The sequence below is a fragment of the Dasypus novemcinctus genome, chromosome 23 (genome assembly GCF_030445035.2).
Source record: "Dasypus novemcinctus isolate mDasNov1 chromosome 23, mDasNov1.1.hap2, whole genome shotgun sequence".
Lineage (NCBI taxonomy): Eukaryota > Metazoa > Chordata > Mammalia > Cingulata > Dasypodidae > Dasypus > Dasypus novemcinctus.
In genome coordinates, this window is record NC_080695.1 from 24,650,305 (window position 1) to 24,704,630 (window position 54,326).

A 54,326-nucleotide genomic window follows, 5' to 3' on the forward strand; every position below is an offset into this window, starting at 1 on the left:
GGCACAGCATAGACTTTAATCCGTGAGGTGATTGCATAGAAGGCTGATTACATCTAGGATCACTTGAGGAGATTGGCATCAGCAATGAGTGTTGTCCATGCAATCAGTCAAGGGCCTTAAAAGGAGAAGTGATGTCAGCCTGCAGAGAGAGAATCCCCATCTCCACTTCAGACAGCCAGTGTGTGCTCCTGGGGAATTCATCAAGGGCCTTCATCTGAGCCCCTGGCTTCAGCCTGCCCCACGGAATTTGGACTAGTGCACCCCCACCGTTCCATGAGACAATTTTATAAAATCTCATTCTATTTACAGATTACACCTGTCAGGTTTGTTTCCCTAGAGAACCCTGACCGGGGTCCAGAGATATAGCTGGACTTGGACACCAGAGGCTCCCAGTATGGGAGGAAGCTCGGCCTGGCTTGACACTGATGGCTTGAGATGCAAAAAATAATAATAATAATATTTTAGAAAAAATAAAAGGAAGAGAGGGAGTTGGGGAGGGAAAGAAATAATTCCAGGTGTAAAAAACATAAATACCCATCAGAAGTCAGATGGGGAAAGGAAGCACTGACCGAAGAAGGGCCCAGAGTCAATCTGATGAACAAACCTTCAAATCTTCAGTGTGTGTGGCATTGTGTACATTTATTTTATTGTCATCATTGTTTAATCTCAAAAGGGAAATGGTAAAAACTGTGCTAACTATATCCTGAGGGGGGAAACCCTTAAAATGCTAATGATTTAAAACTTTAAATTGAACTTATATCTGAATTCTGAATCAGGACTTCTGGCAAATACTCAAGCCAGCCTCATCTAGCTAAAATATTCTGACAGAACAGACCAATATTTCTCAAGGATGACTGTATATTATTATCACCTGTGGATTTTAAGAAATCCCAGTGCTGAAATTAAAAGAGAATCTCTGGGATTGGAACCCGGGCATCAGTATCCTTTCTGATCTCTCCTGGGGGTTTCATTTTCAGCAAATTGGAGAACCACTGATCTAGACTGAGCTAAACCCCTAAGTCAGTTATGTATGGAATGAGACACATTTTCTCTCCCAGTCTATGCTCAGCCCCTATTCTTTAAATGTCCACCAAGAGCAAATAGCTGGGTATCTGTTGTCATTTGTCGGATACATTGTGACATTTACTTGGCCAACATATATTAATTATGCCCTTCGAGTAAGCAGGAGACTTAACTCTGGCAGAATCTAAGATTTGATATATAATTTGAAAAACGGTGTTTAAAATTCTCAACAATTAATTCTAAAAGTGTAGTTGCTTGACCCATTAAATTGAAACTTTTCCCTGTTTTTATTCCCTTTTGGAATCTGGTGCTTAACTGATTGGCAAAATTCTCCTTGTTCCTGTTCCTAAAATACAGTTTGCTATTATAACTGGAAACTCCTGTAAAGAAAAAAAAAATGACCGAGACACCAGCATATACCTAGTACAGTTCCCCAAGGTCAACATTCAGAAAGACTGCCTTAGCTTTGCATGTGCAGAAGGAAAGAGCAGCCTGTACAGGTCACCTCCAGGGGGACCTCCAAGGAAACTGTTTCTCTGCCCCTCCGTTCTCTGACCTATCAGAGGACAGAGAGGCTCCCACCCTCAGCAGCCCCTGGGCAGGCAGTGGGCTGCTGCCAGAGCTGAAAGACTTTTCTCTCATTGGAAGAGTATGATGGCTCCTCATTTCAAAAGATGCTTTTTGAAGCAATCCTGTGCTTGGTTTTATGGTTTCTTTATATTTACAGTGAGGTAAATATAATATATATTTACAGTGAGGTAAACTGGATACGGTTTTGCATATCCATTAGTGATAGAAAGTTTCCTGCTTACATTAAATTTACTTAACTGTAAAAAGTGTTGAGACTTTTAACAATAAGGTTTAAGCTGCTGTGGACTTGGCTGAGCCTGGGAAACAAGGTGTGCAATCTCACAGGTAAACACCCCAGGGCGCTGGGCTCAGGACAGGGCCCAAGAAGAACAGGTGGTAGTGGGATCTCTCCCAGGCACTGGGGCCCCTGGGACCCTATCTACCTGCTTCATCTGGACCACGTATCACCCTGGTGCTACCAAGCAATCTGGGTATTGTCCAGTAACCCCCCCAGGAGAAAAACTGATGAACTTAGTTAAAGTGCAAAAGTTCCTTGTAGATCTGAGCGAGATCAAGCATGAGTCAGCTTGGATATCTGAACCATTTGTACTCATACCTTAGCCCACATTAACAGGTGGTAGGGCGACATGGTTAAATGACATGTGCACAGCTATTCGTCTTTTTTGGATATGGGGAAGGATTTCAAGATCATAAAATCTTTTCAACCCAAAATGCAATTTCCAGGCCAGAAAGAGATGTATTTTAATGCCATGTTTTCATTATTATTTTCATTGCACTCAACTATATTCTCTTCTCTATTGTAATTTCTTCTGCTCATTTTATTAGGAAGGGTAATTCTCAGGGAGCAGCTGCAGCTCAGTGGATGAGCACTGCTTCCCATGGATGAGGCCCCAGATTCAATCCCTGGTGCCTCCTAAGAAAGAAAAACAATAATTCTCCATTTCCAAACATAGGGGGATCTCTAGTTAGTATTTTTTCAATTTCTAGCACAGTTACATTTATAATCAGAACACATGGTCTGATTTCATTTCTATGTTGAAATATATTGAAAGTTGCTTTTATTGCCAGAATCAGGTTAAATTTTGTAAATGTACCATGTGTGCTTGAAATTAATGTCTTTTAGAGTTGTTAAGCATAATGGTCTCTATTATGTCTCTAATGTTTACATGGCTTCTTATACAAATCTGATCTTTCCTCATTTCTTGCCTGCTTCTATCAAGTGCTGCGGGAAGGGTGTGACAACACCCAGCTCCGCTTGTCTTTTTGTTTCCCCTTACACTTCTGCAATCTGAGGGCATCCCTGGGATTTCAGGAAAGAAGGGAGGGTCCTAGAAGGGGGTAAAGGGGTGGGGGTGGGCGAGCTGGATTGGAAAGGGCTAGAACTCAGTAGTGACGGTTCCACAGAAGACCTGTCGGTTGGTGGGGATGGCTCGTGAGGGGGATCCGTTAGGGGGAGGGGCGTTCTAGGTGTGAGGTCGCGCGGGGTCCACTGTGATGGCCAGGAGCGAAGGCAGGGATTGGTCGAGGAAGGGTCTAAAGCGTGCAGGTTGCCAAGGCAGCGATCAAACCCGAGTAGGCACCGAGGAAGACAGAGCCTCGTCCTCCTGCTCCCACTGCTCTGCGAGTCCACTGCCCCGCGCCCGTGGCCCCGCGTCCTGCTGTCCTGCTGGTTCACCGACCCCGCAACCTACTGACCTGTCTCTGAACCGTCCTCCCGTCTCCCCAGCGCAGTCGGCTCCCCTCCTCCCCCCTCTCCCCTCCCTTCTCCCCATCCCCTCCCTCACCTCTCCCCGCCCCCATCCCTCCCCCTCTTAGGTACCCAATCGGCCCCTCCCTCCCAGCTCACACCCCCACCCGCGTCCTCGGCCCCGCCTCCATCCTCACCCCCAGTTCCCGCGCCGCCTGCTCCCGGCACCCCCTTAGGAGACCTGGACATGAAGGCGTCGCGGCTGCTTTTCTGGCTCCTCCTGCTGGGGTGTGCCGATCCCCGAGCCTCGAGTGTGAGTACACGCTGCCTGCACCGTGCTGTCCTCCTTTTCCCTGGGGCGTTTCTTGCTGGGGTTTAAACAACAGCTTTTGCTTAGGGTCTGTGAGGGGCCACCGCCCTCTCTGAGGACCCAGGACCTCAGGGTTTTCTTTCTCTTTTGTTTGTCTAAAAACTTTAGGAGGTACTGGGGAGTAAACCCGGGACCTCGTCCGTGTGAAGCAGGTGCTCAACCATTGAGCTGCACTCGCTCCACTTGCAAACCATTTCTAAGCAACTTGGTAAATGGGTAAATTGTTCGTAAGCCGCCGCGGGTTCTTAGCCAGCCTGCCTGGACTGTGGCAGCCGCTGTCCACGGGGAACTCTGGGGCCTGCCGGCTCTGCTTGTCCCCTACACGGAAAAGACTGAAATGCTGAAAACCTGAAAATAGTAACTATCTTCAAAAAGTAAAGAACTGTAGACATATGAGAGCTATTGACTGCAGGGCTTTAAAGGGGGAATTGTAAGATATGGGAATTATGATATGTCTTATTAAAAAGCAAGGGCCTTTTCGTTAATAGGCACATGGGCGTCGCTGTTGCTAAGCAGCGTCCCACGCAAGGCGCTGCACTCTTGTTGTCCAGCCCACGCACACTTCACTTTCCCTGTATTTATTCATATTTACGAAAGCTTGGCAGCCGTGCGAGTGATGATACATACGCATGGGTGTTATTACTACTCTGTTAAAAAAGCAAAACGCCAGCTGCAGTCTGTGCATTCCAGCTTCCTCCTTGGCTTGAGCACTTGGGGGCATCCCTTTCCTTCTGCTCCTGGAGTTCGCCCCCCTCCACAGAAGCCCTGAGAAGCCCGTGAGCCCTGAAACCCATGCCGCCTCCTGCCGGCATCTACTGAGAGGATCCCCTGGGAGGGACGCGGCCAGGAGGCAGAGGCGTTGCTGCCCTTTCCTTTGTTAGGGGTGTCTTGGTGGACTCCTGCTTCACCCAGAACAGATAAGGTGCATGATGTCCTTCTGATTGTCCCAGCACAGGATGGTCTAATGTGGACACTTTCACTTTCACTCTCATAAGAAAAAAACAAAAACAAAAAACAAGTCCCCCAAAAGGAGACGGAGAGAGAGAGAGACTCAAGACACCCAGTAGCAATCAGTAGGTTTGTTTGATCTACAGGTGCCGGGTTTGCAGAGAGGGCTCTGGGAAGGTCCACAGGGCAGGCATACCCCTCGCATGGAGACAAAATCACCCCAGCTGAATCCCGCCATGCCAGGAGGGCCCATTCTCTTTCTTTTGAGTCTACTACAGGGGTTCATTTCTTGATAATCTTTATTCTGGAATTCTCCCCCCACCCCATACCTTGGCTGCATTTGCCATAGAACAGCTAGGTTAGGTTGTCTTCTGCCTCAGCTTTGAGCTTTCGTGGAGGAATTAACCCTTACTGTCTTGCACAGCCCACCTCCACCCTTGCTCACGGCCATGTCCTCCCTTACCATCCTAGGGATGGTACTAAGGTGAAATCTTATCATCCCCCTTTTGCAAAGCAGGGTCTTAGGACCAGCCAGAGGGAAACTTTGCACCCAGAGTAGGTTTCAGGGGAGCTTTGCTTGCCTTTCTCATGCGGCAGTTCTGTTCGTTGCCCTGGCTTGCAGCAGTTTGTTTACATGGCTTTGCCTCCCCGGGAAAGTCACATCTATGTAAGGGAAGAGGCTGTGCCTGGCCCATCCTCCTCTTTCCAGAGAATACCTACAGGGCAGTGACAGTCATTTACCTGCATTCTGACAATCACTAAGGCAGAATTCGCTCTCTAGAGGCAATATTCTACCTGCTTTGAAAATCAAAGGATGGTGCAGAAAAGTAAACTCAAGCATCACGTGGGTGGTGGGACATACAGATTGCTTCCTGTGTTGAAGGGAAATGATTCTCTAAAATACTTGTGAGATTATAAGAACCTTGACACCACCCCATATATAACTGGAGAGTTGATATCACCCGTGTCTTAGTAGCAAAGATTTAAGTAAAAATAAATATCTTCCTTTCTTCATATATTTCTGATTTCTTTCTCTTTCCTCCTTTCTCTCATTCAGATTTTCCTCAAAAGGGAAAGTGTACTTTCCCTCAGGGTCCCCTCTCATTGCCAAGCCTTGTACTTTAGGAAATTAAAAGTTCCATCCATTTGGCTTCCAATATGGTGGTTGTTTCTGAGTTTTAGATTTCATCGTGCAGGACTTTTTGATTATTTCAGGTTTCTGACACTGTGGGACCACACCTTTGAGTGGCCCTTTCTGATCAGGCTAGCCAGTATTACACTTCTGATACCAGAGTCCAGATGTAACGGGACTGCCCTGACTGGGGAGGCTTTGCCAGTTAGGGACAAGTTGGCCTTTGTTCTTTCTGTGCATTTGTTGCCCACCTTTAACTATGCCCTTAGAGCTATAGCTCCTCCAGAGGGCGGCTGCTTAGAGATAGTGTAAGTTTCCCCAGAGCACATACTTTCCCTCCCTCAGCTGTGAGGGCTGAAGATGAAAGGGCTCTAGAGCTCAGAGGCTATTTTCTAGACAGGTTTGAATGTGCAGGAAAGTGAAACAGTGTGTGGATTAGTATAAATTAGGTTGCAAATGTATTTTCTTCTAAAACACTTCTACAATCCAGTTTTTATAAAAATGGTATCTTTGCTTTTTGTGGGTGGTTACCATACATGCCAGATTTTTGCATTCTTTTTGCATCATAATCTTTATGGTAATAATTGATTGGCTTAGGTGCAATACTATGCAATATGAAGGTGAAGTCTTGATAGTGGCTCTGAAATTTTCTTTAGGGAAGCGGACTTGGCCCAGTGGTTAGGGCATCTGTCTACCACATGGGAGGTCCACGGGTCAAACCCCAGGCCTCCTTGACCCATGTGGGGCTGGCCCACATGCAGTGTGATGAGTGCATGGAGTGCTGTGCCATGCAGGGGTGTACCCTGCATAGGGGAGTCCCATGCGCAAGGAGTGCACCATGTAAGGACAGCCACCAGCATGATAGAAAGTGCAGCCCGCCCAGGAGTGGTGCCACACACACACAGAGCTGACACAACAAGATGACACAACAAAAAGAAATACAGATTCTTGTACCACTGACAACAGAAGCAGACAAAGAAGAACACACAGAAAATAGACACAGAGAGCAGATAATGGGGAGGGGAGGGGAGAAAGAAATAAAATAAATAAATCTTTAAAAAAAAGAAATTTTCTTTAGAACTAGCTACAATTGTCATAGTTTTAATTGATAGGCAAGATTCCTCTACTAGCAAACATATGTACTCCCAAAATCTGACATGCCCTGATTTAGAGAGAAAATGAATGTAGAAAGAATTCTTTAGTGGTTTTTGAAATGTGGGCTTAACAGTATTCTGTTCTAAATTTTATTGGAATAGTAATATTAATATTATATAAAGCAGTTTCCTCTCTCTGTTATGTATACTGTAATCATATATATAGTTCTCTCATTTATATTTTTAATATAGAAATTTGATTGCTATTTTGTTGCATTCATTTATGCAGGTTCAGTGTATTTTCAGGAATATGACAAGGAATTTAACTCAGGTAATTCATGAATATACAAAAGAAAACTTATTCTTCCCTTTTAATGTAAGTTTCAATTTTCTGTCAATTGTAAATTGGCTTCTAAATTGATCATTTAAATTGTGAACTATTTACAAAATATTTGCAGTTTTTTTGCCAGGAAATAAAAAGCTAAGTTTGCCTATCAGCTTATTTTTCTAAACCTTGGTTGAGTCATGTGATGCACAATAAACAGCAACTATTTAATGTATATAAGCAGTTGATTTTGACATGTGTATACAACCATGAAACTATCACTATTATCAAGAGAGTAATCATTATCAACAGCCCAGAAGTTTCCTCTTGCTCCTTTATAATCCATCTTCCCATCCCCTGTCTCCACTGCTACCACCTTCCCTCAACCACTGATCTGCAGTTGATAGAATTTATGCAATGGAATCCTATAGGATGTATATTTTTTATTTGGATGCTTTAAGGCAATGTAATCATTTTGAGATTGATGAATTCTGTTTTGTGTATTAATAGTTTGTTCATTTTCATTGCCAAAGAGAATTCTTTGTATGGATATACTACAATTTGTTTATCTTTTACCTTGGAAAGACAGCTGTGACTGGTTTTAACCATCTGGTCATGGCCATTAAAGCACAAGGAAGCACCTCTGTGAGATATACTTGTCTTTTGCAACTCAGTGCTGAATTGGATGAGGAAAAAAATCCAACTGGGATGGTGTCTAACAGAGTTCAAACACCTAGGCCTTTAATAATTATTTGAATTCTCATTCAAAAGAGCCATCACTGATTTGTGCTCTTTTGGTTTTGCTAATTCCACCTAATAGCATATGAAAAATTTCAATGAGATAGCAATATTAAGTCATTAGCATTCAACTAAACTTGAGTTATCACATCTATCCATTCATCCATCCACCTACCAATCCTCCAGCCATCCCTCTATCCACCTGTCCCTACTCTCATTGTAGGTTAATTACTTTGTTGTAGAATTTCAAATAAATAGATGCTTATCAATGTGTACTCTGTGGATCTACTGCTCAGTACAACATTGCTGAGATTCATTCATGCTCTTGCCTGCATCAGTAATTCATTCTTTCCCCTTGCGAACTCTGTGTTCTATTGAATGAATATGCCTGTTTGTCAAAAGCTGTCTTCAAGAACGCATTTAGAATTAGTGATATCAAGTTGTTTTTTAAAGCATATTGTTAAATTCTGAGTTATCTATCTAGATCACTCATCAGGAGCACTGCCAACTTTTCTTCCTTCAGATCAGAGTGCCATAGAATTAAAATCAAGAATCTTAGAGAATTCTCACATTATTCATGTCATCTTCATTATCACCACTTACATTTTATTTAAACCCTAAAAGTTGACTTTCTGAGTAAATGTATCTATTGTTTTTTATAAAATGAATTGCCTCATGATGATCAAAATTAACTCATCCAAGAGAAAAGTGTGACTCAAAGGGACTTCAGCCCAGCTTTAGACACAGGAATGGGTAGGGTCCATGGTGACCAGGAAATTGTTTTCTACTTAAGGACACACACACACAATATCCAGCAACACTGCCGGCCATGGGCAACACAAGGTGCCAACTCCCAGGCGTTCTTAGAGCCCAGTTTAGGGTTTCTGTGGTTGATGGTTTGTCACTGCTATATGACAGATTTCCTTGAAGCTCCTCCTTATTTCCAATATTTATATTCCAGCTGATTGAATACCTGCCTGAGGATTTTTATCCTGGTCCTGATTTTTATGAAATACCTTGGAAACCTCTCATCATTATTGTTTATTTGGGAATTGCTTCATTTGCCATTTTAATCTGCAGCTATGTGCTTGCCGTGAGTATATTAAAGTGCCTTCTAGGCGTGTTGGTCTCTTAAATAAGCAGGAAATTCTGTCTTCTTTTGGTTTTTTCAATTTTGCTTTTAGATGACTGACATGAATGCGTGTTTGAAATGGATGCTAACCTTGTACAATCCAATCTTTGAAATAAGGACTCAGTGGGCAAGACAACTGTATACTCTTGATGGAACCCTTAATTTATAAATCCCTTTTATCATAAAGTAGTACTACTATTAAGCATTTTCTGAGCCCTTCATATAGTGCTGGTGGAATTGTAGGTTCACCTGAAAAGCAGTTTAATAATGTGTCTGAAGCCTTTAAAATGTTCATATCATTTTTATTCATTATAAATCTACATATGAGACTCTACCCCAATGAAATAACCAAACATGCTTTCAGTGATCTCGGAGGAATATATTTGATCAGATGGTATTTATTACAATGAAAATGTGGCAACAGTACAGAAGAGCTAAATCACTGTACATCCTTATAGTGCTGCAGTGTTAGGCAGCTTATAAAATCCATATGTTCCAAAGGTATTTCAGGACATGGACAGCATTCTTGATCAAAGGTCAAGTAGAAAAAAAGCAGAAACCAGGGATTTTGTATAGTTTAGTTAGAACACATGTGCTTTCACACACACGGGGCTCTCATTTCTGGTTATGCTTGTGCATTTTCTCTGCTCCTCAAGCACTCCTTTTCTGATTTGTTGACCTCTGTGTTTAAGTGTTCTGATAAAAACACAGGACCTTCTTTGCTGGCATTGTAAATCAATTCAGCAAATAGTCAACTCTGAAAAAGATGTTTTAGATTCTGTATGGTGAATAAAAGAAGCATATTTTAGTTTAAAGATTTTACTTTTTCATTTGTTTTTGGGGGGACTTTTTAGTCAACCCTGATTCTGGATTTCAATGTGTATTGGATTTGAAAACAATTATTTGCAAATAAATTTTTAAAATGTGTGCTATTTCCAAGAGGGATGTTTTTGATGTGGGAAACTGGGAGGGGGAGGGAGAGGGCATATGGGAACCCCTTATGTTTTTTATGTAATCTAAACCTTCTTTAAAAATAAAAAATTAATTTAAAAAAGTTAGGTAGATTGTGTTCTTTTAAATAGAATGTTAACCCATCAAGATAAGGCATTTACCCAGTACTCCTTACTAGGAATGATTTATGAATTATCACCATATAAACAGGATATTCTGTTTTTTCAAATTTTAAATTCAGTGAATACACATTGAACTAAGTAAATATTGTTTTAATTTCATTGAATTATGATTTCATTTATCAGAAACTAAAGAATTGTTTTAAGAATATGTTTTGACATAAAATTTAATTTCTCCCCCCCACTCTTCTAGGTTAAACATCGACTATATCAAGGTACGGTTTTAGACTTATACTGTCTTTGTAATATATTTTAAATACTAGTGTTGACATGGGTTCTAATACAGCCAGAAGGATGTATGGTGACTTCTGATGCCTTGTTGGCTTCTTACCTCTCAAAATCTTACTATTCCTGGGCTGTCAGCCTGGATGCCAGAGAGGATGGAGGTGCCACCAATGGAGAGAGGTGATGAGGAGGAAAAGGTTTCGGAAGCTGTTGATGAGAAGAGTCTGGAGCCTGCAGGGAGGTGTTTGGCAAGACCTGGCTGTGGGAGCAAAGTGAGATGAGCAAGATACTGACTGTGCCTGTCAAGAGGTTAAAGCTCAGAGGTCTCCAGATCTTGCTAGGCAGAGATGTGTCATCACAGGGGTTCAAACCATTTGCTGTGGGGTTTGGGAAGGGCCATTGATTCCAGGGGAGAATGAACAGAGTGGAGTGAGGTAAAATGGAGATGATGAAATCTGCATGTGCTTTGTCGGTGGTGAGGCTTGAGTGGAGCTCTCTGTAGGGCAGGACAGCTGCACGGCCTATCACAGCCCCTCACATGCTCCTGTTTATTACAGGGCTGACAGTATTTGGGTGGTGAGAAGTGTGGCCTCAGGGCACCAGAGCTCTCAGTTTGGGCAAATAGAAGAAAAGTGCTCCCTGGGGTCAGATGAGAGAACTAAGTGCCAATTGGAGGAGTCTGGTGCCCTGGACCCTGTTCGAGGTGCACATAAATGGTTCATACCCAGAAGGTAGATGTTTGTTGTTTACCTGTATGGTGGGAGACAACATTCTCATTGTGGCAGTGAAAAATCTTGTGACTTATAGATATTGGAAGTTGTCCAAGGTCCTCCATAGATCACATGGTTAAGTCAAGTTTCAACCAGGTGCATCTGATTCCCAAGCCAATGCTCTCCAGGCCACCCCACACTGATGGTCATGACATGGGTTCTATTGGGTTGCAGGACAACCCATGAGGCTTCTGAATAGATCCAGCAGGTGGTGTTTCAGAAGGAAATCTAAGGAATGAGTGTGGCATTTTTGTGAGAGGAGTCATGAGGTTTTCCTCTGTAAGGCCACTGCAGTGACATACTTATTTCTCTTGGTAATTAGAGGACAGACATGTAAGTGGACAGTATGCTCAATTTCTCTCTCTCTCTCTCTTCTCTGGCAATGGTATACCTATTTGAAGAGCTCCCATTTTTTAAGAAGGGTGCTTTAGTGAAGGGAGAGGTATTACTCTAAGATAATTTACTGTTTTGCAATCTCTGAAAAAATTAAATAGGAATCTCATTGAGATAAGATTCTTTACATATTTTAAAATAAACTTACATATCATTCACTAAAAATTACTTTTTTTTTTGGCATGACATTAATGCTAAGAAGTTTTCACTCATAGTGCCAGATAATGTGTTTTATCTGTTAATGCGTTGTGTAATTCAATTTTATAGGATTTTCCTAATAATTTCAGAGATTATTTTTATCTCTTTTTAGCCAATGTACAGCAAGTGATGTTGACAATCAAGAGTTGTATGGAGGAAAACAGTAAAATTCTAGAAAAAATATCCAGTAGGGAAAAAAAGGTAAAATTACCTTTTCATTTTCTTTTCTTATGGCTTCTCCTTGAATTCTCCCACCTTCTTGTCATTCAGGTTTTTTCTTCTTGCATGTTCCAGTTCTACTTCATCATGTTCTATAAACTGCAAATGCAAAGCAGCATCATGAGTACAGAGTAATGCTTTCTTTATGTCTGTGAGGAGTCACCCACTTAGAGACATATTTAGCAAATCCTATCATTAATAGTTTTGAATTCTGACTTTTTTATTGCATATCTGTACAGGTCAGTGAATTGACAGAATGGATTAAAGAAAGGACGAACAATGATAGTCTGTCTAACAGAATAAATATACTTGAGGTAAAAAATCCCTTTTTTCTGCATTAGGTTCTAAAAGCAGAAGTAAAAGGAGTGACTAATTATTACTGATCTCGATGTGCTGTCTTCAAGGTTAACCTCAAAATCCTGGAAGAGAAAAATGAAACACTGACTGACATCCTTGGGCAGACACAATCATCCCTACAGGAAGAGAGGCTTAAGAATGCCAACTATCAGGACTTGGTAAGAGTTTTAGGACTCAGTGTTACTATCAGTTGGCTTTTGAGTCTCTGTACCTGGGATGAAAAGAGCCCCCTACTTTCCCGTGCTGTCACCTAAGGTGAGAGGAGTCTGCAAGCTGACCCTTCCTCTGAACATTGAACTGGAATATTCCGAAGTCTTTTGGTATTTTAGGACTTAAGAAGTATAGATTTTCACAACCATGGGTAATTTTCTCATCATTTGGCATGCTGTCCCTGAAAAGTAGAAGAACTGAGGGCCTGAGAGAGATGACCCAGAATTTCATGCCAATTTGAGGGTTCTCATCCCTCTTAATGTAGAACAGAGGCTTTTCAAAGTGATGGTTTGTTTTTTTGCCATGAAGAAAAAGCTTTCATTAGAGCTGTTTGACTTGAAAGATTCCCCACTCTCTTTCTGTTCACCTTGTCATCCACTAGATTCTCCCACCCTCTCTTCGGAAGGTTGTAGAGGTCACCAATTATTTATGCCTTCCAGGATTTTCTTCATTTCTCATTTCTGTGCTTAGTTTTCTCCTAGGGTTTAAACTGGATCAACTGATTTTACTTGAGCTATAGGGGTAGCTCAAGAGATATGTCTTATGATGTTCTTTTGAGCATATGGCCTGTTGTTTCTTTTGAAATCCTAATATGTTTTGTTTCTATCCTACATGCAGATTTCAGAAAATGAAAAACTTATAGCCAGCTTGAAAGACTCTATTTCAAAGACAGCTGCAGATATAGCTGAGGTATGGTTGCCTGCGCTTCCTTCAGGATTCACTGAGTACCTTAGCTTTGTTCAGGAACAAATATTTCATGTCTTAGACAATTCAAGTTATGTGATGTCTTGTGGGAATTGGGTAAATCATTTTGTTCTTGGGAATTAATTCCTTAATGGGAATATTTTGCTTTAGGTCAAAAATGCCCTTCTTGAAGCTGGCATTACTCTGGTGAAAGCTTTTGACAAAGCAAGGAAGGAAAATGCTGATCTGAAGACCCAAGAGGAGAAGGTAAAGAAAAGTCACTTCTAGAGACTGGGCAATGAGACAACCCAAAACCCTACCTTCTTGACTGTCCTTTCTCGAATCTGCTTGAAAGTCAGGGCAGGAGAGTGCAGGGTTCTCTTCTTATTGGCAAAGGTTGAAATGTGTCCCCAGGGCCATGGTGTCTGTGCACATTCCTTGTCTCTGCATAATTTTTTATGACCATCAGGAGGTTCATGCTTTGTCCTACTACACACCAACCAGATTCTCACCCAAGACACCCAGGGAGTGATGGCAGCTGATTCGACTTGAGCAGGTCTTTGATGATCCTCACCGGGGCAATTACTGCCCCACTGACCAGGAGAGGTTCCATCCTGTGGTTCCAAACCTGGGAGACACTGAGCCAGGCCCTTCCATCCACACTGGAAGTGAGATGTATGAATTGCCTGCTTGTGGACTGTTTTTATATGGTGTGAAAGTGCTTTCTGCAAGATATTCTCAACTCTCACTGGATCAACTTCCTTGACAGCTATTTCTGGGACTCCAAACACCCAATTCTGGCCTGATTCCAGCATTAAAGTTTTGACACTTTGCCTCCTACTTTTAATCAAGGCCACGGTTAGAGTTAGAAAGACTAATCATGGGAAACGGACTTTGGCCCAGTGGTTAGGGCGTCCGTCTACCACATGGGAGGTCCGCGGTTCAAGCCCCGGGCCTCCTTGCCCCGTGTGGAGCTGGCCCATGCGCAGTGCTGATGCGTGCAAGGAGTGCCATGCTACACAGGGGTGTCCCCCGCGTAGGGGAGCCCCACGCGCAAGTAGTGCACCCATAAGGAGAGCCGCCCAGTGCAAAGGAGGGAGCAGCCTGCCGAGGAATGGCGCCGCCCACACTTCCCGTGCCGCTGATGACAACAGAAGTGGAAAAAGAAACAAGACGCAGCAAAAAGACACAGAAAACAGACAACCAGGGGAGGGGAATTAAATAAAAATAAATAAATCTTAAAAAAAAAAAAAGAAAGAAAGACTAATCAATGAGGGGAACTGGCATCCTCCTTCCCTACCTCAGTCCTGTGGCCCCAAATCCTGACTTATCTAGTGCTTTTATTTTAGGTACTGGGCATGGGGATTAAACCTGGGATCTCATATGTGGGCAGCTGGTGCTCAACCAGTGAGCCACACTGGCTTCCCTGAGGTGTATTTTTTGAGAGCTTGTTTGTGTTTTTAGGTGGCGCTGGCACCGCCCATGTGGGAAGCAGGTGCTCAGTGGCTTGAGCCCACAGCTGCTCCCTCTAATGCATTCCTTTTTGTTTTCAGTACAGCAAGAATTTGAATGCCAGATAAGAGAGCAGTCTGATTTCAGGAACAAATCAAAGACTTAGAAAACACCGAAAGAGTTTGAAGAAGCTTTGTGTGAAACAGATAATAATATTGCCATAAGTTCTCCACATTAATAAAGGTGGAAATTTGCTTAACTAAAATTGAGAGGCTTTTTCTGACTTTTTCTTTTCCCAGGCTTTGACTGATTGCACTGCTCAGCTGAACTGTGTCTCTGACTGTATGTCTGAGGACATGAGTGGAGAACTGGCAGGTAAGATCAACCTCAGCGGGGCCAGACCACTTTCCCCTTATTTAAGTACTCAAATGCCCTTTTGGCCACTTGCATCTTCTCTCAAGTACTGGCATGTGGGCTCCCAGCCCTGGACCTGTGTCCATGAGTGTGTGTATGTCTGGCCAGGCGGGTGCCGGGCTTGTCAGAGCAGGGGCACACAAAAAACCCTCACTTGTCATTTCCCTGAATTGTACACTTCTAGTCGGTGGACTGTATTGCATGGGGAGGATATCCTAATTACAGTATTACTTTAAGGAAAACGCTGAGATACCACTTCACACCCAGTAGGATGCCTATGATTTAAAAGACAGACAATGACAAGTGTGGCCAGGATGGGGAGAAATTCTGATCCTGTTCATCAAAGTTGGAAATGTACAATAGTGCAGCCCCTTGGAAAAAACAGTATCACAGTCACTCAAAAAGTGAAACAGCTTTACCTGATGACCCAGAAGTTTCACTTCTAGTTTATATTCAAGACATACAGAAATGTAAGTCCATGCCTAAACGTGCCCTCAAATATTCGGAGCTCCATTATTTACAGGAGCCAAAAAATGAAAACAAACTAAATGACCATGATCCATAGATAAAATATGGCGTATCAGAACAATGGAATGTTATTTAGCAATAAAAAATGAAGTACAGATACATGCTACAACATGGATAAACTTTGAAAACTGTTTTTCAAGCTAGACAACACACATATGATTCTGTTTATATGGAATGTCCAGAATAAGCAAATCCATAGAGAAGGAAATGAGATGAGTGGTTGCCAGGGATTAGGAGTCCGAGGTTTGGGTAAGTGGGGAGTGACTATTAATAGGTACAGGTTTTCCTTTGGGACTGATGGAAATGTTCTGGAATTGGATAGTGGTAAGGATTGCACAAATTTTTATTTTATGAATAGACTAGAATCCACTGAAAGGTTACTTGAAAAGGGTAAATTTGGTGTATATTACCTAAATATAAAAAGTCAATTACTCTTAATTCTGCTACTAATTGTGGTTTTCTCTGAATGTTTGAACCTAATGAAGTGTTTACTTCCTTGTAAAACTCTAGGATCAAGGTAAAGTTAGCAAGCAAAGGATTACAAAGCAACTTAACTCTTCTGTTTTTTTAGGTGACATCAACCCAAGAAGGAAAATTGAAATGCACCAGATGATAGATGTCTCCAGGGTATAAATCTTTTCATAGTTTCCTATGTGCTGCCTGGGAGCTCTTATTATCCCTCACTTTTAACTGTATTTCTGTTTGGAATTTGCAGGAAAATACTTCCGTATCAGCAGCTGAGGATGCTCTGAAACCTTTTAAATTTCAGCTGAGTGACTTGATGCCCGCTGTCTGTAAACTGCAGGGTAAGTTTGTTGGAAAGAAATCTCCCCGTTTGAGGAAAAGGTTTTGCCCTAGACAGGTAAAGAGTGGCTTCTTGCTGTGGCGGTGTACTTCCTGCTGCCCATCAGCCCAAGCTCTCAGGCCTACATGCTCACACAGATTGGACAAAGGTGTTCTACTTTACAGAATACAAAAAGAAATTGGAAGATGATTGTTCTTTACTGAGGGCTGCAAACGCTGCAAAAGAAGAGGAATGTAAAAGCCTAAAGCTGAAAATAGAGATTTTTGATGAAATCTTGGAGAAGCAAAGGATGGCTGCCGAAGAGTAAGATGTTCCTTGTCATGGTTAGGATAATGCTGTGGGAATGAACGTGTGCGCCCAAGCAGATACCTGTAATATTCTAGAATAGTTCCCAGCATATGTTTGTCACTTTCAGTCACTACAGAGTTAGCTCTGTTCTTACTGCCTTGATTTCCACAATCTGTATTTTTCTTTGCATTCAAAATGGTTGTCAGAGATTCTTGCCTGTGTTTTATCTGGGAGGGCAGAAGGGGTACTGTTACCTCCAGTTACTGCTGCTCAGCCACTTCTGTCTTTTTCATGATCCTTTTCCTTTGTTCTCCAGCACTTCCTTGATCCTTGCTTTCTCTTTGACCAAGTTACTGGATTCAGATCTTCTCTTCCACTTGTTCTAGAAGCTCTTGCAAATCTTGAGTATTTTGTAGGGCATGTGTTCCAGTAGAATAAAATCTTTGATGTCTTTAAGGAATCTTAACTATCAAAAGTGTCATTTGTTTTGGGTATAAAATAAGGCTAATATTCCAACCAAATGCTGTAGAGTGGTTTGGTGAGGGGTATCCTCTTGGAGAGTTAGACTTGAGTAATCCATTACTCTTCGTAAATGTGCCTCTCCAATTTAGAATTAGGTTACTTTGAAAAATACACAAAACCAAAACAAAATTTAAAAAACTAAAAAACACTTGCAGTGCATTTTGTGTTCTTCCTCTATAAAAATAATTTCTCTGAAAACGGACTTTCTGTGGCGATTTTCATTTGTGACTGCACTTGTACTTTATTCTCCAAGTATGTGGTACTCTGAGAAGATCTGTTTTGTTTGAGCTAATGCAATTTAGTTATTTTTCATTGTTAGAGCCACTACTCTCTTGTGCCATCAAACCCTAAAACCACACCACTCGCTATTTCCACTATTTCCACTATTTCCTTCATTCTGTGCTCCCCAGATCTTCTTTAGAGAAATGTTTCTGATTTCATTTCTTGTTTTTTAAAGAATGAATCTCTCCCTACAGTGGCCCTATGGTTCCATAAATATCTATTGTTTTCTTCCTGACAGGGATTCAGCAATTCCAACATCCATTCAGGCCCCTGTTTGTTGCCCTAGTCTCCCTCCAAAGCCCCCTCCCTAGCTCTGGCCCATATACCCTTTCCCCCCCCAGTCTCCTAACTACTCTCCTTAATTCAAGTTTCCTGCCCTTCTGTGCCCATCGCAATATCATATCTATCCTCGCTGGAGCTACTGAGGTGAATTTTCTAGACTCTGCATCATCCATGTTATTCCAGGCTCAGTCTAGAGAGGACATGCCACTCCCTGCAGGGCCGATGCAGCCCCCTGCACAGGGCAGAGTCCCTCCCTTCCATGGGTCTCTGGTGGCCTCTCCCAGTTCCTTCCCTGCAGTCCCCTCCCAAGCACACCCCCTGCACCCGTCTGTGAAGCTGCCTCAGGTCCCAGAAGCCTCTCTACCTCTGTGTGGACTGTGTTCTCAACAGCGAACATTTTTCATGAGTGACTGGATGTGGTGTGTATTTCTGTGCCACCTTAGGATGCTCAAACTGAAGGCCCGTGAGCAGGAAGAAAGGCAGGCACAGCTGTCAGAGGTAGAGGGGAAGGCAAACATGGCCACAAAGGAAATCCAGAGCTACAAGTGAGTTACCCCACCAAACACCATGGGATATGAGAAACCCTGTGGGAAGTTTTTGTTTTAGTCCTCTGGTACACCATTTAGAGAAAAATAGCACAGAACCAGAGATAAATGGTCAGAAGACCTAGAAAATTCACACAAGGAAAAAAAAGCTTACAAAGGAAGGAAAGTATGACGTTTTCAAAACTTTCCCAATCCTTCTTGTTTGTCAGAATGTACAGAACCTTGACTCATGCTAACATTTCTGGGGTGGTGTCAATGATGGAACTCCTTGGGAAAGTAGTTTGGTGTAGGATGAGTCACAGTCCCTAAACATGACTGTGCCATTTGAGAGCTCCGGTTCCTGCAGCCCTGGGCAATGTGCTAAGAACATAAGTAAAGGAAGAATCAAGCTATGATGAAAGATATTCTCAGCAGGAATAATCAGGGAAATCCTGAGACTGGCTAACAACATTAAAGCACATCACTCAGAACCTTCCAAGGCTGTAGAGAACAAGTGAGGGACTATGCGGTAATGCTTTTATCCTGCTGTGTCCTTCTAATCATGTGCCATGAGCTTTCACATGTATGGATAATGCCTCCAAGGGGCAGTTTTTAGGGTGATGGGAACAGAGCAGATCCCTTAAATTTGTCACCAATATTGTGCTTTTTTCTAATGTGAGCTCTTGTCACTCACAGGCAAAACATTAAGGCAATGGAAGAGAAGCTGCAGGCAGCAGAGTGCTCATTCAGAGAACAGGTAACAACTGATAGAGCCGGATGCCTGAGATTCTTCAGCACCCCATGCAGATGATTATAATGGCCTTGAGGATCCCTAAACACTTATTCTTTATTTGTTGTCTTTTTCAGATCGCTTGTCATGAGAAGAAAGCTCATGAAAACTGGGTAAGCTGTTTCTTCCTTTCCTTTCTACTGTGTACCATCTACTGCAACTGAAAGTGGATATATTTTTTAATCTACAGATAAAAGTTCTTACTTTGGAGAGAGAATTGGTTGAACAGACCAGAGAGACTGACTATTTGAAATATAAGTATGTGCTTAAAAAAATTTTTTTTTTACTTTGAAATAATTTCAAACTTATTTGAATGATTACAGAAAGAATAGCAAATCCATTCATAGAACTCCATTATGCCCTGCCCCAGATACTTAGATCCACCAATTTTAACATTTTCCATATCATTCTTTCTATCCATTTGTCTTTCTCTAATGTCTGTCTATCTATCTATCTATCTATCTATCTATCTATCTATCTATCTATCTATCATCTAACTATCTATACATGTTTTAAATATTTGAGACTAGTTCTGTCCACATCATGTTCTTTGAAAAAGTCATACTTAGAAATATGATATTTTGATGTCCACTTTTTTAAGAGTGTTTTCAAGTTTTTAATTCCAAGTTGTTTGGTAGCTACTAAAGTGTGTGATTTTCTCACTTTTATTCAATTCTGTTCTCTTTCTATATTCAAGACTGGAATTCGCCCAAAATAGGAAGCCCCAAGAGGAGGGTGGCATTACGACATGGCTGCTGCGAAGGCCTGATATGCACCACCCTCCACCAAGAGGTAGGCAGCACCCTGTGAAGAGTCATCTTTCAGTTTGCCTAAAGCTGCTGGGAGCAGTTTCCTGGAAATGGGTTGGCTTTTACAATGGGAATTTAGTAGCTTAACAGCTTCCAGTTCTGAGGTTGTGCAAGTGCCCAAATCAAGGCCTCCTTAAGAGCTGTCTTCTCACCAGGTTGCCGCTGTGGGTGCTCAGGCACATGGCAGGACATAATGGTGGCTCCATTGTCTCTTGGTTCTCCTCCAGACTTATCTTCTCTCCGATGGCAGCTGTGGGTGATCAGGCTCACCACTCCTCTCTCTTTCACCTTCTCAGGGGGCCTCTCTCCAGTCCTCTGGTCTCTTCTGACTCCAGCCTCTGGGACCTTTCCCTCAGCCTCTCAGGATTTCTCTTGTCTCTCCAGCTTTCTTCTCTGTTTCTGCTGCATTTAGTTCTCCATTTATAAAAGATTTACCGAAAGAGGATTAATACCCACCCTGGGTCATGCAACCTAATTAGAGGCCCTTAACAAGAGACATTTAATGAAGACTTCCCATGTACAATCGTTTTACATGGATTACAATGGATTAGCTCTAACAAGATGGTTATTTTTGGGATCCACCAAAAGCTTCAAACTGTCACAAGCTCTAAAATAATTCCTGCTGCAAAGTCCACATAAAATGCTTTTGGCTCTGGTGGGCAGTCCTTGTGCAGCCTGAAAACAATCCCACACCCTTGCCAAAGAGAATGAGTCCCTTCACAGGGTGACCAGATGCTGTCATCTCAGCTCCCCCAGCCACAGTGGTTTCTTGGGTCTACCCCCTGTAAATGGAGGCAGCTCATGTCCCTCATATGTCAGCAAACACCCTCTACCCCATCCTTGGGGTTATTCTTGACTGAAGAGATGTCACCAGAAAGTTTTTGGTTTGGTACCCAGTTCCTCCCTTGTAGTAAACTTCTTTTGAGAAAAATCACACCAAACATCTTAGAACGTGGCATCTATGACTTAACTGGAGAAGCAATTTTCTTGATTTGTCTTAGTGAATATGTAGTCTACTACAACAGCTTCTTTAAGATATCAAACTTATATTTATTACTGTTAGTGATCACATTTTTTTGTTCATTTAAACTTTTTATTGATAATTACAATGCTCTATACACTTCCAGGAAATTTTGCTCCTCTACCCTAATGAATGTAAGCCTCACACTTCATGATTAATACTCCTTAGTTCTTTCTTTTCCTCATTACCGAGATGTAAATGTTGGGGCTTGAAGGGCAGGAGCTGTGCTCTTAATGTGTAGGGTTTGTTGACATTTTTCCCGTCCAAGGCTCTTCTTCTGATTTCTACTCTTGATCTGGACTTTGACTTCCCCTGTGTCTCTTGGGAGACCCCTGGTTTTCATGCTAGTCTGGGCCCTGACCTGTCCACAATTGCTTGACTCACTAAAAAAACACCTGGGCCTGCAGCCAGAGCCCCATCATGTCCTCCTCAAGGGTTAGGGGGTACCCCCTCCTTCCTCAGGATTATCTGGGCATCTGGGTAACTCTGTGCTTCTGGTGAGGGCTCCAAGTGGGTTAAAGAGCTAGAGATGGAGGAAGGTGGTGGAGGGTTTGCTATTCTTCCCCACCCAATGTGCAAATCTGAAGAAACCCACAGCAGTTCTCCTGCCTTCCTAGATCCAGGACCTGGTGCAGCTCCCCTGTGGAGCAATGGCTCCAGAAGCTCATTCCCTGCTGGGGAGACAGAAGAGGGCAAGGTAAGTGCTGCCTCACTTTCAGTGGTAAGCAGCTACTTCAGGAAACTTTGATAGCTTAGTACAAATCCTCTCTGGCCTCAGGTTGGTGTGGTTACTGATCCCTCTGCTGTCTCATTTCCTTTTCAAATAGCAAACTCCTCTGCCGAGGCCTGAGGGCAGCGCCAGTCCCAGCAGACCACCTTTGGCAGCACCTGGAGAAGCTGTAAGTCCTTAGGGCTGAGGCTGCAGGGCGTGTATGCTGCTCTTTCTGGGAGGAACAGGAGGAGAGAGACCCTTCTCTCCACTACTTTACTTTTCCTGGTCCATGTTTTAGTTTTCTGGTTGCCAAAGTGAATACCTGCAATAGACTGACTTCAGCAATGGGAATTCATTGGCTCCTGGTTTTGAGGCTACAAGTCCAAATGAAGGTGTCATCAAGGTGGTGCTTACTTCCCAGAGACATCCTTCGTCTTGGCTTTTCTGTCACATGGCAATGCATGAGACTGCCTCTCCAGACCTCTTAAGCCATCTCTTCCTAGTTCTGTTGACTTCAGCTTCTGGCCACTCCTTTGTGTCTTTCTGTCTGTCTGAATTTCATTCTGTTTTATATATAGGACTCCAGTAATAGGATTGAGACCCATACTCTCTGAGGTGGGCCACCCCTTAACTGAAATAACCTTATCCAAAGGTCCTACTTACAATGGGTTCACACCCACAGAGTTGGATTAAGTTTAAGAACGTGTCTTTCCTGGGGGTACTTAGCTCACGACCACCACAGGGCAGTTTTTGATTTGTTATGGAGCTCCTTGACTTGCTGGTGTCCAAAGACAATTCTACACGGAGTTTGCAGCCTACAGAATTGTCTTAGGGACACCACAAAGTTTTGATACAGCAAAAGAAGCCAGATCACTTCCAAGAATGGAGGTAGTATCAGGTTTCTAGGGATAACACATGATTTTAATAGATGTAAAAAGGAAACTTACTTGGTTCCTATTGATTGGATGAGGGTTTGCCTTCCTCTACAGGCTGGTTTGGAGCAGATGGGCTTTGTTTTGTATTGGGCCAAATAAAGGGAACTAGGAGCTTGGTTTGCTCTCTAGGTGAGTTAGCTTAGTAGGGATTTCCTGTTTCAAAAGATATTAAGAGGAAGCTCAAGGGAATTCAAAGAGGCAGGAGAGCACAAGTCTTTTGGTTCTCAGGGGCCCCAGGGGCCCCAGGGCTTTATTTAATTTTATCACTGGATTACTGAAATGTGCTTTTTTTTATTTTAAGGAGGTCGCAGGAATTGAATCTGGGACCTCATACATGAGAAGGTGGTGCTCAGCCACTGAACCATACGTGCTCCCCCTGAAATGTGTTTTCCTTCTTGTTATTTATACCTTCTCTCATCTTGGATTAGCTGATTACCTGTTTAGAACCTGTGCTGTCATCCTCATTACTGAGAAAACATGAAAAGTCCCCCTTCCCTCTTACATTGTATGCTTCAGGCAATTTTGAGTGCACTGAGACACAGGGAGTCCATTGAAATTCCATAATTTATCATTGCCCCATCTGTGTTTGGAAATGTACTATTGCAGAATCCCTCCACTTACACCCTTGGTAAAAATTATCTGAATTATCACACATTACATAATTGGTAGAAATGTCGAGTAGGAGTGAAATAGTGAGACATGAAAGGCAGCTACGACCTGGAGGGCGCTTTGCCAGCAAAGGCCTTCTGGGACGTTCACATGGTGGGGGGTTCTCGTGTGGCCTGTGCAGCTGGTAGAGCTGGTCATTCCTCTGAACGTGCCTCACAAGATTTGTCAGCCTTGAAGTCAAAGTACACTTAGTTCTGTTATGGGCACTTCCCACCTCACTTTTCCATAGGATGAAATGCATCTGCATCTCATAATGTACTTAACATACAGGATTCCCTGTGAATTTAGATAAATATTATAGCTGAGCAGCTCTAACTTTCATGGGTAATGTTTCTGTCTGAAAACACTGACCCAGGTCCCCTGCAGGACTCCAGGAATATGACCTCCCCGGAGGGCTCTGTGGCCCTGGGCAGCTGCTCTGGAGAGAGAAGCCCCCTCTGCCAGGGGGGCAGGCAGAGGCGGTGAGCAGAGGCCGGCAGGCAGACCGGGCGTTGACACAGCTCTGCCTCTGCCTCTCGGAGACCCTGTTCCCTTTCATTTAGAGCAGGATGGTCAGGTTTAACTTTCTTTTTTAAACAAATCAATTTTATTGATACATATTAATAAAGCACAAACCCAACCAAAGTGTACAGTCAATGTTATTTGGTATAATCACAGAGTTGATCATCTGTCATTTCAATCATTATTAGAGCAAGAGTTCTAGAATCGGAGGGGAGATGGGAGAGGCCTGTGGAAGGATCTGAAGAGTAGCTTCCATTCCTTGCGGAGAGAATGGACCTCTCATCCCCTCTCATTCCTTCTGTTTCCAACATGCAAAGAGTGAGCTTCTGTGGTGTTGCTGAAGGACTCTGGAAATAGACACGTGTCGGCCTGGATTGTGCTTTTTCCTGAGTTTAGAATGACCTCTGCTAATGTTTTGGGACAGGTCCCTCTCTCCCCTGGCACCCAAAAGCCCCTGCCTCTAAGCTGTCGATGGGATGAATGAGGGGGGTCCAGTTTCCCGGCACTGATGCCCTCTGGAAACCTGGCCGAGGGGAAGGTGCCAGGCGCTGACCTGCTTCACTGGGTTTCAGCTTCTGTTGCTATCAGTGTTTCATCTGTCACGTGAGAGTATCTCCAACCTTCACATCCTTCTCCTCTGCAGGTTAATATGGCTGCAAGGGGGCCCCCTCCTTTCCCAGGACCACCCTCCATGTACTACCGCATGGGACGTCCCCCACCACCAGTGCTGAGATGCCAGCCACCTCCTCCATCCTGGGGGCCTCTCAGAGGACCTCCCCCACCAGCATACCCTCCACCATTCGGTAAGAGGATTTGAACAGTATGAATTCTTTACAGCAAAGGTCACAGTTGCTACTTGGGCTTTCCAATGCAAGGGTCACCCTGGCTGAGGACACTGTAACCCTCCTCAAGTGGTTAGGACACATGATGGGCTGCATCATCTCCCCACAGGAGCTGTCCCTTGGAGACAAAGAAGAAGGTTGATTATAGACAGCCAGAAATATCAGTTCTGCCACTGTGTTCAGAGCCACAGCCTGTGCCCGGCTGTTAGGGCTAAGACACCCCTAACTCTAAGAGCCTAAGATACCCCAGAGGAGAGTGGCACTGCCATGGCATGGCACAGAACACGTGATTGCCCATAATGGAAGCACCAGTGGAGGGCCCTGGAGTGCAAAAGAGGGAGATGGGAAGGGCCTCTAAAATAATCAGGAGGATTTTGAAGAGGAGGAAGAGTTAAACTGGTGCGAAAAGGATGTTTTTATTTACATTCAAATAGATGAACCTGGAAGGTCATTCCTGTTGGGGCAGCACCTTAAGCCTGCAGTTTGACAGCAAATGTGAGGTCCAGGCAGAGCTGCTAGCAAGGGTGTTGAGATGGCACAAGAGGGAATGACCTTGATCAAAATGTCCTTGTTGCCATAATGTCCTACTCCATAATTTGAAATGTAGATGATATTTTTCCTTTGGAATTATGAAGGTTCTGGATCTGCATGACAGAATCCCAGGTAGGGGGTGGGAAATTTAATTTGGTTGTATCAGGAAATTATGATTGCCTGACTCTCCTACACCCCAATGAAACAAAGTGAAGGCTAGACCTGGTTCACAGGAGCACTGTGTGGGCCTCCAGAATGAGTGAGACTGTCCGTGGGGCATTCACAGCCCCCAGCTGAACCTCCATCACCACGTCCCCTGCAGCGTCTGGGATCCCACCCAACTCACAGTTCACATCCACAAACATACCATGCTGGAGCCTGAGTCTTTGCCTGTGCTCCTGTGCCTCAGCTCCTAATACCAACCCTCCCGGGGGGTCTATTCTGAGCCTCGATTTTGTCATGTTTGAGACAGGGATAACAAGGCCAGTTTTACAGATGAGAAGATAAAGTACATGAAGAGAGCATCTTCCAGAATATCTGGCCCATGTTGGACCTTCACCCTTCTCGTAGTTGAAATGAAAACATTTGCACACAGCCTTCATTACATTACATTACTTTACACTAACCTATGGCTAGACAGAGTCTGGGCCCAGAGACTCGCAATCCCCATTTCCTTGAGTCTGTTTTATATTAAAATTCAAACCCTACCAGATAAAAAAAGAGAATGTGCACACAGTGAAATTCTGAGCCTCCATCTGAGATGTGGTCAAGGTTGTTGCATTGCATACGACCCACAGCTGCAGAACACACTGAAGTATTCATCCAGGGGTTGCAGTCATAGTGCAGAAGACAAAATGTATGAAGGAAAAATGAGATCAGATTGAAATAACCAGGGCCCTTTTGCCTTACAGGACAATTATATTGACCCTTGAAGAGGACCCTCAGCAGTGGTCAGCAGGCTGAGGCCGTTAGCAAGTTAGAAAAGGTGTCAGAGCTGCCTTAAGTTCTGAAAGCTTTCCCTGCCCCATCCTGCTTTCGCCCTCCTTCATCTCCTAGGTGTTTTCCCAATAAACCTCTTGCTATTATTCTACCCCCTGTCCAGTGTCTGCTTCCTGGAGGACTAACAACCACCCCCCAGGCACTGCACCCCCAAGGGGGGTTAACATTTCCTTACTAGGAAAAAAGCCAACAGCAAGGTGATGACACAGAAGCAAGGTTCCCCTCTGGGGCATTACTGGCTGGGAGGGCCCCAGGGAAGCTTCCTGAGTGGAGGAAACATCCCTGTCCTGCTCTGGGAGGTGGTGGTGTGAACTCTTTCAGTCAATAGTCACTGAGCCCCACTGACCGCCAGTTACAGTGTGCCAGATGATACGACAGACAGACAGGTATCTGACTCTGTGGAGGGCCAATTTCTGTGATGGGGAATGTGTGAGGGGCCAGAAGTGGCCAAAAGAAACCAGTGAGGAGACACCGCAGTGGTCCAGGCCCTTGTTAGTGCCCTGCAGCGCTGTGCCAGCTGCCCCCTGTAGCAGCAGTTCAGAGGGGCTCTGACAGAAGCTGAGCTGGAAGCAGAGTTTTCTTGTCAAGTCCCACAAGCTCCCACAATCTGCCTACAATTTCCTTTTTCAGGGATGGACAGAGCAAAAGTCAGTGGTGGTGACCCCCTCCCATGGGGAGTGAGCTGGGCGGAAAAGTCTGGCTCCCCTCCAAGTACTACGATCCATTGCATTCTGTCCCAGCAGCCCTGGGAACCCACAGGGCCTTCCCTCCTGCCAGTTGTGGGAGGTCCCATTTGCCAGCAACCTGGGTTCCCAGGTGAGACACCAAGGCATCTAGGCCTGGATATCCATAGGCTGCTCCAGGAGAGGCTGCCAACAGCAGGGGGTCCGTAACTAGGCAGGAGCAGACATCTGGAGCTGCCTCTGCTGTGAGCAGGGCCTTGGCCAAGGGCTGGGATACATGGTGCCCCTCACTTCTGGACTGGGCAGGACCAGAGGGCCTTAGGGAGTGAGCCAGGGAGAGGCAGAGAGAGAGACAAAGATGGAGAAGAAAAATCCATGGATATTGAGATGAGGGAGAAAGAAACAAAGATGTACCAAAGGGGGAAAGAGAAAGGAAGGAAGGGTGAGAGAACACCAGAGAGAGTCAAGGAGAGAGTTGGGAAGAGAAAGAGAGAGCCAAAGAGAAGGAATAGCTTGGGAGAGAGGAAAGGAGACACACGCAGCACACACACAAGCAGAGATCCAGAGCTGAACAGAGAGAGAAGTGGTCGCAGAAGAACACACAGCAAATGGACACAGAGAAGACAGATGGGCGTGGGGGGAAGGGGAGATAAATAATTTAAAAAATAAATCTTTAAGAAAAAGAATATGTATTAACTGTATCTATTACAGTAATTTTAAAAAAAGACAGAGGAAAAGGAGAGGAATGGAGGCAGACATGAAGAGGTCATGACAATTCAGGAGAAGGATCCAGAGCAAGCAGTAGGGAGAGAGAATCAGAAAGAGACGGAAATATAGAGGAACAGCTAGAGTTGTGAGAAACAACAGCAAAGAAATTGGGGGGAAGAGAGAGAGGGAGGTGGGAGAGAAAGAGACAGGGAAGCAGGGAGACAGAGCCAGGCAGAGAGAAGCAGCAATGGGGAGCAAAGGGGGGATGGAGGGAGCAGGTGGGGCATGGGGAGAGGGAGTGAGGGGCCCGGGTGGGGATCTGGGAGGGTCCTGGAGAGTAGGGATGTGGACAAGGCAGGAAGGCCATGGAATCAGGGACTGGGGAGTCCTGGGTGCTGATGGTTCAGGTCCATTTGGCCAAGATCTAGAGGGACCACTGCAGTAAGAAATACAGGTCCCCTTTTTTGGCTGGAGCTGCTGTGTCCATTTGGGGAATCTGTCACTGAAGGGGGGAATTCTGGGAGAGAGGGTGGCCATTGGGCAGCTTTGCCCTGGAGGGCAGGTTTGCTCTGTGGGGAGATGATCCTTAAGCAGTCTCCCACACTGCCCCAGTCCCTGCTGCACTCCCCACCCCCGCTACCTGAGCCCTCATCAGAAGTTTTGCTGTAAAGCAAGTACCTATTTGTACCTAGTAGATACAAAAAACATTCAAATTTTAATGTATGATCAACTATAATTTGTCTTTCTCTACCAAATAGCCCCTTGTTTTAGTTTGCCCAAGGAATGTTGATGCAAAGTACCAGAAATCTGTTGGCTTTTATAACAGGGATTTATTGGGGGGTAAAAGCTTACAGTTCCAAGGCCATGTAATGCCCATTTAAGGCATCGGCAGAGAGGCTTTCTCACCAAAGTCAGCTCCTGTTGATCTGGCATTATTGCCACATGGTGAAGCAAGATGGCTGCTGACCTCTGAGGAGGTTCTGCCTTCTCCTTCCAAAACTACTGTCTCTTGGAGCTCAGCTGTGAGCAACCAGATATAGTGAAGCTGGCTACTAAGATAGGGAATGAATAGATGGCTCTGGAACCTGGCAAGAAGTTCACATGGACATCAATAACCCCAAGATGGCTGCTGGATGACCCTCTCCAAGATTGTGCCACTCAGAAGAATTCTTTCAGAAATCAGGAGAAGCTCTGGATATTTGCCAAGGACTTTATCATTGGGCCCTCCTGGGACACTGATGAGAGGAATAAGCAATCAAAATGCTAAACAGCTAGAACTCCTCCCCAGCCATTTGCAAAGGGGTGGGATAATCCACAGTTCACAAAGGCAGGCCCCAGGGCCCGAGCTCGCTCTCTCACCTGCTCTCTCACCTGTGGACCCCTGTTCTGCCATCTGTGCACCGCTCTTGCCATTTTTCTTCTGTCATGTGGCCAAGTAAGTAAACCTGGGGATTTGTAACCTAAAATGGGGAATTGTAGTCTGTAAATCAGCCCTCCTTACCACATTTCAGTCCCTTCCTTTCTACCTGGGACCCCTGATCTGTTATCTTCTCCCATTCCTTGTCCCTCCCTACCTGAATAAATTAATGGCCTAACTCACCCGACGTGCTCTTGAAATTCATTTCTGCAGCATAGTCAAGAAAGTAATCAAAATCCGGTAACAATAGGGTTGTCTCTTCTGGGTCGCAGCTCTTCGAGCCTCTGGGGGCTTCTGTTTTCCTGCAGTCCTTTCCTTCCATGGCAGAATTAAACAGGACACCTCCCTTTTCCTGTGTCTGCGTCAAACCCAACAAGAGGGTGGAGACCCAAACTGGCTCATGCCTCACTGACCGGGTCCAAACAAAACGTCCCACAGGAGTGAGTTAGTTTAAAACATAATCTTTTTCTTTTTTGGGGTTGCGTGGACTCAGTTGCAAGTATTCAACTCTGCCATTGTACAAAAGGAGTCAGAGAATGTATAAAAAGCCAATAAGCATAGCTATGTTCCAAAAAACTTTTATTTATGGATAAAATTTGCATTGAATATAATTTCTAGGTGTCACAAAATATTCTTCCTTAGATTTTTAAAATCATTTACAAATATAAAGAGCACTCTTAGCTCACACACCATTCAAAATCAGGTTGGGCAGATTTTGTCTATGGGCTGTAAATTTCTCACCCCTAGTCTAAAGAAATATTCTTTTTGACACATATTTATTTTTTGTCCATTAGGTAACTTCTACTTTATTATTAACCTGAGGTAAGGATAACAGACTTTGCTTAAGGCTTTATAGAAATTGCAGAATTCTTAAAATTACTTATGTCAAAATTAAGTGTACCACCCCAAAAATAAATGAATAAAGGAAAAAAGAAAACAGAAAATAAATAAATCTCTGTGAGAGGAACAAACTCGCCACACTGCATTTATTCTTTAGCATCACATCTGCCCAGCTCTCACACATACAAAAGGAAAGTCTCCTTGGTTTCACAATGGCATTTGGCTGCATTTCTCATGACAACACAGCAAGTGCAAATTCATTTGGAAATGTACATTTATACAACTTATATTAAAGACTGCAGCCTTATGATCTGTGATGGGAAAACATGCTTTGACAATACTAAACCATTTCTGTCTGGTTTAATATAAAATATACTCCATGCTTTAAAAAGAGGTGTTTGGAGCAGAATATAACATATTTGTTATTAAATATAATCATTTACCTTTTGAAAAATAATCTTCTAACTTTAAATCCTTGTTACTGAACAATTATATGAATATACATTATGGTAGCAAGAAACAAATTTGCATTGGGCTTTATTTTTATCAATATGGCTAAATTTTGAAAATTATTCATAAAGCAATGACAGGATTTTTATTAAAATATTATATTCTATTAATAATATGTTTGCCAATATATTTTTTAGAAACATAAGTGAAATCTTTCCTTTCCACTTTTTAATATGGTATGTTTCTTCCAAGTCATACACATCAGAAATCACTTGGATATTTTTAAATCAAACATGTATTTGTAGTTTCTAAAATGTTGAGCCACAGACCACTTTCTTGTGATACATATTTGTATAACAATGAAAATGAAAGAGAAAAAATCACTGCTATCCTATCAAAGGAATGTTTCCTTTTCTAACATTCTTTTGAAATATACATATTCCAATTCTTACATCTCAACCAAAGTGACAATGTAGTAAACATACTGTTTTCTTTTGTTTTTTTCCCATCCCCCCCAGTTGTCTGCCCTCTGTGTCCATTCGCTGTGTGTTCTTCTATGACCACTTCTATCCTTATCAGCGACACCAGGAATCTGTGTTTCTTTTTGTTGCAACATCTTGTGTCAGCTCTCCGTGTGTGCGGCACCATTCTTGGGCAGGCTGCACTTTCTTTAGGATCTCCTTATGGGGTGCACTTCTTGCGTGTAGGGCTCCCCCATGCGGGGGACATCCCTGTGTGGCATGGCACTCCTTGCGTGCATCAGCACTGTGCATGGGCCATCTCCACATGGATCAAGGAGGCCTGGGGTTTGAACCGTGGACCTCCCATGTGGTAGGCAGATGCCCCATCCATTGGGCCAAGTCCACTTCCCAATACACTGATTTTTCCCCATCACATCCCCCAGACTACCTGTTAGAAGCTCTTATTTGGATATCTCCAGTGCTTCCTGTATTGTTTTTTGTTTGTTTTGTTTTCTCCCTTCTACATTTGAGACAGCACCTCTTGCCCTTTGGCTTATGATTATATCTCAGGCAAGAGAAATGGGACCTCTTGCACAGAGACCATTTTGGTTCATTCAGGTCAATGGGAAGATCTGCAGGGGAAGTTTCCCTCTTGGCTTTGACCTTAGAGTGTGTCTTTTTCTTTTACATTTCTGCTTTCTCCTCTTTTGGTGCTCCTGAGGTGATGTCACTGTGATCATAGTAATTATTATAGATGCATTCGCTCTGTTCTGTTTCTCTATCGCCAGGATCTTTCTCTCTCTCTTTTTGAGAATGGTTTCAGTACTTCATTGCATCATATTTTGTTTTATTTTTATTTTTCTTAGCAATAAACCCCTTCCCCCCTCCGTTATTATCTCTTATTATTGACATCTCCTACTATGGGTTTCTCAGCTTGAATGACGGTCTCATTCTTCAACTTCTCTTGGCTGGTTTTGCCACTGCTGCCAATGGCTGGTCTCTTGATGTGCCTCTTGACTGCCCACTGCCAGGGTCCACTCCTCATTCGGCTCACAGCTGAATCTGTCATTGTCCAATTCCTGACTCCAAATCAGGGCTCCCAAAAATGAATATAAAACTCTCCTCTTTTGCATTTTGTTCAAGGAGCACATTGAATACAGTTGACTCTCCAATGTTTAGAAAATAGATAGATAGATGGATAGATAGATGGATAGATAGATAAAATGATACAGTAATTGTGGGAAAATATTAAAATTGGTGGATCTGAGTATGCAAGTGGAAAAGTTGGAGTTTTACTCTGGGTTTTGTTTTGTTTTTTATTAGAGAAGTTGTAGGATTACAGAAATATCACAGAAGAAACACAGAGTTCCCATATACCCACCTCTCACACCACAGTTTTCCCTCTTAACACTGCATTAGTGTGGTGCCTTTGTTACACTTGATGAAAGATTATTATAATTGTACTGTTACTCTAGTCCATTGTTTACATTAACGTTCACTATGTTGTATAGTTTTATGGTTTTAAAATTTCTTTACTTTGGTAAAATAGGGAGACAACCTAAAATTTCCCCCTTTAACCACCTTCCAACATACAAGTCAGTGTTGTTAATTATATTCACAATTTTGGTGTAACATCATCACCATCCATTACCAAAACTTTTCTATCACCACAAACAGAAAGTCTATACTAATGAAGAATTAACTCCCCATTGTCATACCCCACCCATACCCCGGCCACCTGTATTCTAGTTTCTGCTGTGATTAATTTGCACATTCCAATTATGTCATATCAGTGAGATCAAACAACATTTATCCTTTTCTGTTTGGCTTGTTTCACTCAAGATGATGCCTTCAAGGTTCATCCATGTTGTCACATGGGTCAGGACTTCATTCCTTTGCATGCTGAATACTTTTCCATGGTTTGTGTATCCCATTTTATTTGCCCATTCATCTGTTGATGGGTACAGTTACATCTGTCTTTTGGCAAACGTGACTTGCCAAAAGACACCAGGATGCAAATATCTGTTCAAGTCCCTGCTTTCAATTCTTTTGAGTATATACCTAGAAACAGGATTGCCGAACCATATAGGAATTCTATACTTAACTTTCTGAGAAATTGCTGAACTTTTCCACAGTGGTTACATGATTTTACATTCCCACCAAAAATGAACTAAGCTTCCTATTTCTCCACATCCTGAGTTGTTTGTCTTTTTGTTGTTGAGTAGGATTTCTTAATACAGTCTGAATAGTAAACCCGTATCAGGTATGTAGTTCCCAAATATTTTTTCCCATGCTGTAGGTTTTCATTTTGCTTTCATGATGAAGTCCTTGAAACAAAGAATTTACTTTTGATGATGTCCCATTTCTCTATTTTTCCCTTTGTTGTTCATGCTTTCGGTATAAAATTTAAAAAACCAGTGCCGAACATAAGGACCTGAAGATACTTCCCTACATTTTTGGTAGGAGTTTTATAGTTTTCATTCTTATATTTAGGTCTTGATCTATTTTGAGTTAATTTTAGTATGTGGTGGGAGTTAGGGGTTCACTTTCATTCTTTTCCATATGGCTATCCAGTTTTCCCAGCACCATTTGTTGAAGAAACAATTATTTCCCAATTGAGTGGACTTGGCACCCCTTTCAAAAACCAGTTGGTCATAGATGTCAGGGTTTATTTCTGCACTCTCAAAATGATTCCATTCATCTCTACATCTGTCCTTGTGCCAGTACCATGCTGTCTTTTAAAATATATATATATTTTTGGGAAGCGGACTTGCCCAATGGATAGGCTGTCTGCCTACTACATGGGAGGTCCACGGTTCAAACCCCGGGCCTCCTTGACCTGTGTGGAGCTGGCCCCTTGCACAGTGCTGATGCATGCAAGGAGTGCTGTGCCACACAGGGTGTCCCCCACATAGGGGAGCCCCATGCACAAGGAGTGCACCCCGTATTGAGAGCTCCAGCGTGAAAGAAAGTGCAGCCTGCCCAAGAATGGTGCCACACACATGGAGAGCTGACGCAACAAGATGATGCAACAACAAAAAAAGAAACACAGATTCTGGTGCCACTGATAAGGATAGAAGTGGTCACAGAAGAACACACAGCAAATGGACACAGAGAGCAGACAACTCAGGGGTGGGGGGGGAAGGGAAGGGGAGAAAAATAAATAAACCTTTAAAATATATTTTTTAAGTTTATTTTTAAAAGATACTTAAATTACATAAAATGTTACCTTACAAAATATAAGGGATTCCCATGTGTCCCACTCCCCACACCTCCCATGTTTCCCCACATTAACAAATTCTTTCATTAGTGTGATACATTCATTGCAATTGATCAACACATTTTGGAGCATTGCCACACAGCATGGATTATACTTGACATTGTACTTTACACTCTCTTCCACTCCACTCTGTAGGTTATAGCGGGATACATAATGGCCTGTATCTGTCTTGGCAATGTCATTCAGGACAATTCCAAGTCCTGAAAATGCTCCCATATTACAACTCTTTTTCCCTCTGACTTCAGTGCCTCCAGTAGCCACTGTCCCCATGTCAATGATAGAATTTCTTCCATTGCTAGACTCCTAATAATTCTATAGTAGAATACCAGTAAGTCCACTCTAGTACATATTTTATTCTCCAATCCTGAGGATTCTGGAATGGTGATGTCCACTCCACCTCTAAGTGAGAGGGGGCTCAATCCCCTATGGCTAAAATGGATGGGACTCTCTTGACTACAGTTGTAGACTCTCTTGGTTCCTTGGTGTGGTAGCTGTCCTCACTTCGTTAGTTGTCCTGCATTGCTGGAAACTGAGGCATAGTGGTCTCACAAAGAGAGATGTGCTGTTTCCATGGCTATGCTTTTAACATAGGAATGCAGCAATTAAGCCTTTTGGGTCAACAGGACAAAGCTGTCTGGGGCAGGGAGAAATATGAGGAAACACACTTTGCAGTTTGAAAGGAATACTAAATCTTTGTACTCTGAGATACGTTCTTTAATTTATGAGTATTGTTAATGTGTAGCTACACTACTTGTGCTCACAATAACTTGAATATATATAATGCCACTTGGAGATAATAAAGTTGTCTGAGGAGTCTCTACTTGCAGACCCCCTGGTCCCAGCTCTCTCTCTGTCTTTCTCTGTTTCCTTCTCCTTTTTCTCTTTCTTTCATTCCCAGTATGCTTCAGGCCCAAATCACCAACACTGCATGAGTCCAATGAATGGGAGAATAGGTGTTGCAACTCCACTGAGGCTCAGGTCCCAGCTGGCACATGGACAGCCCAGAGATTCAAGTCTCTTGGACATGTACCTACAAATGCCAGAGCAAACTATGGGTTCAATAAAAGAAACAGAAGAGGCATGTGTTGAGAAGTCTCATCTGAGTCCAACTCTGTCACCCTCGGGAGCACAAGCTTCAAAGTAGGGCCCACTGGCAAGGCACCAGACTCTGGAGATATCTGCCATGACCATAGAACCTGACCCAAGCATGGCCAATCAGTTTCTTTAACCAAGAAACTGTCCCTCTGGGCTCTTGGCAACGTGGGGTGTGCGGTGGCCACTTTCCTCCACATGTGCAGAAGAATAAGGAAAGGTGGGCTAGAGAGAGAGTGAAATGGGAGAATAAAGTAGAGAAGTAGGGCAGGGATGGATGAAAAATGGCCTGTGGGTCAAAATCCTCCTCCCTCCTGCTTGTGTAAATAAAGTTGTATTAGACTGTGGCCATGCCCACTTGTTTCTGGATTGCCCTGCTGTGCTCACACCACCCTGGCAGGACTGGGTAGAAATGACAGGAGCCATGAGGATTGTAGAGCCACACACAGGCACTACTGGTCCTTAGCTAAACACGTGCACATCCCGCTCCTGGGGGACTGCCGGCCCCATCGGCCACTGTGCTTGTCAGTGCCTTTCCAATAATTCACTTCAGATGCTTGAGCCAACTTGAATGGCTTTTCCCATTTATTAATATAAACCAACAGCCCCTGTATCAGACAGACCCCATTAACCGCACACATCAGCCTTGTAGGGGCAAATGCTGAGAATTCACTAGAACTCCAGGGGAAAAAACACAACATTTCTTGAGGGATTTAAATGGCAACTTGGCAAAACAAAAACTGAACCCATATTAGCAGGTAGGAGACAGGTGTTAGATTTCCCACAAATGTATCTCTGCATATGTATGAGGTCGTCCAATCAGCCCCCAAGAGGAAAAGTGGCAAATACTGAGGGTGCAGTTTGTAAAGAAAAAAGGGGTGGAGTGTTTTATTTAAAACGTCCAACCGCTCTACAAATTAAATAAACACAAGATTAAAACGTAACGCTTCATCCTTATCAAAATGGAAAACGCATTTAAGGGAAAGGCCGAGGGACAGGACCCCCAGGCAGAGAGGCAGCAGGGACCAGAACATGGCAGGGCACCCCCTGGGAGTGTAAGTCGGCCCCGTCTTTCTGAAACATGCCGTAGATGTGGGGATCCAGGGCCACAAAACAAAGAGGGCCGCGGAATTGAAAACGCCAAACTCTGCTTCTAACGACTGATCATGAAGTACCGACGGCTGTGCTGAAAGCTGTGCTTGCTTGGCTCTCAGCTCTCACCACGACCTCCGTGCCAGAGGCTCAGGCCAGGGAAGAGCCTTCATCCAGCCGTACCACATGCACACATGTGCATGACACACTCATGCACACTCACTCATACCATGCCTGTGCACCACACATACCATGCCTGTGCACCACACATGAGCATGGCACACACAAACCACATGTGAACATGGCACCTGCATGTGTGCACGCACATGCTACATGAGAAAGTGCCTCACATGCATATACACAGGTCACCCGTGAACAACGCACACATGCCATGCATGGACAAGGTGCACATGCATGTGCACACGGCACACACGAACACAGTGCACATGTATAACACATGCACACAGCACACAGTGCATGCACACACCACACATGCTTGCACATGTATGGAAAACAGCATGATCGTTGGCTTGTACACACATGTGCATGCACACACCACTAAACACGCATGTTCCCACACACAAATGACATGCCAAACAGTTTGCAAAAGTACAAAAGTGGTTTGCTCAGGGGAGGGTGATAGGATTATACCTGATTTTTTTTTTCCTTGTCATTTTGGGATATTCAAGTTTTCAACCATCATGTTTTTTAACTTTTCAAAATACAGAGTATCATTTTAAAATAAGAGAGAAGAGTTTAAAGTAGTTTCTTTTTAAAGAAACCATATTACTGAGTATGACCAGGTGGTGTTGTCCTCATCAGTTGGCATTTTCAAGGAAAACACTCACCTGGATCCAGGAGCATGGACAGAACTCACTAACGCGCACTTCCAAGGCGCTCCCTTCTGCTTTCACCCGGGAGCACTCAGGCCGGGCACTGACCAGGAGCCACTGTCCGCTCCTGAGGGTGCACAGCCCAGGGTCTGCCCGGGAAAGCAGATCCGAGGGCACCCTCGGCCCTTCCCCGCAGTCTGGGGGCTGGGAGCAGAGCAGCCCCCGCTTCTCACTCAGGCCACGCGCCCCGGCCTGGGGGCAGGTCAGAGGGGAGGCAGGGACGGGATGAAGCCCCGGCAGCAGGGACACCCCACGAGAAGGGCTGGCGCTCCCCGAGTCGCACGTCCGAGAGGGGACAGAGACCACAGGGTGCGGAGGGGTGGTGCGGATTCCCAGCGCCAGCCCCTCCCCAGCTGCCCCTGCCGGGGGTTCTGACGCCTCTGCGCACGGCCTGGACCATCGCGGGCGTCCCTCCTTTTCCACTGATCCCTCACTCCTCACACGGCAAGGCTTCCTCACCACGGACAACGAAAGCCACCGTCGTTGACCCCAGGGAAAAGGCAACCCCAGGGAAAGAGCAGAGAACAGAAGATGCCAGGAAACTGCCCCTGCACGCCGGGGCCTTCCGTGCCTCGCTTCAGGGAAAAGGACGGTGAGCAGCCTCAGGTGAGCCTAAAGACACGGGGCCCCGAAGTCCCAGCCAGGGAGGCAGGTGCAGCAGCCGCTGCGCCGCGCACGCCTGCGATGCCGCCTCGGCCGAGGCCCGCCCCATGCACCCTCTCAGTTTCAGGCCCTCTGCTACCACCTGGAAGTTTAAATTGGCTCCATATTTCACAAAAGGCAATGCACTCCTAAAGGACCTCCATGTCATCGCCATCACACTGGGCTTATAAATCAGCGCAGGAAAACCACAGTGGCACCGCTGTGCCCCACTCTCTCCTTGCTGCTCGCCCTCTCCTTGTGAAGAGAGAAAGCAAAATCAGCACGAGGAAGAGACCCTGGCTCCCACCGAGAACGGAAAGGGGGATCCTCCACGCTCGGCCCTCTGCACCGTGGGAAAATCCTAGCATTCTTCCCATCACAAGCCCCCACTTTGGGAAGCCAAAACCAAAGAGTGTGGACACAACCCGGTCTGAACCCACCTTTTCCACCCTCCTGGCCATCCCAGGTCAAACTCAGCTTCTTTCCTACACCAGCCACCTCCCCCGATGCCCCTGCTCATTGGCTGCACCAAGCTCTCACCCTCACCCCTCACCAGAGACCATGGCCACCCACCCAGTCACCCAGGCCCCAGGGATGCAGCCCCCGCAACCCATCCCCATGCACCTCACCCACGATCTGTGTGTTTGGCTGTGGAGCTGTCTTCTAGCAACTTCCATACCAGGACCCAGGTTTAAGTCTCTGCAGCTTGAGTAAGTTGCAACCCTCCTCCCTGCAGCAGGCGGTGCCCACGACGAAAGCCGCTGCTTTCCAGCGATGCACCTTCAAGGGGGCTGCCAGGCCCCCATCCCCAGCGTCTGCCACGTGCATGCCTGGCTACTCCCAGCAGATTCTAAGTCACAAACTGGCAGCTTCCAGGTCAGATTTTCAGCCCAGAGATGTGCTGTGTTTGGCTCAGAGAATAGTAAAAAATAAACTGGGAATTTTTACATCAAAATCCACATTGCTCCCTTTTCTTGGAAAGTGGAAGTGCCGGCAAAGACTACATCTTGGGAGGCGACAGGTGACGGCACCACGGTGGAGTTGGCATGTGGATCGCCGGCCTGGCCGCAGGGCTCCCAACTGTCCTTCCAGCTCGGTCCTCAGCCACCTGGCCCGGAGGCATGAACGCCCCACCGCTCTGGATTCTGGGTGCGCGAACCTCGTGCCACAGAGACAAAGAGCCTGGGGGTGAGTGGTTCGTGCCAGGTGCTGGGAGAGATGGAAGAGCCTCTCCCCACAGCTGGGAGCTGGGTCTCCCGGGAGCCACCAACAGCCAAATGCAAACCCCTGAGAAGGGCGGGTGGGAGAGGCCCCTGTGAGGGGCCAGAGATGTCCTGGAGACTCGGCCCTCCTTGTCGCTTACCCCACCCAACCCGGGGCACTGCTATTCCGCAGAGACTTTTGGCACCTGAAGGCTTGTCTTTAGGAGACACTGGCAAAGTCCAAGGCCTGGCTCCGAGGACCGCGTGACTTCCAGGCATGCCCACCCCGGTCCCCTGTTCACCTGGGTCTTGAGCACTGTCACCTCAGGACAATCATTTTGAATGTCCAGTGAGACCAAGAGAAGCTGCACCGGCCACGTGGGCGGGCTGAGCCTCAGCCCATAAAGGAAGCCCCCTGGGGCCTTAGAACAGAAGGGTCTCCCTGGGCCCTGGCCGGGAAGGGCACCCACGAGCTGCCACCTGAAGTCACCGTGGATGCCGAGGGACCGTGTCCTCAGCCCCCAAACACGTCCTTCGATTTCCAGAATGAGCGCTTCCCTTCACCGTCTCATCTGGGACAGCCTCGGCTGGACAAGGCAGTGGAAGGAGGCGCATCACGAAGATGTCCCCAGTGGAGCGTGCGACCCTGCATGGCCAAGCGCAGGGAAGCCTCCGGGTCTCCACGGCCTCAGGTCAGGACGAGCCTATGGAGGGGCCGATGCTCAGCAGTGGAAGGACAGGATGGGAGCGAGGTCTGGGGATGGACAGGTGCGGCTGGGGGGAGGTCACACGCTTAAAAGAAATGAAGCAGAAGTCAGCACGGCAGCTCCTTGGCCTCCTGCCCCCTGGCCGAGTCACCGCCAGGAGTTCAGATACCAGGAGCAGCCCTAAGGCCGCTGGACGGAAGGTGCCAAGGGACGGCGGGTTTCCACCCAGGTCCAACACAGGGCATGGGCCAGAGAACGGCAGCAGCTCCCGAAAGGCCGGGACGCGATTGGCCTGACCGGCACCCCCGTAGCATCCAGTCAGAAGTGGGCCCCTGACACCCCATCAGAGCCCTGAGCAGAAGGCACGAAAAGGGAGAGCCTGCCTGGTACGAAAACTCCCACCACCATCATCTTCATCGTTATCCAGTTATACGCCGGCACCTGAAGCCAGCACGGCCACAGGGGCAGTTTCATTAAACTAAGACCCGCTTGTCTTCCTGTGCTTCAGTAACGGCTTAATAAAGGGAGTCAGCCCTAAGGTGCAGGTGCAAAATGAAAGACACTTGGGCTTCTCCATTTTATGCCTATCCTTCTCCAATTGTCAGGCTTTCATATTTTCTTGCTTGTCAGTTCCAGGCTCTGCCCCCTCCAAGAGGTGGGAGAAAGCACATCTTTGCCTTGCAAGGAGCCTTCCTGGGAAGGAGGCTCTGGGTGGGTGCACTGGGACTGCTGTCCCCACTCCCACTCCACCAGCCCACGCGAACACACACACATGTGCACACATGCACACACACACCTCTAGCCTTTCCCAGAACACACACACATTCACAGTAAGACCACAAGTTGGGTGGACATGGAGAGACATAGCTTAGTAAAATGGGGGACAACAGAGCTAGAGGTAATGGATTTAGCCCTGGCAGAAGAGAAGGAAGAAGACAGCAAATGAGGGCTCAGCTGAGGAGCAACATTTGAACGAGGAGGGCCCATGCGCCTAAGATTGCCACAGACAGACGCGCAGGACAGGTGGGGGTGGGCAGCGAAAGCAAAGGAACAAGAGCAGGAGGGGGTTCCCTCCCAGATGGGCCAGGGAGGAGGCTGGAAGTGGCAGGCATGGCCCAGGGAACAGGAACACGCCCTGGGATCACAGAGGGCTCGTTCTAAGGGCCTCAGGGGCCACCACGCCAAGATGGCTGCAGCTGCTTGGAGATCTGAGAGTCCAAGGGTCCAGGCACCACAACAGCAAGGGCAAAGGCAAAACACACGACCTGATCCGTGGACAAAGCCTGTGGCGTCTTGCGGGCCCCACTCCTCCACCTGGCCAAGGTCCCCTTACCCTGGGCCTAGTCCCCAGGGGATGCTGGAGTAACAGGCCCATCACTTTACAACGGGGATGTGCGGCACCACCCACCTGGCCCGCTCTCCCAGCAGGAGCTCTGCGCACCCCTGCACCCTGCTGCGTGCCTCAACCTGTGTTTCCCCCTTGGCGCCCTGGAAGCGGGGGCCTGGGCCCTGCTGCTCAGCAAGCGTGGGCCTCAGGGTTCCCCAACCCCATCGGGATGGGCGGCGACACACTTTTATTTGTGCGGCAAAACAGAAAAGCCGCCATTTCTCACAGTGAGGCGCACGTGCCCCAGATGGGGCCTCCGCCCGACCCCCGGCCCGGCTGGGCGCCCACCGCTGCACCCTGGCATCTGAAATGACTCGAGTGACTCCACATGGACAGGCACCGAGGTGCACCTTGACCGCAGCTGCTGCCCATGGCGCTCCCAGAGGAGGCCCCCAGGACCGCGGGCCCTGAGCGAGGCGGGGGTGCAGGCCGTGGCCTCGGGAGGTCATCTGTCACTGAAGCCTCGCCTTCATCCTTCCTACATCTCCACGCGCCATCGGCAAGAACACGCAGCGCACCCGGAAGGGCCGAGGGAGAGCAGCCGAGGCAGCACCATGGCCGGCTTCCAGCCCGTTCCACGTTTCAGAGCCTCCAAAGCACGGCGGCCACCCCAGCACCCACCAAGCAGCTGATGGCCAGCACCCCAATTGTGGAGGAAGGAGGGGACCTCGGGGCGGGAGCTCCTGAAATGGGCACGGCTGGACTCGAGTGGCAGGTGGTGCGGGGGCACGGCCCCTGCCAGAACCACCAGTCCAGAAAGACCCTGCAGACCCAGGCCCTGAGCCAGTTTCCTCCAGGGCTCTGGGCCTCAGTTTCCCCAACAGTAGAAGGGGGGTGCCAGCACAAACGCTTAAGTTTTCAGGAGAATTCATTGAAGTCTGCTGCGCGGGGCCTGCTGCAGAGCAAGTTCTCGGTAAGAAGGCCAGCTGTAGACTATCAGACGAATGGCTCTGTCTCTCCCACGGGCTTCTGCTGTGTCTAAGGAGCCATCTCTACTCCTCTGTGTTCTTCTCCTTTATGTTCACTTCCCAGGCTCTAGCTCAAAAACTCCAGCCTCTCTTCTCTGCAGTGTGGCTTCTCTCAGAGTCCCTGCCCACAAAGAGGGTGGGGACTCAGCTTCCTACTGTAGTGGCCCAATCAAAGCCTTAATCTTTATTGAATCAGGTAAGAGTAAAACCTCTGAATCCAATACACTCTAATATGCCCAGAGGAAAAGGCCACTTTACATTATCCAATTATCCAACATTTCTTTTTGGAATTCATCAATAATATCAAACTGCTACACATGCCTTTGGAAGGTTTATAAAAAACCAGTTGACCATAAGGATGAGAGTTTATTTCTGGATTCTCAAATTCTTTCCACTGAACAATTAGTCTATCTTAATGCCAAGACTCACTGTTTTGACCACTGTAGCTTTGTCATATGCTTCAAGTTCAGGCAGTGAAATTCCTATGTTGCTCTTCCTTTTCAGAATGCTTTTGGCTATTTGGATGCACTTCTCCTTGTGAATTTTACTTCTGTAATATAGATTGTTGGAATATTGATTGGTAGTGCATTGAATCTATAAATCAGTTTGGGCAGGATTGCCACCTTCAAGATATTTAGTATTTCAATCCATCAACATGGAATATCTTTCCAAATGTTTAGGTCTTTCAAATTTTCTTTTAGCATTATTTTTTTTCTTTTTTCTTTTTGTCTTTATTTATTTTTTTAATATTACATTAAAAAAATATGAGGTCCCGATATGCCCCCCACCCCCTCACCCCACTCCTCCCCCCATAGCAACAATCTCATCCATCATCATGAGACATTCATTGCATTTGGTGAATACATCTCTGAGCACCGCTACACCTCATGGTCAGTGGTCCACATCATAGCCCACACTCTCCCACGTTCCACCCTGTGGGCCATGGGAGGACATACAATGCCCAGTAACTGTCCCTGCAGCATCACCCAGGATAACTCCAAGTCCTGAAAACACCTCCACATCTCATCTCTTTCTCCCATTCTCCACACCCAGCAGCCACCATGGACACTTTCTCCACACCAATGACACATTTTCTTCGATTACTAATCATTATAGTTCATGAATACAATGAATATCAGTTAGTCCACTCTAATCCATATTCTATTCCTCCATCCTGTGGACCTTGGAATGGTTGTATCCACTCCACATCTATATCAAGAGGAGCCTTAGATTCCACATGGATGCTGGATGCAATTCTCCTGCTTTCAGTTGTAGGCACTCTTGGCTCCCTGGTGTGTTGGTTGACCTTCTTCCACTCCATGTTAGCTGAGTGGGGTAAGTCCAATAAACCAGAGTGTAGGAGCTGAAAATTGTTGAGGCTCATGGCCTGGCTATCATATAGTCAGTCCAGAGATTCAGATCCCCTGGGTATATATTAAACCCCAGCATCAACTACAGTTCTAGTAAAAGTAACAGGAGAGGCTTCTGAAAAAAGATCACATCTGAGTCCAGCTCCATCACACAGAAACACAAACTCCAAAGAAGGGCCAACTGAAATGGCACCGAACTCCATCTGCCGTGACCATAGAATCTGTGGGTCTCTGTAGCCCTCAGAAGAACCAATACCCGGGGTCATATCTACTTTATCTATCTCTGGGACTCTACTGAGGTGTGCATAAGGGCAACCCCTCTGATAACCTCCCGGCTTTTTTGGAGACTCATGGCCATAGAAACTCATTTGTCCTTTCCATTTCCCCCTTGATTCAGGTCAAAAAGCATTTTGAACTCCTGGTATTATATGTAGACTGAGATATTCTGCTGGTCCAAGTTGACCCTTTTATTCAAGGTCATTTTCTAGCTACATCAACAGCTGGTACTTGGTAGTAATCCCTCGGCACCAAGGAGGCTCATCCCTGGGAGAAGGCAACGCATTTACATGCTGAGTTTGGCTTCGAAACTGGCCACATTTGAGCAACACAGAGGCTCTCAGGAGGTGACTCTTAGGCAACCTGCAGCTCTAGGCCTTGTTCTTATTTCAGGTGCACAGGCTCACAAGCATAGCCATTAGTATCAAGGGCTCATTGTTGGACCTTCATTCTTTTTTGGTCTTTGCCATTGCACTTGGGGGATTGTTGCTCTTCCTTTACGGACTGTGATAGAGCTCCCCTGGCTAGGAACTCAGCACTCCCTCAGTTGCTATTTTTAATTGTGTCCACTATGAAAATATCCAAACATTTTTATGTACTCTGGATATATGCCCTGTAGAACTCCCTGCCAACCATGTGTCCCCTGTCAATAACATCCCACACCAGTATTCCTCCTCTGTCATTGTTGAACCTCTCTGTGATCCAAAACTTCCTGAAAAGTGAAGCCCAATATATTGCCAGGTCCCATTAATAGTAAAATGGAATATAGCGATGAGTTTAAAGGTTAGATATAGAATACATATTAATTTGGAAAAATGACAGTAAAAATAAATTGGATTATCAAAAAATTCAAAAATGCAAATACTTTGTTTCTGATGTTTTGTCTTCCATCACTGCAGTAAGTGTTGCCCTGTATGCAAATTGGCAAGGCAACTACTTCCATCTTTTCCTCAGTGTATACGTCCTATCTTTTTCTTTTCTTTCTTCTAATTATTAAGCTTATCTTCACAAGAGTTTTAGATCACAGTAATTCATATATTCATTATACAGTACTCCCACATATCCAACATAAAACCTTTTCCCTTCCACAGCAATAATCTTTTTACATATTCATATTATATTTACTGAAACTGATGTACAGATATTGAGACAAAAGCTTTCAAACAAGGTAACATTTGTGTTGACATTGTGGTTTATATTTTAGACTATACAATTTTCTAACTTTTTAGTTATCTTATGTTTTACATTATGATTTACATTTTAGCCTATCAGCCCTATATATTTTTGGTGTGATTTTACATGTCTTATATCCATCCTTGCGTACTCTTGTGGAACACTTCTATTGCCCACACAGTTACATTGGTTCCATCTATTCGATACCTCTTTCCCCCTCCTCTCAGGGCCCACAGTGGCAGTCAATCTTCATTGTTTGAAGGGCCTTGTTCAGAGATACTTGCAACAGTGTTGAGGGCTTGACATGCTCAACTGCCCTAATGCACTGGGAGCCACCATTTCTCTTGAGAGATACAATTCCCTCTATTTGAGGGCATCAAACCTCCCCAGGATGTGGATATACCTTCACACTCATTATATGGGTCTCTATCCAATGATATAACCCATTATGGCAAAATGAGCATTCACATATTCCCTAGGAGCCTGTCCTGCATCAGATTATCCCCTTTAAGCATCTTAAACAGGTAACTTTCCTTACTATATTTTTGAAAAGGTTTTCTCAGCATTATACTCTCAACCAAATACCTGACAATCTCCTATGTTTGTATATTGCCCCACCCTCCCCCCAATTTCTTGGGCAATATTACCCATCCTCCCATCCCTAGTCCCCCTCAAATACATAAATCCCCACCCAAAGGTAACCCTATAATGCTATTTTATCCCTTCCTTGTACAAATACTTACCTCCAGCTTATCATAGATTTCACCCATGTAGGTGTCAGGTTACATCCTTCCTCTACTCCCCAATATCCTGTAAGCCTATCATCCAGTCTCTAGATCTCTGAGGCAGCTTGGATTACTTATTTCATATCACTGAGGTCATGTAGTGTTTGTCCTTCAATGCCTGGGCTGCTTCACTCAACATAAGGTTCTCAAGATTCATCCATGTTATCACATGTGTTTGTAGTGTATTTGTTCTTAAAGCGGAGTAGTATTCCATTGTATGTATATACCACATTTTATTTATCCATTCTTCTGTTGATGGGCATTTGGGTTGATTCCAACTTTTGGCAATAGTGAACAATGTTGCTATGAACATTGGTGTGCATATATCGGTTTGTGTCCTTGTTTTCAGTTCTTTTGGGTATATATCCAGCAGTGGAATTGCTGGGTCACATGGCAAATCTATGGCTGGTTTTTTGAGAAACTGCCAAAATGTCCTCCAGAATGGTTGGATCCTTCTGCATTCCCACCAGCAGTGGATGAGTGTTCCCATTCCTCCACATCCTCTCCAGCATTTGTAGTCTTCTGTTTTTTTCATAGCTGCCAATCTTATGGGAGTAAGATGGTATCTCATTGAAGTTTTGATTTACATTTCCCTGATAGCTAGAGATTTGGAGCATTTTTTTCATGTGCTTTTTAGCCATTCGTATTTCTTCTTTGGAGAAGTGTCTGTTTAAATCTTTTTCCCATTTTTTAAATGGGTTGTTTATCTTTTTATTTTCAAGATATAGGAGTTCTTTATATATGCAGGTTATAAATCTCCTATCTGATATATGGTTACCAAATATTTTCTCCCATTGTGTAGGCTCTCTTTTCTCTTTCTTGACAAACTCCTTTGAGGTGCAGAAGGCTTTAATTTTGAGGAAGTCCCATTTATCTATTTGTTCCTTTGCTGCTCGTGCTTTTGGTGTGAAGTTCATGAAGCCATTTCCTATTACAAGGTCTTGTATATGCTTCCCTACACTGCTTTCCAAAGTCTTTATGGTCTTGGCTCTTATATTTAGGTCTTTGATCCATCTTGAGTTGATTTTTGTATAAGGTGTAAGATGGCAATCCTCTTTCATTCTTTTCCATATGGATATCCAGTTCTCCAGGCACCATTTGTTGAATAGGCCACTCTCTCCCAGTTGAGAGTTTTTGGTGGCATTATTGAATATTATATGATTATATATATGAGGATCTATATCAGAACTCTCAATTTGGTTCCATTAGTCTGTGTGTCTCTCCTTGTGCCAATACCATGCTGTTTTCACTACTGTAGCTTTGTAGTATGTTTTGAAGTCAGGTAGTATGATTCCTCCAATTTCGTTTTTCTTTTTCAATATGTCTTTGGCTATTTGGGGACTCTTTCCTTTCCAAATAAATTTCATAGCTAGTTTTCCTAGTTCCTTAAAGAAGGCTGTGTTGATTTTTATTGGGATTGCATTGAATGTGTAGATCAGTTTTGGTAGGATAGACATCTTAATAATATTTAGTCTTCCTATCCATGAACAGGGAATATTCTTCCATTTATTTAGGTCTTTTTTTGGTTTCCTTGAGCAGTCTTGTGTAGTTGTCTGTGTATAAGTGTTTTTTACATCTTTAGTTAAATTTATTCCTAGGTATTTGATTTTTTAATTTACTATTGTAAATGGTATTTATTTCTTGATTTCCTCCTGAGCTTCCTCATTATTGGTGTACAGAAATGCTAGTGACTTTTGCGCATTGATCCTATAACCTGTGACTTTACTAAACTCATTTATGAGTTCTAGAAGCTTTGTTGTAGACCTGTGAGGGTTTTCTATGTATAGGATCATGTCATCTGCAAATAATGAAATTTTGACTTCTTCCTTTCCAATTTGAATGCCTTTTATATCTGGTTCTTCCTTCAGTGCTCAAGGAAGTACTTCTAAGACAATGTTAAATAGAAGGGAAGAGAGTTGGCACCTTTGTCTTGTTCTTGACCTTAAAGAGAAGGATTTTAGGATTTCCCCTTTGTAAATGATGTTGGCTGTGGGTTTTTCATTCTTTATTGTGTACAAAAAATTTCCTTGTATTCCAATCTTTTGGAGTGTTTTTTATCAAGAAAGGGTGGTGTATTTTGTCAAATGCTTTTTCTACATCTATAGATATAATCATGTGATTTTTTTCCCTTCAATCTGTTTATATGGTGTATTACATTGATTGATTTTCTTTTGTTGTACCATCCTTGCATACCCGGAATGAATCCCACTTGGTAATGGTGTATAATTCATTTAATGTGTTGTTGAATATGGTTAGCAAGTATTTTGTTGAGGATTTTTGCGTCTAGGTTCATTAGAGAAATTGGTCTGTAAATTTCCTTTCTTGTGGTGTCTTTGGCTTTGGTACTAGGGTAATGTTGGCATCATAGAATGAGTTAAGTAATGTTCCTTCTGTTTCGGTTTTTTGGAAGAGTTTCAGCAGGATTGGCAATAGTTCTTTCCGGAATGTTTTGTAGAATTCACCTGTGAAGCCGTCTGGCCCTGGGCTCTTCTTAGTTGGGAGGTTTTTAATGACTGATTCTATCTCTTTACTTGTGATTGGTTTGTTGAGATCATCAATTTCTTCTTTTGTCAAAAAGGCTCCTTATGTGTTTCTAGGAATTTGTCCATTTCCTCTGAATCGTCATTTTTGTTGGAATATAGTTTTTCAAAGTATCCTCTTATGATAGTCTTTATTTCTGTGGGGTCAGTGGTGATATCTCCTTTCTCATTGCTTGTTTTGTGTATTTGCATCTTCTCTCTTTTTTCATTTGTTAGTCTAGCTAAGGGTTTGTCAATTTTATTGATCTTCTAAGAGAACCAGCTCTTGGTTTTGTTTTTCTTTTCAAGTGCTTTCTTATTTTCTATTTCATTTAGTGCTGCTCTTATCTTTGTTATTTCTTTCTTTCTTATTCCTGTGGGGCTACTTTTTTAGTGTTTTACTAATTCCTCCAAATGTGCAGTTAGTTCTTCAATTTTTGCTCCTTCTTTTTTGGTGTATGAATTTATGGCTATAAATTTCCCTCTCAGTACTACTTTTGCTGCATCCCATAAGGTTTGGTATGTTGTGTTATCATTTTCATTCGTTTCAAGGTAGTTATTAATTTCTTTTGAGATTTTCTCTTTGACCCACAGTTTTTCTAAGAGTGTGCTGTTTAATTTCCATATCTTGGTGTGAAATCTGTCCCTCTCACCCTTGTAGATTTCCAGCTTCACTCCACTGTGGTCAGAGATATTATTTTGTATGATTTTGATCTTTCTGAATTCATTGAGCCTTTCTTTGTGGCCTAGAATATGGTCTATCTTGGAGAATGATCCATGTGCACTTCAGAAAAATGTATATCGTGCTGTATTCGGGTTTAATGATCTGTATATGTGTATTAGATCCAGCTCCTCTAATATACTGTTCAAAGTTTTTGATTCTTTAGTGATTCTCTTTTGAGATGTTCTGTCGAAAGTTGATAGTGGTGTATTAAAATCTCCCACTATAATTGTAGAGGCATCTATTCTTTCACCTAGTTTTTCCAGTGTTTGCCTCACATATTTGGAGGTGCCCTTGTTAGGAGCATAAATATTTATGATTGTTTGTTATTCTTGAGAGATTGTCCCTTTCACTAATATGTAGTATCCTTCTTTGTCCCTCACAATTGTTTTGCATTTAAAGTCTATTTTGTCTGATATTAGTATAGCTACTCCTGCCTTTTTTTTGGTTATTGTTTGCTTGTAAGATTGTTTTCCAACCATTCACTTTCAGCCTCCATGAATTTCTGGGTCTAAGATGTGTTTCTTGTAGACAGCATACAGATGGGTCATATTTCCTTATCCAATCTCCCAGTCTGAATCTTTTGACAGGTGAGTTTAATCCATTGACATTCAGTGTTATTAGTTTCAAGGAATTATTTATGTTAGCCATATTTTGATTGGACTTGTGTTTGTCATATTTTGTTTGTTTTTTTCCTTCTCTTTTTGTCTTTTTTGTTGCTCTTACACTCTCCTCCAATTCTGCCTCTCCTGTTTTTTCCTTTCTTCCTGCAGAACTCCCTTTATTATTTCTTGAAGGGGAGGTTTCTTGTTGGCATACTCTTTCAATTTCTGTTTATCTGTGAATATTTTGAACTCTCCATCATTTTTGAATGCTAGTTTAGCTGGGTAGAGTATTCTTGGTTGGAAATTTTTTTTCTTTTAGTACCTTGACTGTATCATACCACTGCCTTCTTGGTCCATGGTTTCAGATGAGAAACCAGCACTTAATCTTATGGAGCCTCCCTTGTATGTGATGGTTCTCTGTTCTCTTGCTGCTTTTAGAATTTTCTCTTTGTCTTGTGCATTGGATAATTTGACAAGTATATGTCTTGGGGTGGGCCTGTTGGGATTTATGGTGTTTGGGGTGCATTGTGCTTCCTGGACACATATATCCATCTCTCTCAGTAGATTTGGGAAGTTTTCAGCCATTATTTCGTCCAACACCCTTCTGTCCCCTTTCCCTTCTCTTCTCCTTCTGGGATGTCTATAGTATGTATGTTTTTGCATTTTGCATTGTCATTCAGGTCCCTAAGTCCTAGCTGGATGTTTCCTATCTTTTTATTGATCAGTTCTACTATCTGTTTGATTTCCGATGGACTGTCTTCCACGTGGCTAATTCTCTCCTCTGCCTCTTCTAATCTGCTGGTATTTGCTGAGAGTGTATTTTTGATTTCTTGAACTGTGGTGTTCATCACCATCATACCTGTTATCTTTTTGCATATATCTGCAATTTCCTCTCCAAGTGTTTTCTTCATATTGTTAATCTCTTCCTTTACTTCATTAAGTTGGTCTCTAATATATGTTTTGAGATCTTTAATTACTTGTCCAACATTCTGTTCCCCTTCCTGGTTTTTAGTTTGTTCATTGGATTCAGCCATGTTTTCCTGATTATTGGTTTGGTTTGTAGTTTGTTTTTTTTCTGTCTGGTCATCATTTTATCTTGATGGGTTTAATCAGTTCTTTAGCTTCTTTGTCTAGTCTTGGGGATTAATTAATTGTTGTTCTTGTGTAAGTGGTATGTCTTCTCTTTGTCACTTTGTTCTTCTTACTCTATTTTCTTGTTGCTGGCTAAGTTCACTTTGAAGGAAAATATTAGGGCCAGGGAAAGCAAAATGAGTAAGAAAAGCAAATGTGTAAAGTAGTATTGGTAATAAATGTTAACAGAGCAACAATGTGAGATCTGGGAGAATGGATATTAGACTCATATAAGTTGTGTAGTTACAGCAGTAAGTAGAGTATCTACAATGAGACAGTCAACTGAATATGGGGAGCAATATAGTATGAATTAAAAAGCCAATGTTTTCATGAGAGAAGGAAAGAGAAAAGAAAGACAATAATATCAATAGTGGATACAAGACAGAAAAGAGAATAAAGGTATTAGAAATTAAAAAGTCAGACATTTGGGGGCCAAAGAAAGGTTGGTGGAATGTAAGAGAGACAGTAGATGATGGAGGATAGCAAGATGTGGGGGAAAGTGTATAGTGTAGGTGGCCAAAATCAATTCGCACAAAAAAGAGGAAATGGATGATGAGGAAACACAGCAAATGTGAAGTGCTCCCTGCAGCACCTATTATGAAAGAAAATAAAATAAAATAAGAAGAAAAAGAGAGAAAAGAGAAAAAAAGAGAAGAAAGAAAAGGGGGTGGGCAAAGAAAAGGGAGGGAAACAATAAAAAGAAAAGGAGGAAAAAAACTAAATAAATGAAAAAGGACCTTGGGGGATAAAATGGGAGAAAAGACCAGGAGATAATGCAATATTAGCAAACAAGACAAAAAAACCCACGAAAAACAAAAAACAAACAAACAAACAAAAAAAAAACCCACAAACGCTGAGGGCTAGGATAACCAAGGACCTCAGATGGACCTCAGTGTGCAGTGGTTTCAGGGATGGGAAGTCTGTGATATTGCAGACTCAAGGTGTGTGAATCTCTGGAGTGTGGGCCACCAGGGTTTAGGGGACACAGACCTGGGAACCACGTATCTAGTTACCAGGGAGCCTGGGAGCACCGCAGTGCAACACAGCCTTCAGGGATCCCCGCAACTGGGCACCAGCCCTAGGGGAAGGTCAGAGCCGCAAACTCTGACCTCCATGTCAGAAACCCAAAATTCCACCTCTCACTAGAATCTCTTCTGTCACTCTCTCACCCAATCAACATCCAGACACCTCCTGCCCTGCAATCCCCTGAAACAGGCTGCTGGGGGCGCCGCTGCACTACAATGAGTTCAGGGACTGCCGCGTATGGGCTGCCAGCCCTAGGTGGAAGGAAAGAAATCAAAAGTTTCACCTCTTGCAAGAATCACTTCTATCCCTGTCTCACCAAATCGACAACCAGACACCTCCTGCCCTGTAAGCTCCTGAAACAGCCTGCTCAGGGTTTGGGAGCTCCCCACACAACAAAGATCCCAGAGATCACCGTGGCCTGGCCGCCAGCCCTAGGGAGAGGAGCTTCACCCGGAACCTCTGACCTCTGAGTCAGAGACCCAAAATTCCACCTCTTGCAAGAATCTCCTCCGTCACTGTCTCACCAAATTGATTTCCAGACACCTCCCATCCTGCAAGCCCCCAAAACAGCTCGCTCAGGGCTTGGGAACTCCCCAGCACTGTAAAACCTCCAGGAATCACCACCACCGGGCTGCCGGCCCCAGGTGGAAGCATCCCGCACACAGCCCTGACCTCCGTGAAAGAGACCCAAAATTCTACCTCTTACAAGACTCTCCTCTGTCACCATCCCACCAAATCGATGTACAGACACCTTCTGCCCTGCAAACACCTGAAACAGCCCGGTCCAGCAGGACTCCAACCCTACTCAGCTCCTTCTTTGCAGGAGAGATTATAAGCTGCACTCACTCAGATGCCATCTTGCCCTGCCTCCTCTTTTAGCATTATTTTGTATTAATAGTTCTCTGCCTATAGGTCCTGTACTTCTTTGGTTAAATTGATTTTCCTAGGTTTTTGGGTCCTTTTGTTGCTATTATAAATGGAACTTTGTCCCTGATTTCCTCCTCAGATTGTTCAACTACCATACCAAAACATGACTGATTTTTCCTTGTTGATATTGTATCCTGCCACTTTGTTGAATGCATTTATTAGCTCAAGTAGCTTTGTTGTAGACATTTCAGAATTTTCTAAATATGGGATCATGTCATCTGCAAATACTGAGAGTTTTACTTCCTCTTTTCCTGTTTAGGTGACTTTTATTATTATTATTTTGTCTAATTACTCTAGCCAGAACTTCTAGCACAATGTTGGATAACAATGGTGACAGTGTGCATCCTTGTCTTATTCCTGATCTTAGAGGGAAAGCTTTCAACCTTTCCCCATTAAGTACGATTTTGGCTATGGGTTTTTCACATATGCCTTTTATCATATTGAAGAATTTTTCTTTAATTCCTATCTTTCAAGGTAATTTTTTTTTCAAGAAAGGATGCTGGATTTTGTCAAATGCCTTTTCTGCATGAGTCAAGATGATTGTGTGTTTTTCCCTTCAATTTGTTTACATGGGGCATTACATTAACTTGATTGACTTATGTTGAACTCCTTTGCATACCAGGAATAAATTCCACTTTGTCATGATATATAAGTCTTTTGATATGCTGTTGGATTCAATTTTCAAATATTTTGTTGAGAATTTTTGCATCCATGTTCATTAGAGAGATTGGTCTGTAATTTTCTTTTCTTGTAGTGTCTTTCTTTACCTGGCTTTAGTATTAGGGTGGTGTTGGCTTCATAAAATGTGTTAGTTAATTTTCCCTTCTCTTCACTTTTTTGGAAGAGTTAAAACAGGGTTGGTGTTATTTTTTTCTTGAAACGCTTGGTAGAACTCACCTGTGAAGCTATTTGGTCTTTACTTTGTTGAGAGATTTTTGATGACTGATTCAATCTCATTAAATGTGATTGATTTGTTATGTTCTTGTATTTCTTGTAGCATCAGTGTAGGTTGTTTTTGCATTTCTAGGAATTTGTCCATTTCATCCAGGTTGTATAGTTTCTTGGCATACAGTTTCTCATTAATATCCTCTTATGATCCTTTTTATTTCTGTGGGATCAGTCATAATTTCAGCCTTTCATTTCTGATTTTATTTATTTGCATCATCTCTCTGTTTTTCTTTGTTAGTCTAGCTAGTCCATTTTGTTGATCTTCTCAAAGAACCAGCTTTCAGTTGTCTTGATTTTTCTTTTTCTTTTTTTCTCAATTTCATTTATTTCTGTTCTAGTCATTATTGTTTCTTTCCTTCTGCTTGCTTTGGGAGTGGCTTGATGTTCTTTTTCTAGTTTCTCCTGTTGTTCAGTCAGACCTTTGATTTTAGCTCTTTCTTTTTTAATATAGGCATTTAGGGCTATAAATTTCTCCTTCACAACTGCCTTTGCTGTATCCCATAAGTTTTGATAAGTTGTTTTCTCCTTTTCATTCATCTCAATATATTTCCTAATTTCACATACAATTTCTTCTTTGACTCACTGATTATTTAGGAGTGTGTTGTTCCACCTCCACACATTTGTCTATCATTGATTTCCAGTTTTATTCCACTATGATCTGAGAGGATGCTTTGTTTAATTTCAATCCTTTTATATTAATTGAGACTTACATTTATATTAATTGAGACATACTAATGGGAAAAAGATCCAAAAGCACTTGGGAAGAATGTATAACCTGCTGAGTTTGGGTCCAATATTCTGTACATATTTGTTAGGTCTAACTTGTTATGATATTGTTCAAGTTCTCTGTGTCCTTGTTGATCTGATGCATAGTTGTTCTATCTAATGATG

At 43.9% G+C, this 54,326-nt stretch overlaps 1 protein-coding gene and 2 long non-coding RNA genes across 3 annotated transcripts; 1 reads left to right on the plus strand and 2 right to left on the minus strand.

Annotated features, from left to right (window-relative positions):
- Positions 1 to 3,377: 3,377 nt before the first annotated feature.
- Positions 3,378 to 26,223, plus strand: LOC111762202 (transport and Golgi organization protein 1 homolog). The gene is made up of 22 exons (XM_058285987.2): positions 3,378 to 3,614; positions 7,135 to 7,176; positions 8,870 to 9,001; positions 10,364 to 10,385; positions 11,869 to 11,957; positions 12,215 to 12,289; positions 12,380 to 12,490; positions 13,161 to 13,232; positions 13,398 to 13,493; positions 14,978 to 15,053; positions 16,192 to 16,247; positions 16,336 to 16,426; positions 16,590 to 16,728; positions 18,243 to 18,344; positions 19,020 to 19,080; positions 19,191 to 19,226; positions 19,304 to 19,371; positions 19,811 to 19,905; positions 21,561 to 21,640; positions 21,771 to 21,842; positions 24,404 to 24,563; positions 26,045 to 26,223. The coding sequence occupies exons 1-22, from the start codon at positions 3,549 to 3,551 to the stop codon at positions 26,056 to 26,058; spliced, it is 1,755 nt and encodes a 584-aa protein (XP_058141970.1). The 5' UTR covers positions 3,378 to 3,548; the 3' UTR covers positions 26,059 to 26,223.
- LOC139437407 (uncharacterized) lies at positions 9,322 to 12,221 on the minus strand. The gene is made up of 2 exons (XR_011647184.1): positions 11,968 to 12,221; positions 9,322 to 10,654 (listed from the first exon to the last, which is right to left on the minus strand). It is a non-coding gene; the product is annotated as an uncharacterized lncRNA (long non-coding RNA).
- On the minus strand, positions 23,857 to 29,276 carry LOC131275487 (uncharacterized). The gene is made up of 3 exons (XR_009182952.2): positions 28,883 to 29,276; positions 24,596 to 24,720; positions 23,857 to 24,107 (listed from the first exon to the last, which is right to left on the minus strand). It is a non-coding gene; the product is annotated as an uncharacterized lncRNA (long non-coding RNA).
- Between the last annotated feature and the right edge of the window lie 25,050 nt (positions 29,277 to 54,326).

Bases quoted from the DNA above. Each gene is read 5' to 3' on its own strand.
- LOC111762202 (XM_058285987.2), top strand. From the start codon at position 3,549: ATGAAGGCGTCGCGGCTGCTTTTCTGGCTCCTCCTGCTGGGGTGTGCC. The intron at 9,002-10,363 runs GTGAGTATATTA...CCACTCTTCTAG, and splicing joins TCTGCAGCTATGTGCTTGCC to GTTAAACATCGACTATATCA. The intron at 13,494-14,977 runs GTAAAGAAAAGT...TTCTTTTCCCAG, and splicing joins TGAAGACCCAAGAGGAGAAG to GCTTTGACTGATTGCACTGC.